The 58696-nt window shown below is 38.2% G+C and overlaps 4 protein-coding genes and 1 long non-coding RNA gene across 6 annotated transcripts; 4 read left to right on the top strand and 1 right to left on the bottom strand.

The window, feature by feature from the left end:
* Positions 1 to 1527: 1527 nt before the first annotated feature.
* arhgef33 (Rho guanine nucleotide exchange factor 33) lies at positions 1528 to 22252 on the bottom strand. 2 transcript variants are annotated; one of them, XM_042502780.2, is made up of 17 exons: positions 22117 to 22252; positions 18367 to 18413; positions 15765 to 15929; positions 14230 to 14351; positions 13839 to 13987; positions 13622 to 13744; positions 12453 to 12579; positions 11025 to 11157; positions 7515 to 7622; positions 7040 to 7132; positions 5774 to 5922; positions 5595 to 5684; positions 5287 to 5465; positions 3534 to 3994; positions 3222 to 3446; positions 2838 to 2980; positions 1528 to 2161 (listed from the first exon to the last, which is right to left on the bottom strand). In XM_042502780.2, exons 1-17 carry the CDS (start codon positions 22166 to 22168, stop codon positions 2032 to 2034), a joined length of 2496 nt encoding a protein of 831 aa, XP_042358714.2. In that variant the 5' UTR covers positions 22169 to 22252; the 3' UTR covers positions 1528 to 2031. The 2 variants fall into 2 exon arrangements, with proteins under 2 accessions (XP_042358714.2, XP_087943150.1); XM_088087024.1 differs by having other exon boundaries at positions 13839 to 13984.
* LOC148187661 (uncharacterized) lies at positions 7111 to 22305 on the top strand. Its single transcript, XR_015778574.1, has 6 exons — positions 7111 to 7212; positions 7521 to 7592; positions 9130 to 9302; positions 12447 to 12520; positions 13631 to 13759; positions 22175 to 22305. It is a non-coding gene; the product is annotated as an uncharacterized LOC148187661 (long non-coding RNA).
* Positions 22306 to 27171: 4866 nt separating this feature from the next.
* Positions 27172 to 44467, top strand: slc17a5 (solute carrier family 17 member 5). The gene is made up of 11 exons (XM_042502250.2): positions 27172 to 27375; positions 30316 to 30515; positions 32693 to 32926; positions 33208 to 33295; positions 34416 to 34502; positions 35513 to 35631; positions 37371 to 37532; positions 38655 to 38787; positions 38901 to 39048; positions 39495 to 39585; positions 41524 to 44467. Exons 1-11 carry the CDS (start codon positions 27297 to 27299, stop codon positions 41659 to 41661), a joined length of 1479 nt encoding a protein of 492 aa, XP_042358184.1. The 5' UTR covers positions 27172 to 27296; the 3' UTR covers positions 41662 to 44467.
* Positions 44468 to 46814: 2347 nt separating this feature from the next.
* On the top strand, positions 46815 to 52820 carry eef1a1a (eukaryotic translation elongation factor 1 alpha 1a). Its single transcript, XM_042502746.2, has 8 exons — positions 46815 to 46969; positions 48295 to 48478; positions 48833 to 49012; positions 49368 to 49664; positions 50815 to 50965; positions 51097 to 51353; positions 51627 to 51861; positions 51990 to 52820. The coding sequence occupies exons 2-8, from the start codon at positions 48335 to 48337 to the stop codon at positions 52112 to 52114; spliced, it is 1389 nt and encodes a 462-aa protein (XP_042358680.1). The 5' UTR covers positions 46815 to 46969; positions 48295 to 48334; the 3' UTR covers positions 52115 to 52820.
* A 150-nt stretch (positions 52821 to 52970) lies between these two features.
* cgasa (cyclic GMP-AMP synthase a) lies at positions 52971 to 55663 on the top strand. The gene is made up of 5 exons (XM_042502745.2): positions 52971 to 53954; positions 54094 to 54307; positions 54507 to 54764; positions 54907 to 55006; positions 55122 to 55663. The coding sequence occupies exons 1-5, from the start codon at positions 53127 to 53129 to the stop codon at positions 55450 to 55452; spliced, it is 1731 nt and encodes a 576-aa protein (XP_042358679.1). The 5' UTR covers positions 52971 to 53126; the 3' UTR covers positions 55453 to 55663.
* Positions 55664 to 58696: the final 3033 nt, after the last annotated feature.

Raw genomic sequence — 58696 nt, 5'->3', positions numbered from 1 at the left:
GACATTTTCTCCTAGCTTTATAAAAATAATTTTCTAAATCCACAAAGTTGCTCATTGCCTTTTTTTCCCATGTTTATGAAAGAAATGAAACCAATTCGCTCAGATTTCAAAGGTTTAAATACTTGTGAACGGTGTGTGAATTCAGCACAAGAATGGTGATGTTGACCCAGGTTTCAAGGGGTTAATTTGTATAGCTGTATATTACAATTGCACCTCGGGGGGCTCCAGCATGTGAAGAAAGGATTCCTTTTTTGATCTTGTCATATTGTAATAACTCAGTGACACGAAGAAAAGAAGCCAGCCGAGCAAACGTGTACATTTTCAGTGTGTAGCTTTAATAAACATTCTTAATGTCTCCCGATTGTCACATTCTCCTCTTAACCAAACTGTTCAATAGCTAGAAATAATTTTCACAAAGAAAAATGTTGGGGTTTTTTTACAGAAGATACACAAAATAACACAAATACCAGCTTAATGCTTGTTCTCCTGAGTATATGCACAATGTGATAGTTTCTAGTTATGGTTTTAGATTAAGCAGATTGGTAGAAAAGTGAAATGAATAGAAGACCATTCAGATGAGTGTCGGAGCCAGGTGATGGTGAAATAAATGTGGGAACAGCATTCATGTTTAGAAAATGTCCCATAATGGAAGACAGAGAGGACAATTCTCGTAGGTAAAAGATCTCACAATAACAATATTATTGCAATATCGATAGACAATTCGAGAACAAAATGCCATCATTCAAATTCTTCATTAACTTTTTTCATTGAGCCTTTTGTCTCTTAATTGGCAAATTAGTAACACTCAAATTACAAGTGTAGGGAGAAGGAAAGTGAGAGAGTCTGTAACTAAAACTGTACAAAACTGACAAAAAGTGCAATTACAAAGCCAGAACACAAAGAAATGTTAACTGTTTAAAAGTGGCTGGATTATTTACATGATAATATCATATGTGTATTATAAACATAATATCAAAAGTACATTTTAAATATCACGGTTGTCCTCAACTTTAAACAATTAAAAAGAGGCTCTTAATTTGGTTCGCACAGATTTTAAAGTTGGTAAGTAAAACACCTTAAAAGGGGGGAAAAGAAAGAAGTCTGTTATTTGAAAAACATTTAGAAATTGTAGATAGAGCTGAGCTATTTAAAGCATGGGCCATGTCAAACTGCACCTTTCAGTGGTCACATTTGTAATCACATCATTTACAGAAAGTTAAGTGTGGCCTTTAACCCTTTGAAACCTGGGCGAATAGGCTTTATTACTTTCAGAAAATCTGAGAAAGAGGCATTGAGCAACTTAAGAGGGAATGACGCAGAAATTAGCAAGAAATTGGTTTTAAAAAAGTACAAGAAAATTACCTAAAAGTTAGTCAAAAAAACAAACTAAAAAAAAAGGAAAATTATAACAATTCTGAATAATTTAAATATTTACTTTTGGGAGTTCTAAGTATAGTCTGGCTGTCATTTTTTTCCTAGTTAAAAAAAAATACTTATAATTTTACTATTTTTTTGCAATTTGTGGGGCATTTCTTGACAAGTTGCTCATTGCTTTTTCCCCTCATGTTTTTTTTAAAAGAAATCAAACCAGTTTTCTCAGAGTCAAAAGGTTTATATGAATGCAGCATAAGGAAAATAATGTCAGTCCAGGTTTGAAAGGGTTAACTACAAAGTCACAGTTAATCTAAAATGACTAAAAACAAATGTAGTCCAAGCTACATTTCTATCTCAACCTTATGTTTAATTTGGTTTGGGAAAAAGGTACTGCATTCTTACTCTTCAGCAAAAATTCAACCATCGATGCTGTTTCGTTAAAACTGCATCCTCTCTCTCAGAATGAAGGCCAGGGGCGGGACTTGATTTTTTCAAATAAAATAAACACATTCATATTTGGAAATTATGCGAGGCGTTCCTCAGCTAAATAGCTTATACCTGTACAGCAGTGGCAAATGTAAAGACAACCTCATGTTGTGCTTCTCCAGTTTGTATGTATGTTTAAACATGTATGTATAACATGTAATATTGGTGTGTTCATACAGCTGTGCCACGGTTTAAGTCCAGATGTGCCAGTTTGGGATTTTTCCCCGGTGCCTCGGGTTCACTGTTGTTGTGGTGTTCTGGTGTTTTCTCTCCTCCTTTCTCTTTCTTCTCATCACTGCTCCTGTGAGAAAGAAACAGCGAAGGTAAATTTGATTCTTCCGTGTCAAAGTGTCCATGTTCTTTCTTCTTCGCACCATCTCCAAGAAATCCCTGACAGCATTATTTTTGCTGTCTTCATAGACTGTATATAGATGGACAGTGTGTCTCCGCTTACCCTTACTGCACAAAAAAATGGAGCCAAAATAAAATAAAAATGAAGTGTGATGTCATTTGGAGCCAGAGTCTGCACAGTGTGATCTCAGTGTGTCTGGTTACCGACCAAACGCGTCCACCCAACTGCTAGCAGTGTGATTGATTGCGAAGATCACTGATTGCACACATCAATCATGACATCATATCCTCTTTTAATAGCATCAATTTACTAATTTAAACCAAACTTGTCCAAAAAAACAAACACTTGAAAAACAGCAGCATGATAAGAGCTTAAAATGAGGGAAACCATCATTGGGAAAAATATTTTTGGCGTGTACTGAGTTTGGCCCATGTCCCTGCTGCTAACATGGAGGGTGCAAGTTTTATGACCTGTCCTGCAGCCAGCCACCAGGGGGCGATTGGGATGTTTTGGCTTCACTTTTGGGGAGCAGTCATGTTGTCCATCTTTGTATACAGTCAATGAATCTCTTTCAGTCAAAGCAGCTACCGAATGAAGCCATTCTTGTGCAAGTATCCATTCTTACTTCTTCTTGAAGAGTTTCTTAAACGAGCTCCTGAAGCCTCCTTTGTCCTGCTTCCGACTCCTCTCGCTGAAGGGGGTGTGATTATTCTCCTCGGTCCCAGCCCTCCACTTTGGCTCGTCCCCCCACGACTGGAAACCAGAGTCCTGGTGGGGTTAAACACACATTACATTTATTCTTATCAGGGTTTGATTACATTTTGTGCCATTCATAGTGTTTCTGTTCCCAGAAGACCATGGCTGAAGACCAGAAGACCATGACGGCCGTATATACAGCTGAAAAAACGTTCAAAAGCATTGCTCGATTTCAAATTTTGCTGAACTGAGCAATACGGGCAGCTTTCAGGTGAAAATATATTGATTTGTTGGCACATTTGCCAAAACTCACAATGCTGAGCAGCCCATGAAGATCATCACCCTGTTTTTCCATGTCCACTCTGTTCCCCAGGGGGTTTTGGACCTTACGGGACGTGATGGGACACCCTTTGCTGCCTTTACTGCCTTGGCGCTCCAGTTTGGCATGGCTGCCCAGTCCCAGCCTTTGGAGGTGGTCTGATAGAGGACCAGCGTCCAAAGTGCTCACTGCGTTGTCCATCTGCAGGCCGTTCAGCGACTAGACAACAGAAAAGCAGCAGATTTTTTAGACATACAAGGATTACTGGGGGACTTTCCTCTTTACATGATGGACAAACACGCTCACCTTGCTCTTTCGCTGGCTGGCCTGAAGGGGGCGATGCTGATTGCGGCGCATCATTACAGCTTCATCCGGAGACACGCACCCTCGGTTGGGCAATTTGCTGTAACCATTCCTGTGGCTTCCACTGTTGCCAAAGACATCACGAGTTGCCGACACATTCGCCGCCATGGCGTGATGCGTCGCTGAGGGCGTTTTGGGACACTTCACAAAGGCGATGTCGATGGAGGAGTCTGAAGAGGCAGAGGAGCAGCGGTCGAACATGGAGTCATCATGAATGGAGCCTCTGTCCTCCTCGTAAAGGCTCTCCATCCCTGGGGGGTCAGGCGGAAGTAGGAACTCTCCGAGGGCGTCGGCCAGAGCAGAGCCCGGTTGAACTTGACGGAAGTCTGCAGGTCTGGAGGGCAGATGATGCTGGCATGACATGGACCTCTCAGATCCCTCACCCTCTGGGATACTGCCGAGCCCTGAAAGCCAAAGGTTGGATGCCTGGTTGACTATTGAGGCGATTGCTCCAAAAGCATTTAAGTGGTCTTGGTTGCAAGTTTGTTTCTGCCAAATCCAACAATGTGACATTATGAATACAAATTATTGCAGGTAGGCCTACAAACCGCAGATATGACCTGAGACAGCTACCTTGGTGCCAAGATGCTGAGTCAACCCAATCTTGTTTACCCAAGATGTTGTGGGCTGTATCTTGGATGTAAGGGATTGACAATTTAAGGCAACATTTTTTAGAAAATGTTCATTTCAATTTCATTGAGGGTAAGACTTTTGCATAAGACTTATTTACATTCTATCCATCTTCTATGTGTTTGGACAACGAGATGTGATGATTCGGTGGACCTTCCTTAACCTGGGTGGAGCAGGGTAAACCCTTTGAAACCTGGAGCGACATCACTTCTCCTTTGCTGCTTTTAGACGTCTTATATAAGTATTTAACCTTTGAACCCTAAGCAGATTGGTGCTATTTCTTCCAAAAATATGGAATAAAAGACAATGAAGAACTTAGTAAGAAATGTTCTGCAAATTGCAAGAAATTATTAGATTTATAAAATGATTTTTAAAATAGCTAGGGAAAATGTATAGGAGAAAATATATGCATAAAGATCATCATCACATTTTTAAAAATATGTTACAAAATTATTGTATTTTTTAAGCACTTTTTCCAGGAAATCTCTTTTGTTTAACTTTTTTAGTTCATTTTTTACTAATTTTCAGAAGGTTTTTTTGTACTTTAATTTTTTTTTTTTTTTTTTTTGCTGATTTTTGGGTCATTTCTTTTTTTGTTGCTCTTTGCTTTCTTCCAGTGTTTGTGAAAGAAATCAAGCCAATTTGCTCTGCTCTCAAAGGGTTCAGCCTTTGTGTTGGCAAGCAGTGATTGTTTTGTTCCCTTGAGCAAGAGATATCAGCTCATGCCAGCCACTCGTGTGCAAGGTAGTTTCTCTGTAATTTCTGAAAATGTTGCCATGTTTCCAGGAATGTTATCATGAGAGGCGAAGTCGCATAACATCACTCAATGAAACGCAGTCATCTCTGGATTGTTTTTTATCGACGTTTCATAATTATCGCTTACATTTAGCGCAAATCTGCAATGGAAACCCTATAGACTCTGTTCAACCTGACCAGCACTTCATTTGAAGCATACTGATGCCTCCCAAGGCAAACCTCTTCAAACTCTCAGCATTTCTCTCAATGCTCACAGTAACGTGCAATCAGAGACCACAACGAGGTCATCTGTACAATAATCCGAACAGACCTGTTGGTTTGTGGTTCCGTAAGTCCATCTCTGGGCTGAAGAACGGGAGCTGAGCGGGCCACTCTGCGTCGTAACAATGGCTTTCTGGATCCTTGTCCCGATCCCAATCCTGGAAACGATGAGACTGCATCTGCTCCAGGAGACGCTGCTTGCTCCGCTTCACCTGGTTGGCATGTTCTCTGTGAGGGATAGATCATTTATATAAGTGCATTCATTAACCCTTTTTTACAGCAAAAATATATGATAAATCCTCTACATGTCTAGCAAGAAATAAGTTAGTTAGTAGTTAAGAATGCAAAAGCACTCACAACATTGCACTGTTGCAAGGGTACGGGGAGCCAATGTTGTTAGCTTGCATCCCGCTTTCCACTGTCTTTAACAGCTGTTTCATTGTCGACCTGCAGCGCAGAACACAGTGAGAGTGCGTCTTGCTTAAGCTCTTAAACATGCATGTAGTTTTATATTTCTTTAGAGTGTTAATCCTGACCTCTTCACCTCCTTGCGGTTGTGCATCAGAAGCTCCTGGTTGTGCTGGAGGAGGTGGTGGTACTGAGCCGTGAAGGACCTGAACTGCTGGATGCACACGAGCAGCAGGTAGTAGTCTGGGTGCTCTGCTTCTGTCTGCCTCAGCAGCCCCTGCACACGCACACGCACACACACACACACACACACACACACACACACACACACACACACACACACACACACACACACACACACAGAGACTTATTTATGTTCACATATCTTCGAGCACATGCTGTCTGCAGACTCATTGGCATCAATAACATATCAAACTGTCGGTCGGTTGGTTGGTCAGTACACAAAAATATCCTCACCCTTTGCCACAGATTTTACTCGAGGAGGATGAAATTTGTTATGGCGGTCAGGTTTGTGACTCTGTTTGTGTCAGTTGGCTAAACTGGGGCTGCAGTAGCCCATTGCAAAATGGAAACTTTCAAATAGATTCCTAGACTTGCCCAAGATTTTTTAGAAAGCCGGGTCATAAGCCATAGTTTTGCCTTAAGAAGCTTCTGCATGGATGCACAACTATTGCAAACCTGCTCTTGTAACGTTATTACATTACATTACACTTGCGATATTGCATCTTATTCTAATAAGGCACATAATTGCTATATGTATGAAATGCACTATATGAAGTTTGAGTTTGAAGTGACAGTGTATGACAGTTCAAAATGTGTGTTAATCTAACCTCTGTGAAGTTACATGTTTTATTATTTGTTTTTAGCTGCAATCAGCAGCTGTATAGCTCTCTTTGTTGGCTGATTGCTTGGTTAGTTGGTTGGTTGGACGGGTGGGTTGGTTCACAAAAATTTCCCCACCGTTAGATGACTACAGTTTTTGTTGGAAGAAGCTGATAATTTGCATGTTGGTAGCAGCTATTGTGAATTTGCACTTTTTGATGTTTGTTTTTAGCTGCAATCAGTAGCTTTATAGCTCTCTCTGGTCATGGGTTGGTTGGTTGGTTGGTTGGTTGGTTGGTTGGTTGGTTGGTCGGTCGGTCAATTGGTCAGTTGGTTCACAAAAATTTCCCGAACCCTTGGCGTCCACGGTTTTTGTCCTAGGAAGCTTCTGCATGGAGGTGCAACTATTGCGATCCTGCTCCTGTAAGGTTATTTTATTCTCTGTAAAGTGCATTGCATGATTACATTATACTTGCAATAATGCACCTTATGTGAATAAGCTTTGCTATAAGAAGTTTGAAGTGACAGTGTATGACGTGTGTTGATCTAACCTGTAGCAGCAGCAGGTACTCGGGGATCCTCTGAACCGGCTGAAGGAGCAGAGTGTGGAGGGAGGGCTTGGATTCGTCTCCCATTATTTCACTCTGATAGAAGCACCGTGGAGCAAAAGGGCAGCACAGGTCGACCCATCAGGATGGAAGGATGAAACCAGTTAGTACAGCAGGTATAAACAATGTGACTTCATTCAGCTGTGTCTGTAGATATTGTACACAAACAGGGCTTAAATATATTTATTAGATCTGAGTTGCTTGGAATCAGTGTTGTTGGTGTTTTTTGTGTTATTAGTTGCCAAAAAATGTCCTTTTTCTTTCTCTTTTTGTCCCCTTTGCTCATTATCACGTCCTGCCTGCACTGTTACATTGTCTAATGCTATACAGTGTCATGTCCTGCCTTGTCCTTTCATGTCACATCCTTTCCTGTCCTCATCTCTCCTCCACTGTCTCATGTAAGCTCCTTTTGTGTTACCTCCAGAAAGGCAGAAGATTTCATGGAGCTGGAGGCGAGCATGGTGACGACTGACAGACACTCTGGAAGCTCCTTCAGGTAGGACACATAAAAGTTCAAGAAGTCACTCTGTGGGGAGAAAGAGGGAGACACTGTCTGGGTTTTCATGTATATGCGTTCATCAGCACTCAGGTGTTTCACTTCCTCTCCTCCCAACACCATCAGAAAATAGTATAGACAAAAAAAGAGTTTGACGAACATAAACAAGCTTCCGGGCTGTTATTCAGGTTAACCATAAACGTACATTTTCAGCTTTGTTGTTACTGAATTAAAGCACTTTTCAGGAGCCTCATCAGCACCATTTATAATCTTTAGGCACCCCTCTAATTCATAATAAATGCAAGCATATAATATAAACTAAACAAATAATATACCAGTGAAATTGAATTTAAGTAAAATTACAAAAGTGCAATAAGAGTATGATGCCATATTTTATGTTATAAAGGTTTAAACCTTGGTAAACTAACATCAAATCTGTGACCTACAGAAATAGTTGCAGGTAGGATCTGTGAAGGTAAATATTGGCTCAAATTCATATACTTTCATTTATTTTACTCATAAGGATAACACATGTTAATGAGCCTTTCTGTAAACCATCTGGCTAATAAATTAATATAATTATAATATATAAATAAATAGAAAATAATAATAAGTTTATAAAATAATTATAAATTAATTAGTTAAACCAGGAAAGTGGCCTCAACTTTCTTCTTGTTACACATTTTTAAGCGCGTAATACATGTTATATGAATGTTATTGTATAAATATCAACTATATTAACACAAAAGTCGGTTTAGGGAAGGGAAAAAAGACCAAATTAAAGATAAAAGTAACCATGTTTACAAGTTTACACTTTAATTTTTCAGTTAAATATTTAATCAGCATGCAATGCACATTCATAGAGTAAAAGTAAAAATGTTGCACTGTAATGAGTGCTCAGTCCACCTGTGTTGAAATTCTGCCTCTAATAAGAATTATTTCATTATTTTATATATTTCCTTCTTTAAGCTCTGAGGCTGTCAGTGAGTGAGGACCTATAATGTGCTGTGAGGCATTTTTTTTTTTTTTAAACAGGTAGGTGTTCCTGCCAATTACCTAATTTCCTCTCATTCACTCAGAGCCAATCAGCCACACATTGGCTTTAATAGAATAGACTCGTTAACTTTAGTGTATTGGGTCCACTTTAAGCTCGCAGCTGGGGTTTGGCCACCACCACCATACGGCCTAATATTGTGAAACACTTTTTCCCCAAAATTTTCAGTGAAGGAGTTTTAATACTTTAAATCCACAAATGTCCCTGGAACATTTCCTTTTTCATGCTGCTAACATTATTGTGGCCTAATTTTGTCTGACTGGAAATCCCCTCACTCGTCAAAGAAGGCCCTGCAAAGAATTTAAATTTAGAAGTAATTACAGAAGCATCGCTATTCAGTGTCTACAGAATACCTTCAGGGGGTCTGTTTCTTCAGAGAATTAAATTTTGTCACCCACAGACTAGTTTGCTTATTTGCCATCAGTAATTTTGTACAATGCTAACAAGAGTCACTGTTGTCTTTGTGCTACATCTGTTTTTCAGCTCTCAGCATGTCTCCGCTGGAATTTGACATTTCATTTTATGTCCGTCATGGCTGCCAAAGTGATTCAGATTCATTATGGATGCGCAGTCACAGGATCAAACCTTTGACCCCTCCACATTAAACAGCCCGGAGCAGCACTGTGCGCTGTGAATGTCAAAAGTTTGATTAACTTGTGAGTAAACTGGGAGATCAGAGTTGTTATAGTTTTGGATTTTATTTTATTTATTTATTTTAAACTAATTAAGTTCACAAAGTTTCCGAGTGGATTTGCGTATTTCCCTTTAGTTCCTTTTTTTAAAATGTGTCATTTAGTTTAGTTTTTATCATTTTAGTTCAAGTTGTTTATTATTATTATTATTATTATTATTATTATTATTATTATTATTATTATTATTATTATCATTATTATTATTATTATGAAGTTCAATCTACATATTACAAAAACTTGGTGAAGGCTGTTGACTCAGAGTCATGTCTATATTTAGTCTCAATAAACACACACACCTCAATGCCTGCTTATGCTTGTTATATCAACTAATTCATCCAAATTCACAAAGACTAAAAGTAAACAAATTCCTGTTATATTTTTTAATTCATTATAGTTCGTTTTGTAAGTTCACAATATTTTTTGAGTTCATTTTGTTTTGTTTTGTTTTTTAGTCTAAGTCTAATTTTTATTTTTATTTCAGTTGAACAAACAGGTTTTTTTCTCAGCATCTAGTTTTGGGTTTTACTTTCAGTTAACTCTAATAACCGTGGTCCATATCAGTTGTCGGCTGTTATACGGCTGTTAAAATTCATGTTTGGTTGTGTCGCAACTGTCAGTCTCAACAAAGAGCTCATTCAGCTCTGTGGTGATATCGGAGGCTGTGGTTTGCGGTGGTTTTGGTGCTGGACTGAAACTTAATTATACCAAAAGATTCCTTTATAGATTTTGTCCACAGTGGTCACAATATTACAAAAACAAGTGACAAAGTGCGAACAAGTGAAATAATTTGGTGCAAATGTAAATGTGAGGTCACAAGCTGATCAGACTGAGCTCTTCATTCAAGACCGGTCAGCGAAAGTTGTAAAAACACAAGAACCTTTTACTAAAAAAAAGAAAAATGCTCATTTCCTGCAGGTGGCACAGATGTCAAGATGTTAGAGGGATTTATTTCACTTGCCAGTAGATGGCACATAACACATAACAAATCATCTGGTGAAATGCTCCCTCGTTATTTAAACAATCTAAAGCACTTGGTCTAAAGTTCATGGAGCAAGTGCATTAAAGTCCTGTCCAACCACTTTTGCTTTTTAAACGGCGCATAATCTGGGTACAAAGAAAGGAACAAGGAGCAAAAGTGTTGCATTTAGTTCCTTAATTAATCATTAGACCAGGTTTTTGTAAGTACAGTCACTTTCTGCTGCCTAAAAATAGCAATACACCAACAATGCACCTGACCACGGCTGATTTAAAGACCTCGAGCGCACAGATACTCACACAGCGTGGGCACCGGCTGTTGATATGACAACTGCATCAGTCTGAAACTAGCAATGACAGTTTGGCTTTCTCGTTTGCCAATTTGCACCAGATGTCAGCATGTGGCAATAGTGCAAAATTAGGAGACTCAACACCTAAAACAGCCAAAATTTGTTTAAAAAATTAAAATAAATAAATAAATAAATACATAAAAATAAATTAATTAATTTTAAAAATGACTATCCCAGTATAGTTTGGTGTTGAAGAGCGTGTAGTTTTCCTCACTGCAAGTCAATGAGCCGCGAACCCAAACCAGCACAAGCACCTTTATGAGCTTCATGGACTGACTGAAGTTCTGATGAAATTTGGACCTTGCAATTTTAAAAGTCAACACATCACTCTACGTATTCAAATTATGTGTTTGTGGTTTACCTCTTTGCTGGTGAGCCTCATAAACACATCTCCCATGATGCCTTGCCACTGGCACTTGAGCACACGTTCCTGGAGAGTATGGAGGAGCTCAAGGTGCTGCTGGATCAGAAACCTCAGAGTGCTTGGAAACGGACTAAAGACAGCGAGAAAGAGAGCATAGATGTCTGTTATAGAGAATACTTTATTTGTTGGTTGAACATAGAACAAGAGACGACATAAGACGACAAAATAAGAATGAAACATCATCTTTTGCATAAAAATGACACAACAAACCAGAAAAGTTTCCAGAATCAGCTCATATACAGATGTAATTGTAAACATCCTGCATGCTTGTACAATCATGTAACACACCACACGTCGTGATAATTGCTCCATCTTATGTGACTGACATCTGGCAGCACATAAATCAAGTTAAAATAAATGCAATCTTTTACAAACAAGTCAGCGTTTGCACCTTTTCATTGGTGCGTTTGGTTATTGGGAACACGTGTGCTGAAGCTGAAGGCAGTGATTTCATTAGCGAGCTGCGTCTTCTCTGTCTCACTGGTGTTTCTAGCCTCCTTTTATTTGATTACTTTGTTTCCTGTTCTCCCCTCACTGTAGACTCTGAAATTAGATCAGTAGCCACTCCCGGAATAAATGTGCATGCTGATCTGAGTGTGTTTATGTGGATGTTAGTCAGAGATAAAGATAGCATTTACTGTAGTCTGTGATATTCAGAGAGAGAGATATATTTTCTACATCAGATAAGGTTGGCCATGTCTGGGTCATTCTGTAAATACTATATAAATACATTTAAGTTTAAATGCCTCCTCCTTATTAACCTCTTGAAACCTGAGCAAACTGGCTTAATTTCTTTCATAAACATGGGTAGAAGGCAATGAGCAACAAAACACAAAATGATGCAAAAATTAGCAAGAAATTGGTAAAAAAAAAAAAAAAAAAAAAGCTCAAGAAAATAACCAGAAAATTAGTTTTCAAAAAATATTTAGAAAAGAAAAGATAGTAAAAAAAAAAAAAGAAAAAGAAAATATATAAATAAATAAATTGAAAAAAAGAAAAAAAATGTCCTGGAAACAGTGCTTGAAAAGTTATAATTATGCAAAAATAATCTTAAATCTGTAACTCTGATAATTCACATGTACCCTTTCCCTAACCTTTTTCCCATAGTTATTTTTCCCCCTTTTTCCCCTTTTTCTCTTCCTGGCACATTTCTTACTAAGTTGCTAACTGCCATTTTTCCCATGTTTTTTAAATAAATCGCACCAATTTCCTCAGTGTTCAAAGGCTGAAAAACTGGTAAAATTACCTCCACTATTGGCTAATTTTGATGTTATCCTTTAATATCTGTTGTTGATGAAGATTTCCAGATATTGACTCCCGTTTTATCAAACTGATCTCGTTGTGTTTGTGTGTTTGCAGTCTCACCGTTTGTCTTTGGAGGCGAGAGCTTCGGATCCATTGAAGGAGATGTTGGCCTTCAGTAACAGAGACAGGTGAGACACATAAACTCTCTCTGACTCCAGCAGCTCCAGAGCCACTCTCTGTCTCTTATCTGCACACACACACACACACACACACACACACACACACACACACACACACACACACACACACACACATAACAGTCACATAAAAGTCATAAATCTTTCTTCTCAGACTGACATTTGGGGTTTCGTGATATGGGCTATGTGCTATATTTATAGATACAGTCTGAAATGTAACTTTTAAGTAAAAGGAGCAGTATGGCATTTTGGGAGCCAGGAGATAGTTAGCTTAGCTTAGCATAAAGACTAGAAACAGTGAGCCTGGTTCTGTCCAAATGTATCAAAATCCACCAACTGAGCAGCTCTAAGGCTCAAAAAGTAACACATTACATCTTGTGTGTTTAATCCATTCTGAACCATTTTTTAGAAGCCTCCTCTGATTGACTGGCAACCATGTGGTTTTTAAACTTTAGTTTTTGGAAGGATGTAGGTTTCGTTTCAACATTGGGAGGGGGACACATATGAAACTGGGGTTTGGTGTCCTCCTCCAAGAACCTTTGAGCATCAGACACTTAATATTTTGCATTCCAGTTATTTTTTCTGCATCAATTTTCCCTTTTTCTACATCACTTTATGAATGGGAATGTCTTTAATTTTGTCCAAATACAAGTCCTCTGCTACATTCATGATATTATGTTGGAGAGGTAACATGTCCTAAATACTGAGGTATTGAAGACATGTCCCCTGCATCACCCCAAAGTCTACACACTGTGGGGTTTTATATAGATTTGCCATCTTGGTCAGACGCAGGCTAACTGTTTCCCCTTGTTTCCAGTCTTTATGCTAAGCTAAGCTAACTGCTGCATTTAATGATCACATTTTGCAGTAACGTTGATCTTCCAGTCTAAGTTTTTACATCACAGAAAAAAAAGTGCATTTTATTTTAATAAATGGGCATGTATTGTGTATGAAGTGGCCTTGTTGAGCAAACCGGGAGCAGTAGTGTCAGTTGCAGTTGTTGCAGCAGCACTTGTACTAGCACCTGTGGCAATAAAAGTTCAGCAGTAATATTATCATGAGTTTCATAAACACTGATACTTCATTTCTTACTGTTTTCAGTCGGGCTGTTGGCTGCCTCTGTGTCGTCTCTGCTGCCCTTCCTCTCCCCCCACGCTGGAGATTTGGACGGACACCCTTTCTGCTGCTGCTGAGCCTCCTGCTCAGAGGTGGAGGCTGCAACACACACAGGTTAGTCTATCATATGTCTTTCTTCACTTCAGCCTCTTCCCTTATAGTTCAGTGATTAGACACTCACACACAGACTCACTCTGTGTCGATGTGGTGCTCCTCTGTGGCGACCCGCTGAGTGGCAGACTGGAGAAGAAGTGCTGAATGACGCTGAGGTCTGACTGGCTCGGCACACAGATGTGCTCATCCCCTGATGCTGATAGCAAATCTGCCTTGGAGCCCTTTCTGCTTTAGGACCAAGAGCAGATGTAAAAAACATGAAAACAACTTAGTTACATAACATAGTTGAACTCAATAGCACTTTAATGACATTAGTATCCAAGAGTTATGATTTAACTGTAATGATCTGTCTATAGACATAAATGATTTAAAAACAGAAGACAAAATATGTGAGAGGGCTGCAAAAGGGGCACATTAAATTTTATTTAAATGTATTTTTATGGGTGAAACATATCTGCGTGCAGCTCTACCTGTGTGGCACAGAGATGATATCTTTGGTGTTTTCTGACTGCAGCAGTTCTATCCTCTTCTGCACCTCCTTCTGTCTGCCCGACACATCCTTTATGTGGAACAACACCACATTCAGCTCCTCCTGCCAGCAGATTATACAGAGGGACTGCATCAGTGTCACTGCTGCACACTGATAAGACCGACAGTGTTAGTGCTTTATTTTCCTCTGAGAGCCGACAGGAGGGAAATCAGCTGGGCTGCTTTGGGGCACGAATCAAGAATATAGCATTTTTCTTTCAGAGCAACTAGAGTTAAAGCACTAAAGCAGTTAGTAAAATCACTTCCAACATTAGAAACTGATCTTCACGGACACAAATATTTATAAAGAAATGTTGGGATTTATGGGAAATGTATTTTAAAAGTTACTAAAACTAAAAACACCACTTGTTTGCATCATCTGTGGCATGGTAATCATAGTAAATGTGATGCAATTTAGACATATAGACATTTATTTTACTGCTGGCTTGATGGTGGAATGTAACTTAGTACATTTATTCAAGTACTGCACTAGTACTTGAAGTACTAGTACTAGGTACAAATTTGAGGTACTTGTACTTCACTCGAGTCTTTACTGTAATGACACTATACTTTTACTATACTACATTTCAGAGATAATTATTGTACTTTTGAATTCATTACTTTTATCTGAAAACTATACTTTACAAATTACAAATTTACAGATTAAGATTTTGCATTAAAAGCATTCTTAAAAACTTTATAAATATGATGTTATAAATTAAATTACAAAAAAAATTTATGCAAGCACAGCTGAAACAGTTAGTTGACTAATCAATCAGCCAATTGACAGAAAATTAAATGCCAACTATTTTGACGAACAAATTATTTATTTATTCTTAAATTTTTGAGTTGTTTATTTATTTATTTAGTTACTTTCTGATCTTTTTTTCTACATCAAGTACCTTTACTTTTAATGCTTAGTACATTTTCCTTATTATACTTTTACTGAAGTGACATTTTCAATTAAGGACTCTTCCTTGTAACAGAGTATTTTCAGAATAGAGTACTAGTACTTTTACTTAAGTGAAGGAACACCATGTTTCTTCTTCCACTGTGTGCATGTATATTCACCTTTAACAACCTCCCTCTATATTCCACATGTAGCCATTATAAAGAATACAAAATGTGCCTAAAATACCAAAAATGTGTAAAAAAAAAAGGTTAAGTGCAAGTATTTAAGTGCAGCAGAGAATTATAATAAACACGAGACAGTAAATTCACACAGATCTCACAACATGAGCAACACAGCAGATGTACATGTCTGTCTGTGTCTGAAGTAAGTCATCTGAAAGAGCTGCCTTTCTGACTAATAAATGACATTAGTTCACAGTTCCAGTCAGATGCTCCAAATTATATTACAGCAGCCTCTCCGTCTCATCGAGAATAGACTCTGTGTGTATGTGTGTGTGTGAGTGAGCATGTGTGTGAGTGTGTGTGTGTGCATGTGTGTGTTTTCACTTTGAAGCGTTTTCAGCACCTTGAAAGTGTTGAGCGAGTTCTTGAGGCCCATTATCCGATCATCCACGTCAGTCTGATGGGCCTGGAGCTTCTCCTCCAGGCCTTCGTCCCTCTGACGCAGCTCACACAGCTCCATCAGAGCGGCATGAAGCCCCTCGCGCAGCTCAGCCACCAGGCCCTGCAGCTGCATAACAAGAAGCACAGGAATGATGTTTTCAGTGGCGTGTTGACTGCCTCAAATGAAAAGAGGAAAAATAATTTGAAGAATGAAAATTTGAGAGAGTTTGTTGGGTCCTTTTGCTTCCGAGTTTGTTTGTTTTTTGAAGCAGTATTGTTGCAGTTGTTGCAATATTTACTTAACCCTTTGACACCCAAGCAAACTGGCTTGATTTCTCTCAAAAGTATGGGAAGAAGGCCATGAGCAACTTAAGGACAGGCCCAAAAATTAGCATGATATTTGTTAAAAGTTACAAGTATTAACTTTGGTAACAACAAATTATCCAAAATTAAGCCGAAAAAGAAAAGTAAAAAAGCAATCACTTTCCTGTAGCATAATTTAAATGTACAATTAGAACTTGAAATTTCCCTACTTTTTTGAGAATTTTCGAATTTTCTTCATCTTTTTTGTTGTTGTTTTTTTTTGTTGTTGTTGTTGCTCATTGCCTTTTTTTCCTCATTATTTAAAAAAAAAAATCAAGAGAGAGTTGGTTAAGTTTCAAAGGTTTAAATGCTTGTGAAAGGCAGCGCAAAGCAGCACAAACCTGTCAATCCAGGTTTCTAAGTGGTTAAGTTCCTTTAAATTCTCCATTTTTTTCTATATATTTTGTAATTTTAAGGTCATAAAGTCTCACAATTTACCTATACATTGAATTCCGTTTATATGATTCCTCTGTGGGATCTTTATGGGTCTCATTAGCTTTTTCAGCAATGTTTCTGTTTCTCTACATTTATTTTGACGTCTTTGTGCTGTTTTTTTCTCATCATCTATTTTGATTTTAGTGCTCTGCTGCGAGTTGTTTTCAGGGTTAAAGTACATTTTGTTTTCTTCAATGATTCTTGTTTTTCCATCAGTCTTTGTGGTTTTTGTACAACTTATTTTGGTTTTGGTGCATCTTGGGCACTTGTAGACTTCTTTTATATTAAAGAATATTTTCTTTTCAGGCGATACTTGCCCCTTTATCATCATTATTTCTTACATACAGATATTTTGTTTTTTTAAAAAATTGAATTGTCTCCTCCTTTCTTACTGATATTCTAATGGATTCTTTATCCGACTTTTTTTCACTGCGGTTTTTCAGTCATAGCTGATTGAATTCTTTCAGCGGGGATAACTGAATCAGCTCATGGGAATGGGAACATAACATTGGCTAAAGCAGCTCTCTCTCTTATCCAGTCTTCATCCTTCTCTCTGTCTCTCTCTCGGTCTCAGTCATGTGAAAAGCATCAGGCGGCAGACTGAATAGAGCATCTGTCCTGTTTGCCTCCTGCTTTCCTTCCTGTCTGATGCTATCAGCGGTCGGACAGTCGTTCTGTACCGCTCTATACTTTATACTCTCAGATCTAAAGAGCAACAATAATATTAATTCCCTATAAACTTCATTATTTCACTATACCAATTTCAAGTTCAGAAAATGCCACAATGTTTATAAGTTCATGAGGAGATAATGTGTGAAATAAGTGAACCATAGTGAGACCCATTCAGAACTCCATTTGAAAACAACAATATTTCATTTTTGCAGCCGTTGTAAGTGATGATAGCTTTTTACAGCAACCTTTTATGACTGCTAGTAAAACATAAACTCCAGGCTAAAGGGCCTACGTTTACGACTCATTTACTTCAGGTCAAACACATGTCATGTGGTCAAAAGTCAAGATTTTTTCCATGAGAAATAGCAAAGTAAATGTTATACTATAGGCTAGTGGTGATTTAATAACTGGAACACATTACCAACTGAAATTAAATCAACATAAGATATTAAGATTTTTAGCAAAAGTGTAGCGTAAGCAAAATCCGAGATGTGAGCATTTTTACCTATTTTATAATGCATTTTAGCTATAACTGTTTGTAACATTGATATTTATTTAATTGAATTATTATTATTTTTTACTGTAACTGTGTTGTAATTCTATGTAATTTTGATGTAAATATTTACCTTTTCATCATGACTGTTATTGTATGCATGTTATTGTACGTAGCCTTGATATTTTTCTTTGTTTTTTTTTACTAAAAGCCAAGGTAGGGACAGGAGTTGGAAACAAGCAATCGCTATAATCTCTGTATGTGAGTCATCAGTTACTACAGCCTGTTTGTAACAGGTGGGAGTTGTAATGTTAATTCGCATTGTACCTATCAAATAAGTAAATAAATAAATAATAGCAGCCTAAGAACACAGTGAGTTTATCAAGAGCAGCCAACAGGAAAACTCTTAAAATATAGAAATAAAACTTTAGGTTTGTTTTGTGGAAAAGTTAAGAAGCAGAATGGGGGTTTACATACTGGAGTTTAAGTTTGTTAACTCTGCAAGCTAAATCTGAGTTGGCTGCTAAAATAATGACAATCTTTGGCAACTTCTTTCATAAAAATTCACCCCATATAAGGTGTATGAAGAGTTCTTGATCACCTGAGCAATCTCAAGGTTCGTCTCCTCCTCCACATTTTCTTTTTTATCTAAAATAAAACAAAACGAAAGAAAAAAACTCAGTTAGGCATTAAACAGTTGACTTTGTGGACCAAAAAAAAGTGGATCGTCCATGATTTTATTGCATCATACATTCAGAAGCAGGCACAGGAAAAACAAGACTGTATGACGCATTCATAGATATTAATGCGTTAATTAAACATAAAAGTGTAGAAAATGTAGTTTTACATTACGTAGGCTTGAATATCATTAGGAAACTTCCACTGCGAACAATGAACTTTTCAGTTGTCACAGGAAAACTTCATTAATTGATGTGCTTATTTATCTATTTATTAAAACCTTTTCAAAATTAAAAAAAATATAATCAGAACAGAGACAATGGTAAAGGTGTTTGCAGCGTTTATCTGGCTCTGTCAACGCATGGGATAGTGAGAAACGTAATTTCGATTCCTTTGTATGTCAAGTACATGTGAAGAAATTGACAAATAAATCTGACTTTGACTTTGACTTTGACTTCCAGTATCGATGCTGTAAAAGGAAGTGGATGATTTTCCAAAGCTGCAGTTACCAGAAGCTCTAAAAAATGGTATGCTTCCAGTTTTCTGCTTCAGTAAAATCCAGCAGATTTCCCACCAAATCCAACATAATATTATTGCAGCGTAACAGCTTGTAAACAGTGTTGAAGCAGTGGACTCTTTTCTTTGCACTGAATGAAGCAAGTTAAAATTATGCAATGAAAGGTCCGGTTTGTAATATTTAGGGGAAATAGACCAGTGAGGATTGCAGATTGCAACCAGCTGAAACTTCACCTGGTTACAATTCCTTCAGAGTTTATTGTTCGGGAGGTTTCACAGACGTTCACAGAAACTGATAAAAACACTGAATAAAGCCGTTTCAGGTTACAAATCAGTGTGTTTCCGTGGCTTTCCGGCGTGTTATAGAAGGGCCATTAACTTTCGTGGCCTGTGTGAAATTGTAATTGGCCCTATCTTAAGTGTCTGTTTTGTCCATTCTGGGCTACCGTAGAAACGTGGCAGTGCATTGTGGTGGACTCTGCAAGCCCCCTGGAAGTGGACCAGGCTCTGATGACAATTTTACATAGTGGCCAAAAGTGGAATTACACTTCCTGTGTCGGTCACGTGACGCCCGCTGGCCCAGAAAGACTTTTCCCCATCGGGAAAAGAGACGTCTATAAAATGTCAAAACCTCTGTGAAACAACTAATTTCACTATCTAGATTTAAGCCAACCACAGCATGCACATAACCAAAATATATTGCAAAATATTTATTATACACCACCTATCCTTCCCTTATACATTAGATTTATGGTCTTAAGGTGATGTCAGATTTTTAACTAGGCAGAATAATAAGTCTCTGTGATGGAGGGTGTGTGCGTGTGCATGTGATGTGTCTGAGGTAAAAAAAACAACATTTGCACCAGACTTCATGACAAGACTTCAAGGTTAGAAAAGAGCCTCAGCAGTCATGTGTCACTGCTTCAGTCCTTCTCAGAGATTCATCCAACGGGCATCATTTTTATGTCCTCGCTCTCCTCAAATGTTCCTGTGACTTGTGGTAACTGTTAAGGTCTCCTATTGATTATAAGAGGAGCAGATCCAGGAAGTGTCTCCTGATGGGATCACTGATTTCTAGCTGCTGGAGGGTTTTGAAGCACTGCAGGAGCAAAGTGCTGCATGAGGAAATTAATATTTATGAGTGTTTTTTTCTTTAAAACGCTGCACAGTCTGGGACAGTTAAGTGTCTGTGTAAAAGCACAAAGCTCGTGTTTGTTGTGGAAATATCAGAGGTCGAGGCTGCAGTCAACATTGCCCTGGGTCATCTGTAATACGTACTTCACATATATTATCATGCATAATTGAGGCCCGCAGGCACAATCTACCAGATCTGCATTGCATAGCGTTTCTCAACTGTGAAAGAGTAAAAGAAGGAATATACAGTGTCCAGTGTCTGGCTTTCTGTCCTATGGCATGAGACATTTCCTCTGACAGCTTCCCTTTCTGCTATTAGCCTCAGTTGTTGCAGGTCAGAAAAAGTTGACGTCAACATTAAGCTCTACTGTCCCAAAGTGACCTCAAGCTTTAAGACAGAAGTGGTTGAATTATTACCACTCTGAAACCAAGAGGAGGTGCTTCTATGTTCGGGGTACTGGCAGGACAACACATGATGCTCCTCACTGTTCCTAGCGTGAGTTAATTTAAATTAGATTATCAGCAATATTTTTACTGGTAAATGAAGCTGTAATTTGCAGCAAATAATATGACATTGAATAATGCCAGTGCACACTGTACATGGGTTTTGCCAGATTTATTTAATGTAGAACTATAAAAGACTGTATGTTCAGTATTCTTAAACACAGTTTTTTGGCTTTTTTCCTGCAATGATAGGATTCAAAGTTTCATTGTTTCCTAAAAAATTAGACAGATAAATCAGCTGGGCCAGTATTGTCTGTTTCAGTGTATATGTCAGAGGATAAGTAACAAGTAATTGCAATACAAAAATGTCAAGGGTATGTTTGGCATTTGACAAGATTAAATATCACTTTTAGTAAATATCTTACAAAAAATAACAAAAAACAATTTAAGGGATCTTTATTAAAAGTACTGGTGCATGTTAAGTGTTTCTAAAAAAAACTTATATTGGGCAATGTGTTTCTGTAAGTCTCAACTAATATTGGTATCAAGCCCAAAATGCTTTATCCACCGGCTCTGTTTTTTTTTTTTCTTCCATCCCTGACAGTGGCACAGCAAGGGGTGGCCAGGGGGAAGCCATGGCCACACTGAAACAGTGACTCGCCCCCCTTTGCTAAAATAATTTGAAATTACTGGACAAAATGGAGCACTCATTTTTTAAACATACCTACTCCTTCAAATTAAAGCTACACATTTGTCTAGAAAATGACAACCTATTTGAAGAACAATGAATATCTGAACACATAAAAACAGTAATATAACACGATTGTTCAAGAGCTTAAAATCTTTGCTCTACATTATATAATTAGTAACATTAACTTTAAAATAATAAACCAAAATACATCCCTGGAATTCAGTTATGGTTTGGAGTTTAAGTGTGCCATCCCAAGATTTTTAGTGGCCCCGTCTGGTCAGCCCTATAAAAAAACCCTGCTTTGCAGATGCAGATGTCATGATTTAAGAAATGTGGTAGCTTGTTCGATGGGAGACAATTGTTTAAAGTATAAAGGATTCAAATGAATTGCAGTGTGTCAAGTTTAAAAAAGAACTGATGGGAGATTTGAGATGATAAAGACCGGCATTTACAATCAGATGAATTCTGCTGGTTTATTCATTTAGAACAATGAAGCTTTCTCAAATCATTTGAGAAAAGAAAACCAGGCTGAATATTGTACATGAAATCACAGCAAATTTACAGCAAATATGACTCCTACACTGACTGCTCTTTGATACTGTTATGTTAAACAAAAGGTTGAACTTTCTTTTAAATAAAGTTATTTTGACAGCTTTGAAAGCTGCTCTTCTCTCATTGTAAACTGCATATCTTTTGGTTTTGTGCTGTTTGTCAGACAAACGCATCACTATGAATCCGGGAAGTTGTAATGTTGACTTTGTATCAACTTAACTATTCATTTTTTGTTGAGAGGCATAATTAACAAAGTTGAAGTACAAAGCAACACCTTTTCCACCAAGTGCATCTGATAATAAGTTACAACTCAAAAATTTTTGACACCTGTTTTACCTTTTGACACATCCTCTGCCATGTCCTCTGTTTCCGTTCTTCCATCCTCCATGTTTAGGTATCCTGTCCGGTCTGGTCCAATCCAGTCCACAGCTGTCTGAAGTCCTTATCCAGCTCGAGATGTCTTCGGTCCGCTCCTCTGACTTGCTCGTCTCTTCTGAACAACCCTCTCCTCTGCTGTGATCACTCAGTTTCTCTCCTCCAAAGCATGTGAGTCCTATGATTTCCCTTTTGAACAAAAAGGCCCTTGTCTTCAGAGAGTAGAGGGACAGAAGAGGAAGATCAGGAGGAGAGAGAGACGGACATGTAACAGCCTCATACTGCTGCTAACTCATTAGATCTAAGGAGGCGCGACCTGTTATCAATAAGTATGGTTCACACAGCAGCACTGATCACAGTAAGCTCGAGATGGAAAATCCTGTTATTGCAGGAGATAAAAGTTAAACTATCTGATTGTACCCCCTCTTCAGAGAAGGCCAGTTCCAATAAGTTTCAACGCTTGTTGTAGCTTCAATAAAAATTTGTAAATCAGTTATACTTAATCTACGGCCCACAGGCTAAATATGGCCCCTAATAGGGTGCTACGTGGCCCTCCAACCCTATTACTAATCCACAAACAAAGTGATTCATTTTTTGTACATTTATTATTTGTAGAACAGCATTAAATTGAGCCTTTGAGCCCCTTACAGAGGCCCTGGCTAAGCCCCTAATGTCCTTAAATCCAAGAAACATCATAAAATCCTAGAAATGTCCTTGAAATCCAATAGATGTCCTAAAATCCTAGAAACATGTATGGAGCTGCTGTGACTGGCCCCTGGCCTCCTGTCATTTTGCAAAAGTGGCCCCCAAGCAAAGCAAGTTGAGTATCTCTTATGTAGATAGATGTGAGAGCATGTCTTATCACAAGGGCACATTAACTTTTTTCTGCCCTTCCTTCAACAGATTCATGGATTTGACTTGCTAAAGCTGTGACGTATTGGTTTAACTGTGTGTTAGAGCTACCAATTTTTTTTAAAAAAGCATTGTCAGTGTGTGTTTCTTGGTGACTTGGGGGCAGTTTAACAAGCTGTAAACACAACACTTGTCACTTTATAATGTTGGTGTGACAAACATGTAAAAAAAAATCGTTGCCAATTTCTACATGCAACAGACAAAGCCACATCGATTTGGTATACCAAGGGCAATCTGAAGCTGAAAAATGAAATTTGCCAAAAATTGCGGTTCCTTTAATGGCCACTTGAGGCTGGCTCCAGAAGCTAATAAATCCCCACAGACCCCCATGCTAAAATGCCCAATTTTACAGCAGAAATAAACATGTTTCCAGCCTGGCACAGAAATCAGTTTTGGTCTCTTTGGCTAATTTCAACAGGGGGTTGATTTTTTTTATATAACTCACCTGTTTACATTTTATCAAAGTTACACATATTTACATGTGGGGCCACTTCTGTGAGAGGCACAAGTCAGAGCCACCTCTCGCTGCTCCACACAGCTCCAAACTCTTGTCCAAATACGGTTAGTTCTGACTCCAAAAACTAAGCTGCGATGGCAGATATGCCAAATCCAGGCTTCTTAGAGACAGCATCAAGTGGCCATTCGATGAACTGCAGGTTGTTTGTTTGTTTTTTAATTACTGTATTGGCTTCATTTTTCAGCCTCGGCTCTTGCTGCTTGGTCCATAGTTCACAGAAAAGTGCAACTTTTATTTGGCGGTTGGGTTGATTTAAGTTGAACTGATTAATATAAATCCAATATTCACTCTCTTTTTAGCTCCTTTTTTGGTCTCCACCACTTCTTAAGAAAAATATCTGTATTTTTAGCAGCTAAATGCTTAACTATGTTTACCAGCTCATTGCTAACTCTGTTGTTAGGTGCTGAGCAGGCAGCATACAGCGAGTTTATTTTGTTTGAAATGACGACCTTCTGCTGCTGTAAACTACGAGCAGTGAGAGGAAACCAGAACAGTAAAGTTTTTCAGCTATAAAATGAAAATAATTGGCTGAAAGATGGTGCAAAGCTGTGCAGAGTTGAAAGGAAGTTAAAAGTGATAGTTCCCTGTGGGTTTATCACTACAAGTGAACCCTTTCACAGTGCACAGAGTCATCTGGCCCAGCGTTGATGTAAAAATACTACAGATGCCTGCTGACTTTTAAATCGACTCGTCAAACTGAGGAACATTATGAAGAGTTTCTGCTCAGCTAACACATTTGATGGTCTTTAGAAATGACAGTTCACTCAGAATTGTTGTTTAAAACCTAACATCATCAACAATTTCACTCGGAAATACAGATTTTGTCCACATGTGTATGCATGTGTGTTATCCTGATAATCAATAATCCATGGCTGACAGATGCCTCTGTTTGTGTCTTTGTCCATGTCAGCACCTCACTATGCTGGGAGTCATTTTTTCTGCTTTTGTCTATCTGTCTTCATATCAGCATGTGTCTCTTTGGTTCCTCTTTCTGCGGTGGAGACAATAAAGATCAGAGACAAACATCTGAGCTGCCCCTCACTTCAACAATAAATCTGTGTTTCGAAGGTTACATCATTACCGTCATCTGATTCTGTGGTTACATGTGAGTGTGTGCGAGGAGAGTGTCGACTACTGTGCATTTTGTCTCTGTACAAACAACATGTCTAACTCAATGGTAACTGATTTGGGGTTCAGAGAAAATGATGATCTCCTCCTTGGGGCCTGGAAATCGATTATTTTGAAAGTCATTCAACTATACCAAGAAATCAAAAAATAGTTATTTAACCCTTCTTTTTTTGTTGCACAAGTCTTTTGCGTACTAGACTATGTAACCATGCACATCATTTCCCATCAGCACAGTGTCATTGCATAATTATTCTCAGATAAATATGCCTTGATTTATTAGATTTAATTAACATGATCATCCTTTTTCTACACAGGAACCTCTCCTTCAGATGGAGGAAAGAGCTGTAAAAACGCACGTTTGTTTTCCTAACACAAGGGTTACAGCAGATAATAGGAAAACGGTCAGACAGTGATAATAAGCGAGCGGATGTGTCCTGCGTTCTTGTTCAGAGTCTAATATGATTAGAAACCAGGAACAATGAGGATCACGATGGAGGAAATGTCCTAAGTTTTTCCTTTCTTTTTTTTACAGCTGAAAACATCATTCAGTGTAACATTTTTTATCCCCAATAAACAAGGTGGAGACAAAATATTAACTGTCCAAATAATTCACTGTACAATTACAAGAGCACCATAGTGATGCCTTTATAAAACAGTGCTTCACGATTGGGTAAAATACTATATGACACCAGATTATATTAGGTGTTCTTTTTTTATTTTTTATTTTTTGCTTCCTTTTTACTTGGGGGCAGTTTAACAAGCTGTAAACACAACACTTGTCACTTTATAATGTTGCAAATCCCTCAACATTATTATCAATGACATATTGCCTTAAATATGCACATTTCACGGTTGTGATTTCAATAGCTTGCTCATTTATGAATATATTGACATCAAACCACTTTTTATGTGTCTGTGACATCTTATCATAACTTTCACAGCTGTTAGTTTGTAGAAAGAAAACCCTCAGAAATACCGTTAACATCATTATCAGTGACCTGTTGCCTTAAATATATATAATATGCACATTTTAAGGTTGTGCTTTCATTCAAAATATGATAATATAATAATATTAATGTCATATTGATTAATGTTATATTGCTATATATATATATATATATCATTAGATTAATAATATAATTTAGGATATTTATGCTGTTTAAAAAAAAAAGCCATTTATTGATATACAGCACTTTGGTCAATTCTGTTGTTTTTAAATGTGCTTTATAAATAAGTTTTTGATTGGATTGGATTGGATAATATTAATTATAAAATACTTCAGTGTGTGCACTCCCACGACGTTGACGACGTCTTTAAAACTTTAGGAACTCCTGTTATGCTTTTACATTTGTAAAAACGTCTCCTCCCTCAAGTGTTAGATTATTTTTGTTTTTAATGCCAAAAACACATGATAGTGTCCTGAATGTGCACCTCATCTGACTTGGCAGGTGCACTGCACACACTTTCTTAAAAAAAAAAACACAACTGTTTATAGAAAATGAACGCCTTATTTGAATTGTATACCCTGTAGCAACATCAATCTGTCCACGCTGAATTTGTTAAACATGCTTTTCTGTTATGTCATATAGGCTAAACAAACAGCGTGGGATCAGCTGTGCGCTTCACTGGAGATGCAACCACTTAAAAGATGGGTGAGTGTTCTCTGGCTCCTCCGTTTGTAATATTTAAACAGGAAAAAAACAAGTTTGATAGGCCAATAATAGGGCAGGGGGTCATTATTAGCAATGGTCATTTACAGAAACTTAACGCTTCCATGCGATTTCCCTTCGGACAGCCGCCATAATTACCTTTTTGCAGGTAAATGAGGAGATGTGGCGATAACTTGCACTGCAATCATAGGTGACGGTTGTTTATGGTAAGAGCACGGTGTAAACAATCCCTTCAAGTAAAACAAGTAGTAGCCTTATACTATTTTTGTTAATATTTTACGTCCTTTTTATGTTAAATTAGGATGGGGTGGGTTTCTGGCTGATTATTTTCAACTGTTGTATATATACTCGACGGATTTGTTTTGTCACACTGTGAGCCTTGTGTTCTAAAAACAATGAAAATATGTTGCTTTCTTAGTTTTTTTAAATTCACATTTGTGAATTAAATCGTTCTGTTTTTTTAAATAATAAGAAAAGTCATAATATTTTATAATAAAGGGAAATATGATAATAGAAAAATATATTTTAAAAAATATTTCAAATTCATTTAGCATTAATAAATAAATAGTTAATCCCAAACTCTGCTTTATTGTCCTCTAGTTGGACACCAAACTTCTTCTTTCAAACTACTTCTTTTAAAAATGTAGAAGCATAGTGTATTGATCATTATAAGTCAACCTATATTGGAAAATGTAATTTTCCTTGTGTTTTTTCCTTTTTTTTTTTTTTACCTGCAGGCAAAACTTGGGGGAAAAAAGTTCGCTTATGACTTCCGGTCAGGTGCTTCTCGTCACGTGACGGATTTGAGTTTTGTGTCGTGTAGCTCAGCTGACTGGAGTCAGCTCCCTGCTGCTTTTGTTGTTGTTTTTTGGGTTAGTCTGGGATGCAGTAGACAGTTTTTCGTGGATTGAAACATGCAGCGATACGGGTCGGACACGGAGGGGGACGATACCCCGCTGCTTCGCCGAGGACACGAAGACAAAGTCCAAAGAGGTGAAACAAACAAAATATACGAAGCTAACTTAGCTAGCGTTAGCTAACAACAACGCCGCCCGATGGCGTGATTGTTTTCTGGTAACATATGTCTCAAACTCGCGCTTTTTTCGATGTTTTGTTGGGTAAAAAAGCCGGAAAGCATCAAAGCTTACTTTATTGAGGTGTTTGCCTTTTGGTAGCACTTTGTTCATTTAGCGAGGGCGCATTAATCATAACATAAACAACATTTAATAGAAGTAATCGCGACTAAAATGCCCCAAAACCACCTCAGATATGAATCAACATTGCTATAAACTTTATTTAAACATAAAATTCTTTGTTAATTTAGCCAGTAGCGTCTCTTATATTGCTGATGTTATTTCCATGGTGTTGTATTACAGTGCAGTGTACAGGTATCCGGGTCCTGTGCACAGGGTTCACGCGGATCCTTAAACTCTTAAAAAGGCATCGGATGTATTAATGTAAAGATAAGGCCTTAATTTGTATTAAAATGTCTTAAGTCGGTATTTCGATAGTCTTAGAAATGCTCAGACTTTGCAAGAATTATTTTATGAGTCATTGTTTTTAAATGTAATTTTAAAAAAAATGCAAAGAAAACTCGCCAACAAAAGTATAAAAGTATTTCCCAGTTCTAACTTTTTTACTTGGACTGGGGTGTTTTATGCAGCAGTAATAAATAATTGTCCTTAACCTGAAGTAAAAACATGGTATTTTTTTTTCAATTTTTTTTCTTTTCAATTTTGGTCTTAAATTTAATCCCCACTGACATTAAAACCATCTTAAAAGTCTTAAATCTAACTTGTTTTAAACTGTAGGAACCCTGATAATGATAAAGTTAACATGTACCACAACTATCAGAAAGCTTTTGTTGCAGGGTGCATGTAAATATAAATTTAAAGGCTTTCAAATGCTTTCTTCACATTCTGTGCCTTTGTACACTTGGTGAGATTTTAATTAGCCTGAGTCACGAGTTACGGAAATCTGTCATGAGCTCATATTTCAAGACATACTTACTGTGTACCTGAGATATGAGTCATGTCATGTTTTCATACCAGTGTTGGTTAGGAGATAATGCTTGTTTAACCCTTTGAAACCCGAGCTAACTGGCTTGATTTCTTTCAAAAACATCTGAAAAAGGCAATGAGCAGCAAAAGAAGAAATGACCCAACAATGGCAAAAAAAAGTGTGTGAAAAGTACAAGAAAATTATATGACAATTTGTTTTGAAAAAAAAGGAAAACAAAGAAATGACCTTGAAAATGTCCATTAAAACCATTAAGTTTTTGCAATTTGTTCAACATTTCTTACCCAAGTTGCACATTGCCTGTTTTGAAAGAGGGCTATTAAATTCGCATCATGTGCCACCACAGAGCTCATCAGCCTGTTAGTGTGCATTATGTGTTTAATACAGGTGTGGTTTCATCTTTTCAAACATTTGACCTGACGAAGGTCCAAGCAGGATCCAAATGTTGTCTTAAATAACGTTGTGTGGCATGGAGTAAGTGTGCAGGCGTGACCCTTTTCCTAATTGCCTTTTCCCCAATGTTTTTGAAAGTTTTAATACTTGTGAAAGGCATCTGAAAGTGGCACAAGAAAACTGATCATTTCAGGTTTCAAAGGGTTAAAGTCGTGCAACTTCTGAGCATGAAAGATGTGGCTCTAAGAAACAGTGTGTGTTTGTGTACAGGTGTATTGAGGAATCAGCAGGGCAGTTTTTTCTTGTTTAAACAAATATTGTTTTCCATGTAAACATGACAACCTGCCAGATAACGACACTGAAGTTTGTTGTTTGTCTTTTATAGAAGAGAACAGGTGAGTTAAACAGTAACAGTGGTTAACATAATGACAGTCATATCTTTAAGTTGTTGCACCTTATGACTTACTATACAGCCAGGTTCAGTGATGGAAGTAAGTGGGACAAGACATGCAATTAAGACACAAAAATGAAGCACTGAGACAACTGCTTATTCTGCTGCATGACAGGAAATGAATCGGTTAGAACTTTCTTCAAAGATTTACCGTCAGTGATAAAGTTAATATCTGTATTACTCTTGCAGTTTACAACATGGATTAGTTTGATGTTTTTTTTAAGGGTAGACCCATGTTGGTTTTTCAGGGCCGATATTAGTTATTATAGTTAATGAGACCGATAACAGATGTTAGTAACCGATATGCATTTACAATAAAATGAAATTCGTTCTGTCAATATTGAACATTTGGAATATAGCAAACTCCAACACATAACTTAGTTTAGCAGCTTTTTTATAAAGTCAAATGAAAATTTGAATACAAAAATAAAAAATAGATAAACTCCCTCAGATTTTACAAACTAAAAGTTTCTCCCATGCTGGCACCGTCTTTGCAATTTTTTCAATAAATTTTATCAGCAATTATTAAAATAAAACGCTGATACAGATAATCAGCAAAATGCCAAATGTTGGCCCCGATAATTGGGGGGCAACATTTGTCTGATAATCTGTTGAACTCTATTTTTTTACACAATAATAAAGTTAAACTATTTATTTTTTGGCTGCAGATTTAAGAAAGCAAAGAGGTCTCAAGATAAAACTTCATGCTCAAGGAACTTGTGACCAGCATTTACTCTCTCTTTGGCATTTTCTAAATGATTCATTTAATGATTTAGGAAATTGTAGCTGCAATCTACGTTACACTTGATGAGTTATGATTACAGAGTTCCCACAGTCATGGAAAAACTGGAAAAGTAATTGAATTTCTAAATTGTTTTCCAGGCAAAAGTTTCCACAACAGTATAGATAAATTCTGAGGTTAAAAACAACAAACAAAAAAAAATCCAGGTTATTTATTTATTTATTGTATGTCTTTTCTGTACGGTGAAAGAATAGAAAACTAGACTCGTGCTGCACTGCTTAACTAACCAAGGTCTCACTGCTGTTTCTGTCTCTTCCTCATCCTGCAGCCCCAGCATGCTGTTCGTCACGGTATGGCCTGGCGCTGCTGTCCTCATTTGGCTTCTTCGTGGTCTACTCCTTGCGGGTAAACCTCAGTGTTGCCATGGTGGACATGCTTAACAACACCCAGCACCACAGCACCAACCACAGCGGCTCAGTGTGTCCTGCTCATGGCAACCCTCCTCCACGGCCCAGAAAAAACCACACGGTGAGCGCGAACGTGACCGTGGCTGATTAAGAAGAATGATAAAAACTGGTTGAACTGTTAAATGCATGCTGGGAGTGATTCAGTCCCACATAGGTGCATTTCCTTGATATGTTGAGTCTGTTTTGCCAAATAACACCAAGAGTTGAATTTTACTTGCACAATATAACTATATTAAATGAAATCCACTTTATCTGTAAACAGTGAGTATAAAGGCCAACTACTACAGCAGCAAAAACAGTGAGTCAATTAATCATTTTCAAAAACGGTTGGACTTTCAGTGTGTGATTTCACTCATTGTGTGTTCCTTGAGGGAGATTTTATAAACATGTTGTATTAATAAAGATTTGAAGGTGAAACCTGTTGGCTCAGTGGATAGAGCAGGTGCCTCATGTTTAGAGGCCACAGGTTCAATTCCAGCTTCAGCCCTTTGCAGCATGTCATCCCCTCTCTTTCCCCCCCCTTACACACTCGTGCTGTCCTATCTATTAAAGAAAAAAACGCCTTAAAAATATCTTAAAAAACAAAAAAGAAAGATTTGAAGGCTGAAAGAGTCAGGCCAAGTACACCTATTTCAGTCATACAAACACGTGTTTCTGGCTTTAAAATGCCTCTTTGGAAAACAATGGTTAGTGCTACGGTTGTATTTTTCCATATTTGTCTGCTGTTTGTGGAAAAAAAATTAAACGTGACAGGCTTGTGTGAATCAGGAGACCAGAGTAGACATCTGATAATCAGCAGTTTGTCTTTGACGCAGAAAAACATGAACTCTTGGTCAACCTTCATTTTGCTGAACAATAGAATAAACTTGATGAGCCTCAGTTGAGCTTACTTAAATATATATTTACTACAACACACGTGATCATAGAAGCTTTTGGCAAAGCGCACCGAAAACTTAAAGTAACAGAACTATGATTCAGCTGTATATAAAGCTCTGTTTAACATTGAAGTCCGAAAATCTACCATTTCCCCTTCTTACAGTATCTTCACCTGGAGCCTCCTCACCTGCCTGCATGCAGACAGTGAAGGACTCTGAGGTCTATGTAAATATCTAAACCATTAACATGGACCAATCACACACCTTCATTCAGTTATTATCCACATTGACATTCAGATACTTTCATATTGCTAATTTTTCCATGATGGTCTTAAAAAAAATAAGCTCATGCAACAGTTTTCTGTACTGATGCACAACTGTAGCTATTTCTCTGAGTTTTTTGCCTTGTATGACACAGTAACATCAGAAATTCCCGTGCCACCATGTTTAGAAAAAGTCACAATTTACTGGAATACGAACTGTTTTGACATTTATACTATAACATTAATAACTGAGTATAAAAAACGTACCTGCCGTTGATTTAATTGTCAATTTATCCATGAACAAAACACTGCTGCAATCATCTAGACGTGCTTTTGTATCAATAAAATAGGTTGGCTGAGGAGTGCTACTTCACAAATGTAGGTTACCAAAACAGGTGTTCTTTGGATCCAAGGACCAAACCAAAATATAGCAATGCATGCTGTTTTGCAAAAGTTAAATGGCTTTACAGGTACAGTCTTCATCAGGGCATGTACCTTTTTTTTTGTATATTGACAAAAGTAACAACAAGTCTAGCCTCTCCCCCCTTTTCTGGTGCTTTTGTATTATTTTACAACAGTTTTGCAAAAATGCTGTTATTTTCTTTAGTTCAAAGATGACATAAAAATGCTAAGAGTCTGCAGTGTCGGTGGCTGAGTGGATAAAGAAAGCACTCCATGAATAAAGGCAGTGTCCTTGCTGCAGCAGCCTCAGGTTCGACTCCCACTCAAGGCCCTTTGCAGCATGTTGTCCCCACTCTCTCTCCCCCTTTCATGCTATTGATCTCTCCTATCTAATAAAGGCTAAAATGCCAAAAAAAATCTTTAAAAAGAATGCTAAGAGTCCACAGCTGAAATCTTGGCTTTACTTACTGTGTGTTATTGCATATGTGTGTAAGCTTTAAAACAAGACAGTTGGAAAAAGAGGAACATAACAGTAAAGAGAAAGCATCAGACACATCCAAAAAATACACAGACTGATTAACAAAAACTCATGCACATGTACACATGAGGCATAAATGCTAAGTCTGTAATGTACGTCTTCATAATATTTGATTTAGCTTAATTCCTAATAAAACTCTCTATAACTCGTCCTCTCACAGGCCAGTGTGTACGACTGGAACTCGGAGACACAGGGCTGGATCCTCAGCTCCTTCTTCTACGGCTACATCCTGACACAGGTCCCTGGGGGCTACCTGGCCGGCCGCTATGGACCCAAGTGGCTGATGGGATTGGGGATCTTGGGAACTGTCATTTTTACACTGCTCACCCCTGTGGCTGCTGACCTGGGTGCAAGCTACCTCATCGCTGTCAGGGTGCTGGAAGGGATCGGCGAGGTGGGCTGTTTGATTCTGACATAGAGACAGAGGGACACTGACAGACGAGTTTAAATTATTTGTTGTTTGTACCAGAAGCATCAGCTGCACTGCAGCCAAATATAAAATAGTGGCTTTAAAATGTGTCTCTGAGCACCTATAATCAAGTGAGTGAGTGTTAATACTAAAATCTTAATAGAGTTGAGGACAGACAGCCAGAAACACTAGATGAAGAGACGGTTTACATGGATAAAAAGGTGGATAATTGATTGTTCCTGAGTTTTATTTGTGTTTGTTTTCAGGGAGTGACGTTCCCTGCAATGTACACCATGTGGGCAGCGTGGGCGCCACCGCTGGAGAGGAGCCGGCTTCTCACTATTTCCTACATCGGTAAGACACGCAAACACAAGGGGTACAGTAACACAAAGAAATACATTTCTATGTACACAAAACAGTGTAAATATAGGATGGTTTTTTACAAAATAATTTAAGTTTGGTAGTGATATTTGCAACCCAATCACCAGAAAAAAAATGTTGGTATTGTACATTTCTGCAAACCACAAGACCCTTACATTTGCACATTATTATGTAGCGGCTGCACTGAAACTTTACATAGTACTGTGTTTCACTTAAAATACCAGTTTTAGGGGCAGAATCCCTGCAGAAAACCTCTGATGTCTCTATTTAAAACAGCCACTTTCTGTGCCAATATCCCGATAGGAAAGCAGGGATATCTCTGTAAAAAACAACTGCTCTTTGTGGCACTATTCCTGCCTACAGATTACTGCAGAACACCTACATTTGGTGCCTGAAAAGGAGGTGGAAACACAGTAATGACTCGCCAAAACATAACCGCTTTTGTTGTTTGTTGGTCTCGAACATTGATCTGCAGCTTGGTAGGCATCTTGCCTTTGTGATACACCATCCACCTTTTGACGACAAGATCAGCTCATATATTATGTCACTTTAGAAACGATAGTATGATCTGTATGAAATATGCAAGAATAATGTTTTTGTATTATGCAGAAAAATATAAAGCCATCATTTTCTTCTGGTGGCTGTGCTGCTATTTTAACAGTCAATTAGTTATTGTAAATTAAGCCAAAGAAATCACTATAATCGATTAGGTGATTTAACAAACAAAGATGCCAAATAATTTGCAGCTTTTAGACAATTCGACAGACAAACTTTGACGACATTTCCACTATTTTCTAACACTTTATTGACTGAAAAATGAATCAGTCATTTAAAAAAAAACAATCAGATTAACCAATAGTGACAATAATCACTAACTGCATCCCTGTCTTTAGGCACTGTGAAACTTTCACTGATGTCTCACCCTAACACTGTTTACCTAAGGGGTTGGACTTCGCCACCTTTTGCACGGCATCATCTGTCATAATTGTTATTATTGACTTGTCTCTCTCTGTATACTCATCATTCAGTAGCTACACTGTTTGCATTCAGACAGCTGTGAGTTACAGATGTTTGTCTTTCTCTTCCACTCCAGGAGCCCAGCTGGGGACAGTGATAGCTCTTCCTTTGTCTGGTGAAATCTGTTTCTACCTGGACTGGACCTACGTTTTCTATATATTCGGTAATAACCCCAGGGTGTCACTAGTGGAGGGACGGGGAGACGTTGTTTTGTTTTCTCACAGTGATGATGAGCTCCACCCTGTTAGAGGGAATCAAGTTTGTGTGCATTACAACAGCTACTCTGTGGTTAAGCATTAGCCTCTCTCAACCTTAGTATGTCTCATTTTATTTTGATGTATTGGTTTATTTCTGAGTCACATTTCACACATTTCCTGTTCACTTGTTAGCACAGTAGCCTCTAAGCATTGTGCTGTAGGCCATGTTGTCATTGCATTGCTGTTTTTGCATAGACATCAAAATAAAGCCCCATTTGCACTGGCCTGGTCTTGAAAGTGCTGTCATGAATAAGTTATGGAAATTTTGCATCATAGGAACACATGGAACCCTGTACTTAAAAAAAAAAACCTTTATTGAATTAACATATCAGCTGAGTCTCATCGTGTCTGATTGGTAAAGTGCACACGATGTAATGTCCAACAAAAATGTTGACCGTCATGCTTATAGAAGGATATTTCTTTAACCTCAAGTGGCCTCTCCATTGATTAGTCACTGATGTTTTCCTTCAACACTGATCCACAGCAGTGTTTGTTTTTTAAAGTGTCAGACAAGCTGCTTCCAGTGTCTGTTCCTTTGTTCCTCTTTGGTCCGTGGAAACGATGATTTAGCAAGTTAAAGAGAAAAATGTGCTCACAGATGGAACCACTGCAGAAGTTCCACGTTATGTTCCTGCTTATTTTCCTGGTAAACTACTAACACTACCACAAATTATCTCCATCTGTAAACCACTGGACAGATGTTCGTGTTAACACATGTTATTCTTCAGGTGAAGCAGATGTAATGAGTTGCTCAGACCGTAGTTCACTTTCAGGACAGACCACCAAAACAAAACTTCTGAAAACATCATCATAATCCGCGTAGCTGTTGACACATACAGTCTTTAATGTGGTGAAGTATTTATGCTGTATAAATGTTGACCTTCGGTAAAATGTGCTCACTTGTTTGTGTGTGCAGGTGCTGTTGGCCTGGTGTGGTTCGTCTTGTGGACCTTCCTCGTCTTTGACAGTCCAAACACACACCCACGGATATCAGAGCAGGAGAGACTCTACATCACTACCTCACTCAAGAACGAGGTAACAACACAAACCAGGCAGTCTGTGCTGTATGTTCTCAATTAAAAAATATAAAACGAGGTTTCATAGAGTCAGGGAACGATTTTTTTTTTTTAAATTCACCTTATACATGTATAGGTGCTGTAATGGAGGACCTAGGCATGTTGACGTTCTTGAACAATTTTGCCAGAGAGAAAGTCATGGTCAGAATTACCAAAAAGGTGCTTTAATGCAGTTTCTTTACAGCAAGACAAGTTTATACATGTAGCACATTTCAGCAACAAAGTGCTTTACATAAAACATCAAGACAACATGCAAAAGAAACACATAAGTAAAGGGCATTTAAATACAATGTACAATAAGAAATATTTCATTTAATAAAAGGTGAAAAGAAAAGGTTTTCATCTTGATTGTAAAGTACAGAGTTGCAGAGGACCTGCAGTTTTCTGGGATTTTGTAAAATATGGTGCATAAAAACTGAACGCTGTTTCTCCATGTTTAGTTTTGACTCGGGACCCTGGATGGTTCATAATGTAGCAGAAAATCTGAAATGATTTTTTTCCTTTGCTTTGTACAATTAAGCATTTTATAAACCAAGAGTAGTATTTTGAAATGAATTACTTGATGGACAGGAAACCAGCGTTAAGACCTCAAGATTTTAGCGATGTTATCCACTTTCTTGGGTCTGTGAGCTAAGCTTGTAGTTTCTCAGAAATCTGAATATACAGACAGGTTATTTTATGAAAAGTGATTTAAATGTTTATTGGACTGATACATTTTGACTTGCATTGCTAACATGGATTTAGGTCCCAAGTGTGTAACAAATATTATTCCCAGAAAAAGACAAAAGTAGAAATTAAGACATATATAGAAAGGCACGGAAAAAATGAGTTGTGATTTTTCTTCTGTTTTTTCTATGTAATTGTAACAGAGGATTAGATCCCACGTTGCCATTTTGGCACAGCGTACTGTTCTTCACTCTATTAAGACAGTAGTAGAGACAGTAGCTGCAGAGTGCTTTCAGGCATTTCCGGTCCAAGACAGTCATCAGATACTAATGTTGCATAATCTGAGTGTATTGCAGCATTTTATTCTCTTATCTGTCTTACTCAGCTGTTCAGTCACAACGCTCGCCATGACTCTGCAGTTCATGATGACATTCACACGCTCATGACTCTTAACACCTATATGCCTTTGAAGGCAGCGTGACAAAGTAAAGTAAAGTATAACTGTAGGATTATTTCCAGCTTGTTGCATCTAATTTCTGTGTTTTAAATCATTAACCAAACAGGAACACAGCATTATGCAATAAGTGTAAATAAAGAAATGTGTAATAAGATCTGTAAGGTGCAATCATTTTTTATTTCACTGTCTTCACAACAATATTTTGCGCAATATTTCTATTTCATCTGTAGCAGTCCTCTGTGCAATTACTCTTCTTCCAGCTCTTGCATGTAGACATTGTATATATTCTATACATTGTTATTGCTATTCTTATATCTCAACATAATTATATTTTTATATTTTTAACTTACATACTAGTTTTATACATTGGTATGTAGCATAAGGCACAGTTTTATATTTTGAACACTAAATTCTCAGCACATTATCCACATTATAATTTAATTTATAATATGGAACAACTAATTTTAAACAAAGTTGGAAGTAAAATTAATCATAGTCGAGCAAAAAATAATCACATATGTGTCTATTATTAATGGTGGATGGCTGCATTATTTTCTGCTTCCCATGTGTCCCAGCTGTCCTCCTCAGCAAGCAACATCCCCTGGCGATCCATAGTGACGTCCACACCACTGTTGGCCATCGTTGTGGCTCACTTCTCCTACAACTGGACCTTCTACACCCTCCTCACCCTGCTGCCAACCTACATGAAGGACATACTGGGGTTCAGCATACAGGAGGTGAGGTCAACTTCACAAATTCACTGATACTCAGAGGATCAATGGCAAACACTAATAGAAAGAGTCCAATGTGTGTGGATTAACAAGTAAAAATGTGTGCACTCAAAGACAAAAATATGCATACGCATTGTTTTCATCAGACCTATAAAGCCGTGCATACGCCTGATTCTTTTTGATAAAGCCCAGTCTTTGTGGCCCTGGGTGTGTGTGCACAATTTACACACCCACAGTTTGCCATAAATGGATGAAGACAGACCTTAAACATATGTTTGCATATTGATGCTTCTGCCTGTCCACTTTATTACATCAGTAAATGAAAAATAAGGTAAAGAAAGTGCCATGTCACCGATTATGTCACCTTGGCAAAGCTACCACTTGGTGCCAGAGCAGCTCTTATTATGCACGTTTGTAGATACATGTAGTGTCCGTACCACTAACTTATCATATTTCTGCCAACCATCATCACTAAAGTCTCTGTCATTGTTCTTATGAAACGTCAGGATGATGATCGGTGATTCATTCGTAATACTCATGCTGACACTGGCTTTACAAAGTGCTTCAAAAGTTAGGATCAAATTCAAATCATTTACAGGGAGATAATGGCTTAAATGTCAGTCTAGATATTAAAAAAACATGAAACTAATGACTCTTAACAATTTCAAACTTTATAATGCACCTTTGACATTTTACAAAACGCTGTGTAGTCTACAAAATGCTAAAAATACTAAAATTGTTATCCATCTTTCATCTTATATTTTATCTCTACCTCATATCACCGGCTGGTATCTCAGCTAAAAACACGTGTACACGTGCTCTATAAAATACATTATGTACACACATTCTCACCGCTCATTCTTCCTTTATTAATACCAGTTAATGTTTGGGAAAGAGTATGCATGTTTGGTTTTTTGTGCTTATGCAGCAGTCATACATCTGGCCCCAGTCTTAGAAGATATTTGTCAGTAAGTGTATATAAGTCATAAAAATGTAACTAACTGAAGTAAAAATAGACAAGGGAGTTAAGTGGGTAAACCAAAACATGAAATTACAACACCAACATGTGCATAATAACCAATCATGAAAATATTCACATTATGAGTTATTGTCTGCTGTCCACAATAGAACGGGATGCTGTCAGCTCTTCCTTACATCGGCTGCGCTGTGATGGCCGTGCTGAGTGGCCAGCTTGCTGATTACCTGCGCGAAACCCGCCACTACCGCACCGTCATTGTCAGGAAGTCCTTCAGCATTGTTGGTAAGAAATGACAATATCATAATTATTTTAGGTTGTGAAACTGACAACATGCTCTTGACTTCCAAATGCACCACCTCTGCTACTTCTGAAGACTGTTTATTGTTTTTTTGCAGGAATGATCGGACCAGCGGTGTTCCTGGTGGCAGCAGGATACACAGGCTGCAACTACACTTTGGCTGTGACCTTCCTCACCATCTCGTCTGCTCTGGGCGGAGTTTCGGCTTCTGGCTTCAACATCAACCACCTTGACATTGCGCCTTCGTAAGACTGACCAACCTCTATCACCAATGTGACTTTATAAATACAACAGAGAGATTCTGCACAAGATGCAGGAAAACCAAACCTAAAAGCCTAAAACTTACAAGAAAAACAAAAAAAAAAAGTTATAATATTTATTTTTTGCACCCTCCCCACAGTCACTAATACTAAGTGTAATCTTGTATCACAATTTTCATCTTATATATTTAAGAATCTGAATTTTGCAATGATAAAATGGGTAATTTTTTTGTAGCCTTAATTGTACGTCCTGAAAAAGCACAGGAATGTTTTTTCTTACATTTATTCAGACACAATGATCAGCGTAGCAGTAAACTTCAGGAATCTGATTATACACATGCTCAGGATCTTCTTCCAGGTGTAAGATGAAGGTAATTCAAGAGTTAATACCTACTCTGGATCTCTAACAGTCAGTGTGCTTGTGTTTGCAGGTATGCTGGTATTCTCCTGGGAATCACCAACACCTTTGCCACCATTCCTGGCATGGTGGGACCAATCATAGGAAGCGCACTCACCACACATGTAAGGAACTCTTGTACATAATCACTTTTATTATTAACCATTCTGCACAGCGGGTTTGATTTTGTAAAATTTAACAGAGTAGTAACTGTTTTTTTCGAAAGGTCCAGACACCCTGAAACCTGAATCGACATCAGCTTTCTTGCGCTGTGTTCAGTTGCCTTTTACAAGCTATTGCACCCTTTGAAACCGGAGCGAATTGGTTTGATTTCTTTCAAAAACACGAGGGAAAAGGCCATTAATTCAATTGCAATAAACTAGTAAAGACAAGAAAGTTACCTAGAGATTAGTTTTGAAAAAGGGATGAGGACAATCGAAAAAATGTTTTAAAAAGCAAGAAAAAATGTTTCAAAAGAATTATATTTATAATTATTATAATTTCATATTTAAAAGTATGTTATACAAATCAGTTAAACAATGAAAGATCAGGAAATCACTCCGATTAGATTTTTTTTCCAACAAAAAAATAAATAAAAAATCAGAGTGCTGTCCTTATTGTTGCTTCATTGTTACTTGCTTTTACTTGAGGATTCACAGCCCGGTTCATATATTATATTCATATTTCTTTCCTTTTTGTTTTATTTTGTCTTTTACCTTTCCTTTCTTTTCTTTTTTATTTTCAGGTGATTTTTTTATGTATATATTTTTGTTACTAATTTCTTGCTGAGTTTTGGGCCATGACATTTAATGTTGCTCATTACCTTCCTCCAATGTTTTTGAAAGTAATAAAACCAATTCGCTCAGGTTTCAAAGGGTTAAACACCTCTTCCAGTCTCATATCAACCACGCTGATGGTTACCAGTATGCAGTATGCTCTTTCTTGCTTTCTAACAGAGGTCACTCCAGGTGTCCTGACCTCAGGTGTCCCTTACCAAACAGATGGTGTCCTTACCTGGCTTTTTCCTTTCTAATTGGTTTATTCCGTGTTTATTCAGCACAGGATTAGCATGTAAACATTTGTCCTCCAGGGGGCGTCCATAGCTCTGTGAGAAAAGCAACTCAGTCATTATCAGAGTGTTTTTGTCTGGCTCGATCGTGTATACATTAATATTGTTACTTTCTTTGTTATTATTTCCTTTACAAAGAGAATAGAAGCACTATCAGAGCACTATATTGTAAAATGGGGAGACATGAAACCATGCAGTCACTGTCGTTGTAATTAGCAGATTATAGATTTTGACCTCAGGCCGCCGCCACACAGTTGAGGACAAACAGTTTATTTGTCAAATAATCAAACTGTGTTGTTATTCAACAATGGCAACCAGGTTAAGATTTAAAAAGTCAATGAATCACATCATACATTAAGTTATTGAAAAAATACAGATATATATATATATCTTTTTTACACATATAAATGTAACAATGAAAGATCGTGACAGCACCCTCATTTGATTTTTTTTTAATATTTCCACCAAAAAAACCAAATTGGAGTACTGTCTTGATCTTTGCTTAATTGTTACTTTCATTGAATATTCAGGGCCCAGCATAAAAATTTTTAATCATGAGTGAGTGCTTTGAATTTTATTTTATTTTTACACAAAGAAACGTATATGTATTTTTTTTTATTTTCAGCAGTTGTTTTCCATGTCTTATTCTTTCTTCTTTTTTTGTTTAATTTCTTACTTTTTTTTAGTTTTCAGGTGATTTTCTCATGATTTTTTTGTTACTAATTTCTTGCTAATTTTTGGGCCATGTCTTGTAATGTTGCTCATTACCTTCTATATATATCTCTCTCTTTATTGCCAATATTATTGCTAATCCAAGATGCAACAAATTGTAAAATGTTGACCCTGTTAAGCTGTGTAAATATTGTTATCCTGAGCACTTTTACAGAATGCACCAGATAATGAGCTAAATCATTAATGACATACTTCTGCAATGAAGGTGAAGCCTTTTTAAAAATGTAAATACTAATTATTAATTTTTCTGATTGTCCTGTAGAAAGTCATAGAAGAATGGCAGATGGTTTTCTACATCGCCGCTGCCATCAACCTGTTCGGAGCGGTCTTCTACACTGTGTTCGGCCAAGGAACAGTGCAGCCGTGGGCCGTCCACACGTCCTACTCTCATGGAGACTGAGGCTGAGGACACTTGTCTGTTTGATAAATCAGATGGACAGGTATCAATCACTGGCATAACTCAACGGGTAATCAGCGAGAGATGCGTTCCAACCGCGCTGACTATTCTCAAAGTGCGGCTTACTAACAGTGAGTAACAGCCATAACACCCTGAGGACATTATTACTGTGACTGTGGGCACTCGAGAGTCACACAAACCCACAGTCACAGCAATAACAAAGAAGATTACAATTTTAGTGAGGTGAATATTTCTCAGAGGCAAAAATAATCATTGAGCCACAGTAAATAGCTCTTAATAAGTGTCAGAGGAAGCTGTTATTATAAACTAAGCACTCTTGTCACCAACTAAAAAAAGGGAATGTAGCCAGTTCATTAGACAGCTGCAGGTTATCTAAACCTTGTTAATAGTCACGCATTAAGGTAAATAAGCTATGGAAGACAAATCATCTCAATATACTTCCTTTTTGGTGTTCAGGTTAACCAGTTAGCCACCGTCTTAGACTTAATTGTTATTTCTGCCTCCCGAGCACTTAAAAGTTTTCTAGCCCAAAATGCCACAGAGAACCCTTTTTAAGTTTTATTGCCACGTTAAGAGTCGACACCCTCGAGAAGGATGTTTTCTTTCACTTGTGTTGGTTAAGTTTGGGATAACACAAAATGTGAAACTTAAACTGAGTGCCAATTAGTTTTAAAGTGTTTAAAGGAATACTTCACCCCCAAATGGCCATTTGTATGAATTACTCACCTCTGTTACGTTGGATGTAGATAATGCTGCTTTTTCCCAAATGTCTGTGATGAACGAGAATCCAATTACCGAACTTGGTACTTTTAAGGGCACCAACAAAATGGAGTCAGCACTGGCAAATACTGATTTACAGTAAGGTACAAATTTTGGTACCTGAGGGGGCATCTGGGTTCAGATAGGAGGCAGAAGCGCCCTGAAGCCAGGAAGCTCTGTGGCTTCACACAGTGATAGTTTCAGCATTTAGTCTATTATCTTTTCTTTTTCTTTTCTTCTAGAGACAGAAGACTCTACTTGTGATTAGAGCAGAGAGAGAGCGAGACTATGTTACCTCTGTAACTTGTTCAGAAATTACATTTCTGCAGAGAGAATAAAGGTACAAATACTGAATTTCAGATAACAGTATCAGTTCAAATGTAAATGGTACCCAAACCTAGCAACCACATTTAACAACACCAAACTCCACATCAAAACATCTTTACAAGTCTCATTTATCCAGTCGTATGCTCATAACTTCCAAACAGCCCTTTCCGAACTGAACGGAAGATGGAAAAAACCCAGTAATTTTACCTCACTGAACACTGGAGCTGCTGCTCTACAGCTGCCTCCATCTGTTAGTTTGTGTTATTGTGTGACTTCTGTGTTTTAAAGGGTTAATTTGGACTCACCAAAGCCACACAATACCACAAACAATAACCAAGAACAACAGCTTCTGTGTTTAGTCAGGTAAAATAACTGTTTTTGTCAATGGAGTGTGGCTTGGAAGAGTTTAGTGAGAATGGAGGTGTTTGGGAAGTACAATCGTGTGAATGAAATTTGAATTATACTGCAGGAGTTTTCATGTTTTGATATAGTTTTGCTGTTGTCATCAAAACTTTTGGATTCTTCATTCACTGCAGGCATGCGAGAAAAAGTTGTCTTCACGAATTCAGTATAACACGTGGTGAGTAACTGATGTACAAATGGTCATTAGGAGGGTGAAACATTTCCTTCAGTGGTTTGGTCCCAAACTAGACGCACACATTTGAAATCGTCTTTCCTGAGAGAACTTTGTGACCGCAAAGCACGCACAAACACTGGTTTGAGAAAATGCCTTAAAGTGAAGCCTCTTTTAATTAATTTTAAAGCTCTTTATCATTAATGGGATAGCAAAAGGACCTTTTTTTATATTTACTTGTTATATGTTGCTGTAAGGGATTTTATGTGCACAACAATATGTATTGTCTTTTCAGGTTTTGTCCACTAGGCACCTCTTTCAGTTTAGGTAGCAGCACTTCACTAATGCATGTGGAAAGCACGGGTCATGATATTTTCTATCTATAACACTAAAAAGATGTTTAGCTCTTAATGAAGAATAAGAAAAAAAAAGTGCTTAAAGAGGTTTCTGGTGGACACATAGCCTTACTTTACTCACAGGATTTGCACTTTGTGTGTCAATGCTCAGGTACCTTATGTCTAACAAGGATTGAAAAGGATGTTTGACTACTTTTTACAGATTAGTTGATCTGCCACATTGAGGTATGTGTCCTCAATTTTTAAGCGGCAACTGAATTAGATTGCATTTTGAAATTATTTCACATAGCACAGTTAACTTAAAACATGGCTTGTGGTAATTCTTTACCTTAACTTTAACCTTTTCCACAAAGTTTGCACTCTACCATATAATAGTCTATGTACATAAATGTCTATGTAAATCAAAATCAAGCCACAAGGAAACTATAATTTCTGTCAACATGTAGCATCATCCCAATTTAAGATGCACTGCCTTATTACAGTAGCTCAAACGGGTTCTGACTATTTAGGACTGTATCGTTCCCATTAAGGGTTTCTCTATTTACAGCTTTTTTATTATTTCTTTTTTACGTTCAGTGTCTATATACAGAGAATGAAGGGATTTTTGTATGTGTATATTACAGTACATATACAGTATATAAAGTATGTACACCACCTTTACTGAGAGGGTAATCATTGTAAGCTTTCAGTCTGGAAACATTCCAGAAACATGTCTTAGGTCACTGTTATGTATTGTAAAAACTTCATTATATACAGCTATGCTCAAATCTGATATTGTGTTGGGTTATTATTTCAATATATATAACCTCTAACTGTCACAACTAACTAAAGGAATAATGTGCTTTTCATTATTGCAGTTCTGATTTTGTCTTTGAGTACTGAGAAAAAAAAAAAACCTCTATCTGGACTATTAATTACCTTAAATGGACAGTTCACCCTAAAATCAAAAATACACGTTTTCCCTCTTACCTGTAGTGCTATTTATCAGTCTAGAGTGTTTTGGTGTGAGCTGCAGAGTGTTGGAGATATCGGCAGACATCTCTACAGCTGATATCTCCAACACTAAACAAATCACACCAAACTATCTAGATTATAAAATATATACTTTGGAATTTGAATTTGTGTATTTTTGAATACTTTATAAAATCTCACATAACTCATAATACATTGCAATGAAGTAACTTTAAATTGCTACATACTAACACTAATGTTTTGAACCAAGAAACAGAAAAGTGACACAAACTGCAAAATATACAAATACACAATTTCAAAACCACACACACTAGCCTTATGCAACGTCTTATGGCATGAATTCTTCTTAAATGTACTCCTGAAGTAGTACCCCCTGAAGAAAAGACTAAAAAAAGACTTTCTGTTAGTCAGCAGGAAAATCTCACATCACTCATTAGATACTGTAATAAAGTAACTTTATATTGATACACACTAACAAAAATGTTCAGGAACAAAAAACGGCCAGTGACACAAACTGCAAATAGATATACAATTTCAAAACCACACACACTAGCCTTGTGCAACTCCTTATATCTGGTATAAATTCCTCTTACATGTGCTACTGAGGTATTATCCCTAGTGAAAAAAAAATAAAAAAATAAAAAATAAAAAGCCTGTTAGTCAGCAGTGACCCTACCTTCAGAAATATTTTATAAAATCTCACACCATTCATAATACACTTTAATAAAGTAACCCAAACTGTTAAATACTAACAGCCAGTGACACAAACTGCAAAATAGCCAAAAACAGAGATAAGAGCAAAAATAGTAAGATAATAGTTGTTAAATCTCACTCCCTTTACACACAACAAAGCGAGCATTTTATGCAGATCGTCACTCTTTTGGAAACAGACTCACCTACAGCACACACATTAATCCAACTCTGCTCTGGCTGAGTCATAACTACAAACACAAATATTCCCATATGGGCTGAACAGGGAACAACATGATCTTACCAAATGCTATTTTTAGAAATACTCGATAATGCATTTTGACATACATGTTGCTCAAAAGATCTACAGAAGCCAATAGATTCAGACATTTACGATTAGAAAAGACCCTTTCAGAACATGACAGCATCATTTCATAAGCACTGTATGTTTACCTAGAGATTATTCTTCCTTAGTGTTTGCCTCTTGTGATAATTAGCAGACAGACCTGCAGACAGACGCACTGCAGAGAAGTCAAGGGATTCGGGGTTAAGTTTAATCCAACTAGGGAGCGTCTGGAAAGGTGAGCGCTGCACCTGCTGCGCGTGACAAATGCTGCTCCTTTCGTTTGCTCCCCAACTGACCTCACACAGCCCAAACCATCCCTGAAACACAGATAAATATAGACAAAATTTTCCAGTCACGGTATCTAGTATCTCTCTACTGACCCGCTTCAGTTATTAGATTTGTCTCAGCAGTTCATGGTGCGATTTTCCACTTGAATTATTTTCTACAACGTCAGTTCTTGCAGATATGAGCCTGCAAACAAACAAAAGCACGCCTCTCAGTCCTTTGAAACCAGTTTTATTGTGCTGCATTCAGACATTTTTTACAAGCATTTATACCCCTGAAACATTAGCAAATTGGTTTGATTTCTTTCGAAAACAAAGAAAAAACAGCAATTTGGCAAGAAATGTCATGCAAAATGCAGGAAAGTTGTCAAAGGTGAACTGTTTTCTTTCTATTTTTGCAATTTCTCGGATAATTTTCTTTTAACCTTTTACTTATTTTGGGTTTCTTGTTGAGAGCCTCATTGCCTTTTTCTTTGTCTTTGAATGAAATCACGCTAATTTGCTCAAGTTGCAAAGGGTTAAGGGTAATTACATCTGTCTACTCTTTGTTAACCTCCATTTAAAGCCACAAATTATTAATTTAAAAACAAGGTTTACAAGGGCACACAAATGTACTGAGAACAAATCGCAGTTTCTCGTCTCTTTTCCAAATGTGCCTCCTTTTTGACTATATGCGTCGTTTTAAGTGTTTACGCGGTAAAATTAGACAAATTTAAGGTTTCGTATTGTTGTGCTTTTTGTGAGGAAACAGAATACAGCATATCCATACGGGGTCAAGTCCGACAATGGATGCATGGCGGATAGCAGTGTCCTTTGATAAACTCGGTAACGTCCCCCGGTCCCTCGTTGTGATGCTGTGCAGCGACGGGCGCGCGCAATTACGCAACACTCCCCCCCGCCTGTCCTGTGCGCTATAACCGGATCAGCGTCTCTCCTCAGCTTCTCCGGTCCTGCACCCAAACTGACACCGGCCAGCTCTCAGGTACGACACAGTACACGACATTATGCATGGCGGGGGTGTTTGTTTTTGATGCTATCGTGGAAATAAATGCGCGTTTTCTTTTGCTGCGTCTCCAGGCAGTGTTTTGGGAATATTGTTGTGATGCAGGAAAGAGGGCAGGCGGCTGGTACTTAATACGCATCCAGGCGTCAGTGAGCGGGCAGATGATAAAACATGGCGGAGGGTTGACATTTCCCTTAAATCCTTCAGACTTTAAATGTTACGCAGTTTATGTGCTGATTTTCACGCATTTTCTGCTGATTTATCGTATTTTTTTTACTTTAAAGCGCACTGCGGCAGTTGTGACGTTACACAAGAGGAATGAGTTAAATGCGCGCATGTAAATATTATCTGTCTTAGCCCTGAGTTCACCTGTCTGGCTAAGATCATGTGGGGATTCATGTTACAGTTGTATTAAAGCCTGTGTCCTCTCTGCCTGCTGCAAACCAGATTCGGATCAAATAAATCCCCACAAGGATTATTTAGAAGACTTTGCAATCCATGTGTCAATTCTGATAGTCAAGGTTATCAGCATAACATCTCTGCAGAGTTAATGTTTACTCCCCTGCATTAACCTGTGTGCAGAGCACTGCAGTGTCTGAGAAATGGCTGCTACACTATCAGTGGACAAAATGGTGGATTCTGGCTTAGAATGAGGTTGTCCTGAAAAGAGGACGGTGCTGCGAAATATCAGAGCTTTGTTTTTATGAGTACAGCAGAGCAAGGGAGCGAGGACAGGAGAGCAGGCTGGATGTGAAAGAGGAGAGCAGGGGTGTGGATGGATGGACGAATACGGAGTAGGAGGGGCGGAGGGGGTTTTGTGACTTGGCGCAGTTTCAGTTGCCATTGATACCATTCCTAATCTTCTGAGACACTCTGTTTAAGCAAACATCCATTGCCAGTCGAGGGAAGTCATTGTCATTAACCTCAGTTTCGCATATGCAGGACTGAGCGGGCAGTCTGCAGCACTTCAATTTCTTCCTGCGCCAGTCACTTGGGGACGCATTAGCTCTCTACTAGTGTTTTTATCCCTCACGCTGCAATGCATTTGCTCAATCTGCGGCTGTGTGATCTTGCAAAGCCCATTCAATCCGGCAGTGTTCAATTACCAAACACCACAGCCACAGCCTCTCTAGCAGTAACAAACTTTCACGTTTTTTTTCCACCTTTAAAGAATACTTCTCTTCTCCCACAAAAAAACCCTCTCAAATCTGTCAATCACATGAACTAGAGCATGAAAGGTTCTTGTTTCCTGCCCTGCGAGCCACCTGTGCACTGTACTAACTGTAATATAACACTGGTTTTAGCCGACAGACTGCCTCGTGACTTCTACCAGCTCCAGTCACCATGGGAAAGGAGAAACTCCACATCAACATTGTTGTGATCGGCCATGTGGATTCTGGCAAGTCCACCACCACGGGCCACCTCATCTACAAGTGTGGGGGCATCGACAAGAGGACCATCGAGAAGTTTGAGAAGGAAGCTGCTGAGGTGAGGAGAAAAAGGCCTCCTCGAATCAATTTATGTCTTTTCCCGGGATCAGAAACTGTCACCCCTTTGACCATAAAATGAAATCCCAACTATGCACAAATTACTATCTATTACTGGTAAAAAGGTTCGTCCGCTGATCGAAAAGATGGTGGTTTGATCCAAAGTATCCTTCTGCAAGATTCTGAACCCCAAATTGCTCCTGATGGCCATTTGCATCAGTGTCTGAATGTTTAAAACTGAGCAGCAGGTGGCACCTTGTATGGTAGCAAGTAGACTGATAAATAGACGTGGTGTGACAACACTTTGAGTGGTCAAACGACTAGAAAAGTCCATTCACCATTACTTGTTTTTCAGATGGGGAAGGGGTCGTTCAAGTACGCCTGGGTGCTGGACAAGCTGAAGGCCGAAAGGGAGCGTGGCATCACCATCGACATCTCGCTGTGGAAGTTTGAAACCAGCAAGTACTACGTGACCATCATCGATGCCCCTGGTCACAGGGACTTCATCAAGAACATGATCACTGGGACCTCCCAGGTTTGTAACACGAGAGGATGCTCAGCCGTTCTGTGCTTTACATGCTGTGTGCTGCAGTTGTAGGGTCCTTTGAGCAGTTGCTCACCAATAGGGACTTGTTCCTCTGTAAATAATCTGACAAATTTCTAGAAAAGTCATTATTAAAAGCACCCGATAACCCAAAGATTTGGAGAAATCAATCCTAGAATTGATATCAAAGAAATGTTTTGCCTATTTTGTTACTTTTAATTGTGTAGGACATCTTGACTTATTTGACTAAAATTACACAATTAACACAATTAACTGAATCCTGAAATTCAGTTCATCGGTCAAAGCTGCACCAATAACACTAATGTTTTGTCTTCTGCATCTTTAGGCAGATTGTGCTGTGCTGATCGTGGCGGCCGGCGTGGGAGAGTTCGAGGCTGGAATTTCCAAGAACGGACAGACCCGTGAGCACGCCCTCCTGGCCTACACTCTGGGAGTTAAGCAGCTCATCGTGGGCATCAACAAGATGGACTCCACCGAGCCGAACTACAGCCAGAAGCGTTACGAGGAAATCGTGAAGGAAGTGAGCACCTACATCAAGAAGATCGGCTACAATCCGGACACCGTTGCCTTTGTGCCCATTTCAGGCTGGAATGGAGACAACATGCTGGAGCCCAGCCCCAATGTGAGTAGAGCGCATAGACCAGTATGCAAATGCTGCAAGTAATTAGATGTATGCAGCCTTGAATTTGAATACTTATTTGTATAGCTGGTGCCAAGGATGGTAAACTGTAGCTCAGAGGCTAACCAGCTGCTGTCAGTCCGACTGAAATAATTAAACCAGAAAAAGAGTTTGAGTAACCCTTTCCATTGTAACTGGCATACAAGTGCACTCATGCTACATATTTAAAGCAGCTCCATGTAACAATTGTTCAACAGGGACCACTGTGGCAGCAGCACAGATGGAAAAGAGCCATAATATCAGAAGACTGACTCTGTATGTTGGTTGCACAGCAACATCTAGCTTGGTTGGTTGCTAACATTAGCAACCATGAGCTACTGGTCAAACCAGAACAGGCGGAGTTGTAGCAGCACACATCTAAGTGTATTTAACCTTTTGAAATCTGAGAAATTGGCTTGATTTCTTAAATAAATTTTTTTAAAAAAGGCAATGAGCAACCAAAGAAAATTTGCTAGAAAGTAGAAAAAAATAGTACAAGAAAATTTGATAAAAATTGTAAATAAATAACTAAATAGAAAAAATAAAGATAAAGACAGTAAAGAAACCCAAGGCAAACAAGACTTGAAAAAAGTGCTTAAAAAATTATAATTCTATAATGTGATTTTAAATATGTAAATATGTGAATTACAAATATAGTTTTTCCCCCCAACTGTTTTTTTTTCCCCAGCCTTTTTTTATCCTAAATCTACAAATTTCCTGCAATTTCCGGAACTTTTTTTTTTCTTTTTTACGAAGTTGCTCATTGGCTTTTTCCCCCAATGTTTTTGAAAGAAATAATACCAATTTGATTAGGGTTCAAAAGTTTAAATACTTGTAGAGGGCATCAGAAAGCAGCACAAAAAAGTGATGCCACTCCAGGTCTCAAAGAGCAAGCGCTTTTTAAGAGTAACATTTTGTCCTTTTTTATTTAAAAAGTTTCTTCTGTTACAAAAATGAGCTTTTTGGTAATGATGAGTCACTAAAAATGCACTGAGAGTAAAACATGACAATCCAATTGGTTGTTCTCTTCTACTATTATCATTATCTTAAAATCTCTTAACTGACAATAATTATGTAATGTGTATAATAAAGTACCTTATCATCCTGTCCCCAGATGACATGGTTTAAGGGTTGGAAGATCAATAGAAAAGACGGCAATGCATCAGGGACCACACTATTGGAGGCTTTGGATGCCATCCAGCCTCCGACCCGTCCAACAGACAAACCTCTACGTCTGCCCCTGCAGGATGTCTACAAGATAGGAGGCATGTAGCGCACTGAGAGCATTGTCACGAAATAGAGTCTCGACCATAGCTCTTGGTCAGCAAGAATATTCAAATCAATCTACTGTAGGTCTGAACTAGATTAATGTTCTCTCTGCTGAAAATCCTCTCAGGTATTGGAACAGTTCCTGTAGGCCGCGTCGAAACCGGACTGCTAAAGCCTGGCATGGTGGTAACCTTTGCCCCGGTCAATGTGACAACTGAGGTAAAGTCTGTGGAGATGCACCACGAGGCGCTGACTGAGGCCCTCCCTGGCGACAACGTGGGCTTCAACGTCAAGAACGTGTCGGTCAAGGACATTCGCCGTGGCAATGTGGCGGGGGATAGCAAGAATGACCCGCCGCAGGAAGCTGCCAACTTCACTGCTCAGGTGGACTTTGCAAAGGATCTAATCCTAGAAATTAAACACGAGCATGATCAAATCAGCTCTTTTAACTGAGAACTGTTCGTAGTTTTGAGAAATATTTGTTAGAAAATCTATTTTGAGTTTGGATCGTCACACTGCAAGTTTGTCGAAACAAGACGACCACAGCAATAATCACCAAACAACCCAACAGTCTGAGTCTTTGTAGTGAACTTCTTTGACATGAAGGCAATAATCTTTCTATTAATAGGTCGTTCCTGTTCTTTCTTTGCTTCGTAGGTGATCATCCTGAATCACCCGGGCCAGATCAGTGCTGGCTATGCTCCTGTGCTGGACTGTCACACTGCTCACATCGCCTGCAAGTTTGCAGAGCTCAAGGAAAAGATCGACCGCCGCTCTGGCAAGAAGCTGGAGGACAACCCCAAATCCCTCAAGTCTGGAGATGCTGCCATTGTGGATATGATTCCTGGCAAGCCGATGTGTGTAGAGAGCTTCTCTGAGTACCCACCACTTGGTAAGTTCAACCGGATTTTTTGAAATTCCCAACATGTTTTACAACCATAAAAGGTCTTATGATTCCAGGGCAAGTCAAGCTAGAAGTACTCCCGAAGATAATTATCTTTCCTGCTCTTCGCCTTCCAGGTCGTTTTGCGGTGCGTGACATGCGGCAGACTGTGGCCGTCGGTGTCATTAAGGGTGTGGAGAAGAAGGTCTCCACCACTGGTAAAGTTACTAAGTCCGCCCAGAAGGCCCAGAGGAACAAATGAATGTTGTGCTACTCTGCCGACCCCAAGGTCTCCCAGGGCAGGACATCGGTCATACACCTCCATCCTACAATTGGCTGCTTCAGCTTAATAATCAAAGACTGGTTAATCATCACAATGCATCGCAAAAGCATTCGAAGGAAAGAAAAACATTCAGATCTTAAATCCTTGAGGCGGCACTCCTGACTCCATTTCAGTGATTAGATTACCATAACGTACAGTGTAATATCAGACAGATAGTTTTAAATGTGCACTGTTGATTTGGTTCTTGGCAATACTTTTCTGTGATGTTGATATTATAACATTGAACAATTAGAGGTACTGCAATGTATCACCGCTCTAGCTCTCTGGAGTGCAGGTACTGGTCTCTTTACATGGTACGTGTTGTCTTGCTTTTAGTGTTTGTTTGCAGCTACATGGTGCTCTGTAGGAGCCCATGGTGAGATGTTAAAACTATGTTCTTCCGAGTAGTAGATTAGTTGAACTTAGTGATTTGTTGTGTTTAAGCTTTAAAAAGCACTTAAAACAAAAGGTCCAACTTTGTCCTTTGCAAGGGACTCTGAGTCGACCACCTCTTGATTCTTAAAGCACTTTGATTGGCGTTTTGCTAACTTTGCACTTGCACTGGAGCTTAAATTGGCATAAGCTACTGCACCTTACTGTAAGATGGCATGAGCCTTTTTGCAACATTAAACATGTTTCAACCAAATGTTGAGCTGTGGTCTTCAGTTTTTTTTTCTGAGTGCACCACAAAGAAGTCATCACAAATACCTTGAACTTTCCCATACTAGATGTCCAACAAAATCTGGGCATTCTTACAGTACACACTCTCGCCCACAAGATGGAGCCATTGGTATAGGAATTTGATTTTGACTTAATGTAAGACAATCAGAAAAACACATTATTTACCGGAATGCCTTAAAAGGCGCGTTAAGGGGCGTATTCTCATAGACTTGCCGGAAACTCTTTGAGCTTAACCCTGACAGAGCAGTTTCATTCCTTTCAGTGAACCATCATGACTGGCAGAGGAAGACCACGTAAGGCAGCTAGTCCAGACACTAAGGGTGCCAAATGTAAAACTAAACTAGCGGAAATGAATCAAGCAACTTTGCCCGGATGTCAGGGGAAGGAAGTCAAAAAGGGGGAGCAAAATGGCACCACAAAGGAACAGAAACCAGGGGCACAGAAAAAGAAAAGCCACACTGAGGAGAAGCTGTCGATTCAAAAGATTCAAAAAGACAAGCCCACCGAGGAGATAAAGCAACAAAGGACACCTACAGAAGCCACAAAGGCTCCTATGCAAGGTAGGAAAGCCAAAACCTGTGCTGATAAGGCCAAAACGACAAACCAAACTGCTGAGGAGATAACAAAGACAAAGCCAAAGACACCAAAGGACACTACAAAGGATTCTCCAAAGGCTCTAAAAGCAGCAAAATGTGGTGGGAAGGCCAAATCTCCAGAACAACTTTCAGAGGAGACGACAAAGGTGCAGCCAGATGCACCAAAAGACACCACGAAGGTTTCTATAAAAACTACTATGGCAAAAACCTGTGCTGGCAAAGCTAAAGCAACAGAAAAAATCCCAGGGGAGACAACGAGGACGCAGCCAAGGGCACTTAAGGACACCAAGAAGGCAGACAGGCATGAAGACAAAGCTGCAGTGGACTTGATCCTCCACACAACTCTGGAAGATTTGAAGATTAAAAGGATCGACAGATCAGATGCATCACAAGTCATCAATGAAATAGTAAAAAATATTATTAGGCATTTGAAAGAGAAAACTCAGTGCTTTAAAGAAGTAAACGAGCCACTAAATACTGGGAGTTACTATGAAAATCTAAAGGTGAGTCACTTTAGTCCATCTCTTGTGGAAAGTGTTCGTGGTTTTTACATTAGAGAAATGTACCCACTGTTGGTACAATGTCTAGAACAAGAATGTGTAATTTGTGTTGTATTACACTGTGATGTTTTTGTGTGTACAGATTTCCAATCCTGATGAATTTGATGTCATGCTGGCCATGCCTGTTGACCGAGTGAACATTAATCCATTTCGACAAGATGGAGCCTTCTACAGTGTGCAGTTAAAACGTGGCAAGAACCCTCTGAAAGTCTTTGAAGAGAATGACATTTTATCCGCCAGTGAAATGCTCAAGGAGTTCAGAAAAGAGGTGAAGACGTGTGTCAAGCAATTTAAAGGTGAGTAGCAAAATTAGCACTTTTTAATTGTCGGGTTAAATAAATGCAGTATGGGCTAGCAGAAACAAAATGCCCTTCTCTATGATTGAACTAGATCATGCACTATTGACAAACTAATGTTTAGTGAAAAAGATTCACAAAAAGAAATGTGTAGTGACATACACACAACATTTAGATTTTTTCTTCTTTTTTCTTTCAGACTGGGAGGTGACAAAAAAGAAAAAAGGCTGCCCTGCAGTGACGCTGACCACGAAAGTAAAATCTATCACCATTTCACTGGATGTTGTTCTCAGTATCGTGGTTAAATCAAGCTGGCCACCTTTCACCAAAGATGGCATTAAAATAGATCACTGGCTGGGAGCGAAAGTGAAGCAGGAATACAAGCGAATGCCATATTATCTTGTCCCTAAATATGAAGGCAGTGGCACAGTGGAAGATGACGGGGTCCTCGCCAAGGGTAAGAAACTTTGCCTCTCTTCGTGTTACATATACATTGTTGGGGGGCTTTCAAATGAACTGTTTTCATAAATGAAGACAAGAAAAAACGAAGCATCAAGTTTGCCCTCTCACTGAGTATTTTTTCCTCTATTAACACGCAGATGTTTGGCGGATTTCATTCTCTCATGTTGAGAAGGCGATACTCAAGAATCATGGATCGGAGAAGACATGCTGTGAGAAAGCCGGAGAGCGCTGCTGCAGGTAAAGATTTTAACAGACTTATTCCTGAAGTTTAAGTATAAAATTATATAGATTTTCACATAGAAACTAGAGGTACAAAGAATTGATATGTCTGTACTTTTCACATAACATACAGGAAGGAATGTTTGAAGCTCCTAAAGCACCTTCTTAGTCTGCTGAAGGAAAAGGACTCTTCATTTGACAAGTTCTGCTCCTACCACGCTAAGACCACGCTCTTACATGCCTGCTGCTCTAGAACTAAAGACAGTGACTGGAAGACTTCAGATCTGCGGCACTGTTTTGAGCTACTCCTGAAGGACTTTGAAGCCCATTTGGAAAAAGGTGCACTCCACAACTTCTTCATCCCAACTCAGAACCTGCTCTCCAATCTAAACCAGAACAAGTGCAGAAGTCTGGCTCATTGTCTCAAAGAGCAACGTGAAAATGGCTTTCCTATTTTTCAATAGGACAACTTCACACCAAACATGAAGTGTTTGGCTTATAGATATTCCAGCCCCATAGAAAAAAAACAAACAAACTGCCAGAAAACTCAGGGTAATTTAATGTATTCAAAGAGGCATTTATGTAACACAGTTTATTTGTACCAATTTAATTGTTTACCAAATTTATTTTTGATCTAAAACTGTTCTTTAATAAAATATTTCACATTTTAACCTATGTTATTTACCTTGTTACATTATTATTGGAACGTGTATGTCAAAGAAAAAAGAAAAAAGGACACATGAAAAAGGCATAAAAAACATCATAGTATAGTATAGCATAGAAATATCATAAAATAAAGTCATAGTGCAATGTGGCCAGAATAAAAAAAAAAAGAAAGAAAATTTGACCATGAAAATATCATTAAAAAGATGTGGTATACTTTGCCTTAAAAATATCATAAAATGTAAGACTATAGTATTACATGAAAAAGTCTCATCTCGTCAAAAACAACCCAAAATGGCATCAAATTATCATAAAACAGTATGTCCTAAAAAATGCCACGAAATCGTATAGTATGTTGTCAAACCGACCCACAAACGTCACGTTCGGACGGGTCATTTTTTGACTTTTTTGATTTTTTTTTTAAATCAAAAAATGACTGGTTCCAAAAACATCTGAAAACACCTGAAAAACACATTAAATAGCATGCAGAAACATGCCATAGCACAGGGTGTTGCAAAAACAGTCAAAAACACCATAATATGGTATGTTGAAAAAATGACCCAAAAAGCAAGGCTATAGTATGGCGAAAAAGTCAAAAAATGACCCGTCCCAAAAATAGCTGAAAACAGCTGAAATACATATTAAGTAGCGTGCTGAGTCATGCCATAAGATAGAATGTTGCAAAAACAGCCATAACCACCATAATTTGGCATGTTGAAAAAAATGACCCAAAAAGCAAGGCTATAGTATGGCGAAAAAGTCAAAAAATGACCCGTCCCAAAAACAGCTGCAAACACCTGAAAAACATATTAAATAGCGTACTGAAACGTGCCATACTATAGAATGCTGCAAAAACAGCCAAAAACACCATAATATGGCATGTTGAAAAATTGACCCAAAAAGCAAGGCTATAGTATGGCGAAAAAGTCGAAAAATGAGCCGTCCCAAAAACAGCTGAAAACACCTGAAAAACACATTAAATAGCGCGCAGAAACATACCATAGCATAGAATGTTGCAAAAAAACCTAAAAAACACATAATTTGGCATGTTGAAAAAATGACCCAAAAAGCAAGGCTATAGTATGGCAAAAAAGTCAAAAAATGACCCGTCCCAAAAACAGCTGAAAACACCTGAAAAACACATTAAATAGCATGCAGAAACATACCATAGCATAGAATGTTGCAAAAAAACCTTAAAAACACATAATTTGGCATGTTGAAAAAATGACCCAAAAAGCAAGGCTATAGTATGGTAAAAAGTAAAAAAATGACCTGTCCCAAAAACAGCTGAAAACACCTGAAAAATAAATTAAATAGCGTGCAGAAACATGCTATAGCAAAGAATGTTGCAAAAACAGCCAAAAACACCATAATATGGCATGTTGAAAAAATGACCCAAAAAGCAAGGCTATAGTATGGCGAAAAAGTCAAAAAATGACCCGTCCCAAAAATAGCTGAAAACAGCTGAAATACATATTAAGTAGCGTGCTGAGTCATGCCATAAGATAGAATGTTGCAAAAACAGCCATAACCACCATAATTTGGCATGTTGAAAAAAATGACCCAAAAAGCAAGGCTATAGTATGGCAAAAAAGTTAAAAAAATGACCAATCCAAAAACAGCTGAAAACACCTGAAAAATACATTAAATAGCGTGCAGAAACACACCATAGCATAGAATGTTGCAAAAAAACCTTAAAAACACCATAATTTGGCATGTTGAAAAAATGACCCAAAAAGCAAGGCTATAGTATGGCGAAAAAGTCGAAAAATGACCTGTCCCAAAAACAGCTGAAAACACCTGAAAAATAAATTAAATAGCGTGCAGAAACATGCTATAGCATAGAATGTTGCAAAAACAGCCAAAAACACCATAATATGGCATGTTGAAAAAATGACCAAAAAAGCAAGGCTATAGTATGGCAAAATAGTCAAAAAATGACCCGTCCCAAAAACAAGTGAAAACACCTGAAAAACACAATAAATAGCGTGCAGAAACATGCCATAGCACCAAGTGTTGCAAAAACAGCCAAAAACACCATAATATGGCATGTTGAAAAATTGACCCAAAAAGCAAGGCTATAGTATGGCGAAAAAGTCGAAAAATGACCCGTCCCAAAAACAGCTGAAAACACCTGAAAAACACATTAAATAGCGCGCAGAAACATACCATAGCATAGAATGTTGCAAAAAAACCTAAAAAACACATAATTTGGCATGTTGAAAAAATGACCCAAAAATCAAGGCTATAGTATGGCGAAAAAGTCGAAAAATGACCCGTCCCAAAAACAGCTGAAAACACCTGAAAAACACATTAAATAGCGCGCAAAAACATGCCATAGTATAGAATGTTTCAAAAAAAACCTAAAAAACACATCATTTGGCATGTTGAAAAAATGACCCAAAAAGCAAGGCTATAGTATGGCGAAAAAGTCAAAAAATGACCCGTCCCAAAAATAGCTGAAAACAGCTGAAATACATATTAAGTAGCGTGCTGAGTCATGCCATAAGATAGAATGTTGCAAAAACAGCCATAACCACCATAATTTGGCATGTTGAAAAAAATGACCCAAAAAGCAAGGCTATAGTATGGCGAAAAAGTCAAAAAATGACCCGTCCCAAAAACAGCTGCAAACACCTGAAAAACATATTAAATAGCGTACTGAAACGTGCCATACTATAGAATGCTGCAAAAACAGCCAAAAACACCATAATATGGCATGTTGAAAAATTGACCCAAAAAGCAAGGCTATAGTATGGCGAAAAAGTCGAAAAATGAGCCGTCCCAAAAACAGCTGAAAACACCTGAAAAACACATTAAATAGCGCGCAGAAACATACCATAGCATAGAATGTTGCAAAAAAACCTAAAAAACACATAATTTGGCATGTTGAAAAAATGACCCAAAAAGCAAGGCTATAGTATGGCAAAAAAGTCAAAAAATGACCCGTCCCAAAAGTGACTGAAAACACCTGAAAAACACATTAAATAGCATGCATAAACATGCCATAGTATAGAATGTTGCAAAAATAGCTAATAACACCAT

The sequence above is a fragment of the Plectropomus leopardus genome, chromosome 13 (assembly GCF_026936395.1).
Source record: "Plectropomus leopardus strain MGB_pleo_1.0 chromosome 13, ASM2693639v1, whole genome shotgun sequence".
Lineage (NCBI taxonomy): Eukaryota > Metazoa > Chordata > Actinopteri > Perciformes > Serranidae > Plectropomus > Plectropomus leopardus.
Note: the sequence above shows the minus strand (reverse complement) of the source record. Positions and strands in the feature narration are given on the sequence as shown.

Coding starts and splice junctions, on each gene's coding strand:
- slc17a5 (XM_042502250.2), top strand. CDS start 27,297: ATGCAGCGATACGGGTCGGACACGGAGGGGGACGATACCCCGCTGCTT. Junction 32,927..33,207: donor TGCTGGAAGGGATCGGCGAG/GTGGGCTGTTTG, acceptor GTTTGTTTTCAG/GGAGTGACGTTCCCTGCAAT. Junction 35,632..37,370: donor CTACCTCACTCAAGAACGAG/GTAACAACACAA, acceptor CATGTGTCCCAG/CTGTCCTCCTCAGCAAGCAA.
- eef1a1a (XM_042502746.2), top strand. CDS start 48,335: ATGGGAAAGGAGAAACTCCACATCAACATTGTTGTGATCGGCCATGTG. Junction 50,966..51,096: donor GGATGTCTACAAGATAGGAG/GCATGTAGCGCA, acceptor AAATCCTCTCAG/GTATTGGAACAGTTCCTGTA. Junction 51,354..51,626: donor CTGCCAACTTCACTGCTCAG/GTGGACTTTGCA, acceptor TTTGCTTCGTAG/GTGATCATCCTGAATCACCC.
- cgasa (XM_042502745.2), top strand. CDS start 53,127: ATGACTGGCAGAGGAAGACCACGTAAGGCAGCTAGTCCAGACACTAAG. Junction 54,308..54,506: donor GTGTGTCAAGCAATTTAAAG/GTGAGTAGCAAA, acceptor TTTTTCTTTCAG/ACTGGGAGGTGACAAAAAAG. Junction 54,765..54,906: donor TGACGGGGTCCTCGCCAAGG/GTAAGAAACTTT, acceptor ATTAACACGCAG/ATGTTTGGCGGATTTCATTC.
- arhgef33 (XM_042502780.2), bottom strand. CDS start 22,168: ATGGAGGATGGAAGAACGGAAACAGAGGACATGGCAGAGGATGTGTCA. Junction 11,158..12,452: donor CTCGCCTCCAAAGACAAACG/GTGAGACTGCAA, acceptor CGCTGTCTTTAG/TCCGTTTCCAAGCACTCTGA. Junction 5,685..5,773: donor AACCGCAAGGAGGTGAAGAG/GTCAGGATTAAC, acceptor TCTGCGCTGCAG/GTCGACAATGAAACAGCTGT.